Raw genomic sequence first — 71559 nt, 5'->3', positions numbered from 1 at the left:
CTTCTTGTTCTTTTGAATTTTTGCACTAAACCTGGATTTGTTAGTGCAAAATTGGATTTGTTATATTGTTGATTGAAATTTCTGGTTTATGATTACGCAGAAAAATCCAGGTCATGACAAGTATATCCAGAATAAAATCGAGTTGTATGATGAAATGGCTGTTGTGGTTGGGAAAGATCTGGCCACCGGGTCTTTTGCAAAATCATTTGTCGATGTGAATTTGGAAACTCCATTTGTTCCTAAGACAAGTGTGGAGACAAGTGAAGAGACAAGTGTAGAACAAAAGGATGTGACTAGTGCAAGATCCTCAGAAGTGAGAGCAACATCATCGGGAACCAAACAACATCGTAAAAGAAATCGCAGCAATGAAGACATTGAAAAGATGTCTCAACAACTTGGAGAAGTGGCAGCTGCTTTGAACAAAATTAGTGCAAACAAGCTTGATGTCAACCAACTACATGAAGAGATTATGAATATAGAAGGGTATAGCGAAGAATTTCTGGACTTGGTATTCGAGCATTTGGTGCAAAATGAGAAGCTAGGAAAAGCATTTATGGCGAAGAGTCAAAGACTTCGTTTGATTTCTCTCGAGAGGTTCAAGAAAGATTGGGGCGTTGAATAAAGTACTTTGAAGTTGCAAATTCTACTTCGATGGCATGAGAGGAGTTTTGGTTGTCTTTAGCGAAGTTTTGTATATTCTGTAGCAAGCATGCTTATTCCATGGTACATGGGTTTAGTATGCAATCTGAAGTGCATGTAACTGAATTTTGTTTTCTTTAGGAAGGAGGACAATTTTTGCTTATGGCCTTTAACAGAGTGTGGCATTATGAGGTCCAATCTAAGATCTGCAATAGTCGCATGCATTGCTGTTTTGGGAGGGGGTTGCATCTTAACAGGCTCTGGCACAGGTTTTCATTTCTCTTTGGCAATATGGATGAGGGTGAAAGTGCTACTCTGCTAGAACTCCTCTTTGTGGATTGACATTTGCACAAGGCTGCATGATGCTAAATTTTTGGCCTAGCACCAGCAGTCTCTGTCTCTGTACTGAGCTGCTGTACATATTAAGGTGGTTTATTGGTAATTGGCCTTGGACTTTGCTAATCGAAAGCTCCATTGGTCGGCAGCAAGAATTAACAAATTATGAATAAATCCAAGATTCCATTAATAATTCCATTTAAGAATTCATGGTATAATATGAATAGATATTTTATAGAAATGATAATTTGATTATAATGGATAGAAACTAAAATTAACTTGTAATGAAATAAATGTTTTGAGAGTAAAAAAAATATTTGCAACATATCAACAAATATATCAGAAAATATTTTCAGTGACAAACCAAACACCGGAAAATTATGAAAAAAGGAATTTGGAAAATATTTTCGCTTAATAACCAAACACTGGAAAATTATGGGGAAGGAAGTGATTTTCCAGGAAAATGACTTCGATGGAAAATATTTTCCCTAGGAAAATATTTGCAGTCCAACCAAACGGACCCCTAATGTAAGTCTTTTTAACTCCCCTTCTCCTATTGTCTAGAATAAAATAAGTTATATAATTATTATCATTTTCTAAAAAAAAAAAAAACTTTAGATTTAAATTTTCTTGACGTACCTAAGGTGGTGATTGATAAGAGGGTTTCGGAATGAAAAATTGGAATAGACCCCATAATTATTATTTGGATTATTACTATAGGAATTGGAGTTTTGGAATTATATTTACAAATTTGGAGTTAGCCAATTCCCCAATAACCTGAAAGGTTTTGAACAAAACTCAAGTCTGATTCCTATCTAATTTATTGAAAACAAGCACACTCTTTTATCCCTATCAGCAGCCGACGCTCTTCTGATGCCCCTTCTCCCCTAGAATCTCTACCAATGGAGTATCAACAAATTCTTTCCTCTTCTCTTATCGCACACCTTTTTTTTCCATTTTCTTTAATGTAAGGTTTTCTTCTTTTGGGAATACATAACGAAGAAGCGGATTTAAGAAGATTGGGTTTACATCTTTGCAGCAGAAAAAGGAATCAACAAATCGGTTATTAAGAGTAAAAATATTCTAGATCTCTTCATTATTAGCTTTATATGTTGTCTGTATCTTTAATGGCTTTTACGTTATTTTTTTAAAAATTTTTTATAGTGTATAGATCCATAATGCTGCTAATTTCATTATTGTTCCTGAAACAATTCTAAGTGGCTAAATACTGCAAATTAAAACCAAAACATGGTACGGTAAAGTCGGTAACTAGAGCAGAAAGGAAGCATTTTGGAACATGGCAAGGACGTACTACCTAATTTCCTAGGAATTTGAACAGTAACTCATCATTCATTCATGGTTTACAAATTTCTCCACAAGACAATTATTAATACCCCTACAGTTCAGTCGGAGTGATCTCCTCAATAATGCAAGTAGAGATGGCAATGGGGGCGGTTGCCCGCGCGGGGGGCTCTCGGGGCGGGGGGAATTTTTTCCCCCCATTTAGAAACGGGCGGGGGCGGGGTATACCTGCAAAAAAAAAGTATATATATATAAATAAATATATATAATATGTAATTTAATTAGTTTTAAACTTATGATAATGATATTATTAGTTAGATGTATTATATAATGTATATTAGTGTATGTAATATAATTGATATTATCAATTATATGAATAATTAGACATGTCTACTAATAGAATTTATTAATTAGTTATACTAAATTTACTAATACATTTATACTAAATTTCTAATTAAACTTAATAGAATAACACTTTTTTTTCAAAAAAAAGCACAAACACAATAATGAATTAGTGATTATATTTGTACCAAAAGTGAAAACTTGACTATTTTAGTTGTATTTATTTCATCATGTTGGATTGTATTTAAATAACTTTTGTTTGATTGTTTTTATGAGTTTCAATTGTAAAATTACAATGAATAATAACTTGATGATGTGTTGATATTTTAGTACTTGATTATTTATTAAAATTTTATTATAATAAAATTTTATTAACCCCGCGAGAGCAATTTTATTAACCCCGCGGGGGATGCGGGGCGGGGCGGGACGGGGATCGGGGAGAACCCCGCCCCGTTGCCATCCCTAAATGCAAGTACATCGCTTGTTTTCATGATCTGTTCATGACTGTTACCGTACGTGGAAGTTCAATGCACAGTCTTTGGCTAAAACTCTGCCAATGCAATGCATATTTCGTGCTTCACAAATCACAAAGAAACAAGAGCACAATAATAAGAATAACATAATGAATTTCTAAAGCATGGCTGCTTGTTATGAATTTTTTGAAAATTGAATGCTACTAGTTAATATGGTGATAAATTGTGTTGTCTATCTTGAAACATTAGATAAGATAGTTCTTTTGAGATATGCCACAAATATAGTGGCTTTTGGTGGGGGTTATATCCACTTGCGCTAGAATGATTTTGTAAATTTGGAATTTGGTAATTTTGTGTAGTATCTTTTCCTTTTGGCCAGATGAAGATGATAAAACATTATTTATGTCACAAGATTACTTCTAAGTAATTATTGATATATTACATTTTATGTTAAATGATAACTTGTAATTAGATAACAAAATTATTGATAAAGTTTATGCATTTTCTTGTGATGGCTTACAGCAGGTTTATCTTCAATAGTCCATGTTTTAACTTTTTACAGGTTAGGTTAAAATTGAAAATTTTTTATATTCCATTCTGAAAGAACTAATGAATTAAATATCAACTATGATAATGATACACATTCCTGGTACTGAACCAAACAGATATATTATAATTATAATGAATGCCTCCGTTCCAAACTCAGATGAATGATCTCAAATTCGAATCGGATTCTAAAGTGCGAACCGAACCAAACGCTTTCTGATAATTGGATTGCCAATCCCTTTTTCTCAATACTGTAGCGAGTGAGGATTAGGAGACATGAGCCTTCTTTCGGGGAGTTTGCTTTGGATGTAGGAAGCTGGAACTCTTTCATTTTTGCCCTGAAAACCTGAAGGAAGGAAAATGCGTTACCGTCAAAATCAGCCGTACATAGCAACCAATACGAGGTAAGTAGGAAAATCAGTGAAGCAAAGAGTACTACATAGTGAGAGCTGTTTCGCGTTAGGACCACGTTCACAGCATCTGGGGGGGACCACATTGATGTTTCCTCGTAATAATTGTACTAGTGACTGTAATGTCAGACAAAAGTTAGAGAGCAGACATAATTTTGGTGACTTCCTAGCAGTGAAGAGATGGACATTTCTTCCTATTTCCTCCGCCCTTTTCTTCATCTTTTTTCTTGCAAAAACATGATCAGATCTCTTCAGTTTTAGTTCCCTGAGGGATTTGGATGGGCAAAACTCTCAAGAAAAACCCTATAAATCCCTTTCGTCTTCTGAAAATAATCATGACATCCATAACCTCAGCCTGCTTGTCCTGGATTCCAGCCTTGTGGAACAAATTAGCAGTACTAGGACTAGGAGAGATCCTAGGAAGGCCGTACAGACATATTCCCGACGAAGTCCTCCTGCAAATTCTCAGCAAACTCCCGGCTAAATCTGTCCTAAGATGTCGATGCGTCTGTCGGAGATGGAAGGCCTTGACCTCCACTCAGGAATTTGCGCAGTTGCATTTCCCCCACAGCGTTCCAATGGTTATTGTTGTCCGGCAGAGGGAAGCTGATGAGGAGCGGAAGAAAATATATTTGGTCGACACATGTGAATCCACAGAAGAAACAGCAACCCCGCAGAGCAATCGTTGTAGAATCAGCGTTAACTCTGTCAGGCCGGTTTCCAAATCCGATCGCCAAGAATTCTCGTATTCTTCCAATGGCTTGGTCATTTTCCGGGAGGAGTTCCGGAGATCAACCGCCGGGTTGGAGCACTACGTCCTCCTGAATCCCCTTACGCGGCAGAAGGTGAGATTAATCACCCCTAAAGGTCTGATTTACGGAATCTTTTCCAACCCTTTTGCCAAAGATCAGCACTGTTTGCTCTGGGGAGGAAGATTCCAACGTGAAAACGGGAGCATGCCGTTCAGAATAGTTGTTTTGGGTGGCGGGTCGAACTCGGAATCAGAACAATCTGACGAATCACAAACATCTTGCTGCTGGAGAGAGCTGTACGAGGATGATGATGCTCCGTTTTCATACCAACCCAGGGCTCAAACTCCTCCGGTAATCGTTGACAACGTTCTTTACTGGATGGTTGGAAATCGATATGCAATTGCAAGGCAGAGTTCGCCCTCGCCTCTTCCGAGGACTAGGTTGGCTCCTCGTTGTGCAGAATCAATCATGAAATTGGACACGAAAACAGAGAAATTCTCCGTGATGCCTCATCCAGGTCCGCAAAATCAATACTGCAAGGACGATCCTGAGCACAGCAGGATGCATTTGGTAGAAATGGATGATCGCGGTTTCCTCTGCTTGTGTGAATCCTCCTTGTTCGAAGAGTCGATCAACATCTGGATCTTGAGGCACCAAGATTGCGGAAATAGCATTAGACCATCTTGGATCAGATGGCACAGGGTTGGCATTGACTTGGATGTAGACCGCTTTCCATTTAGCACCTCGAGATCGAATCATAACGTCCAACCTGTTGTGATCGTAGGCAAAGAATTACTACTGGAATGGCAAAACAGGGGGCTATTTGGCCTGAATTTGGAGAATGGTTCAGTGAGGATATTTGACAGAAAACTTGAGCATAGAACCAATGCTTCCATGTACGCTTATACTCCTAGCTTTGTCCCTCTAAGCAACTGCGAGCCCGAAATCTTGATGTCCACATAGGTAGGGGTATACCCATCTATTTAGGACTCTTCAAGTTCAATGAACTTGGTTTTCAATCGGTTGCTGGATTCAGCTATTGGTATGGTCAGAAGGCCACGGTGCATCTTCCTGATTACATTCTCGCATGCTCTATGCATTTGATCAGTTCATGGTAAATCCTTTGATTGCCATTTAATACTACTATACTCCATTTGTCTTCTGCACCTCGATCTGATATTGCGTTTCTGTATCAAGGCTTTTTGGCCCAGTGATCTTACCGTTACCCTTGATTAATTCATGAGCTGTGTTTTTGTGGATGGTGGTTCATTTTTTCTTTTAAAAAAAAAAAAAAATCTTGTGTAAGGTTAAAGAATTTGTGTGTTGAATAATGAGACAGGAGACGAGTAAATTCAACCTAGTAGTAGCTTCTGGGAACGCGTTACTTTTCAAGATTCCAGTCAAAATTGGCTTTTTGGAAAGTGGGACTATGACTTTATGAGCAGAGATGACTTAGTAATTTACTTTGTAATTAACCTTAAAACTCGTTCGCTTTATTGGATGCTGTTAAGATTGGAATAAACAGTTTAAAACATTTTGGCAGTCCTTTCTTCTTTATTCTGACCGTCTCCTGTAAAGCTTCAGAAGCTGATTTAATCAAAAGCAAAAGTTGGAGGGAATTTAGATAGGTTAATTGCCATAAAGTAAGGAGAAAAGGGATTTGATTGATTTGAGACATGGGAACCCTTTCTTAGTAGAAGTTAGCTATTGTCAATGGGAAACTGCTGATGGGTTCATCTCGATTTTCCACAAAGAAAACAAAGGAGGAGTACCAACAATGCATTGTAGTGCATTTACTTTATAGCGGTAAAGACCAGTGGAAGCTAGCAGTACATGTTTAAAAACTAATTTCCTTCCTGTGCAGTGTGAACTTTTCCTTTGGATTTAGGCCTGGATAATGATGCATCAATACACACTATCAATACACACATTAATAGTGTCATGATTGTAATGTTAGTATTTTTGTTTCGAACTTTATCTTCAACAATTCAATATTCAAATCTTAATCTAACATAAAATATATGTAAAGATAGGGATAGTATTGAAAAAAGAGATAAAAAAATAACTTTGATTTTGATAATATGACAAACATTTCGAAGCATTCTAAAATGAAAAAGCATGATAAACATTTTGGGATACAGGTAGTAAACATCTATATCTATATAAATTACGGAAGGGTTTTTGGTTAAAAGCCATCCTAAACCTTTAAACTCTCAATTCCTTTTTTGTAGACTTTCTATTTGTCTAAATTCCTAATATGTAATGAGTTGATTTCAAAATCTTGATTGTAGGCTATATTCTCATCATTTCAAAATTTAAATTATTTCCAAAATCTCAATTCCTTTTATGTAGATTTTCTTTTTATTTTAATTCCAAAAATTTAATGAGTTAATTTCAAAATCTTGATTGTAGTCTATGTTCTCATTATTTCAAAACTTAAATTATTTTCAAACTCTCAATTCCTTTTTTGTAGATTGTCTATTTATTTTAATTCCTAAAATGTAATGAATTAATTTCAAAATCTTGATTGTAGACTATATTCTGATTATTCCAAAATTTAAGTTCTTCCCAAGCTCTCAATTCCTTTTTGTAGATTTATTATTTATTTTAATTCCTAAAATGTAATGAGTTGATTTCAAAATCTTGATTGTAGACTATATATATTATCATCATTTCTAAATTTAAATTATTTCAAATCCTAACACCTTGATGATACACGTGACTTTAACATTTGAGAGAAAAAAAGGAGTTTTTCGATCCACATATATTTTTGGTTATGTATTATAGTAATCTAAATTACTATTGTTTGGACAGCTGATTATTTCCCCAAATATATTTGCTTACATCATCATTACAATTTTCAATACACCTTTTAATCTTTCCAATTACCTTTTTATCTCACATCCATCACATCACAAAAAGTGCTACAGTAAAAATATCTCAAATAACTTACAGTAAAAATTTGCTTACTCCTTTTTTCTTTATCTCCAAGATCTACTTTGTTTTCTATATTTATTATTTGTGTTTTCCGATTATGAGATTATTTAGACAAATGCTGGATTTTACATATTACATTTCTATCTTTGTACATTTTAGACCAATAGAGATATCGGGTTTCAAACCTTTCACTTACACTAAAATAAAAATACGTGAAATAATAAAAATTAAAAATGAAACAACATTTTAAACTATTATGATGGAAAGCAACTTATCCAATTATTAGGCTAAAAATGACTAGTAAATTTAGTAAATGAAACAACAAATGTACATTTTTTTTATTTTGCTATGGGAAGGAAATTCAATTCCCATTCAAAATAAAAATATAAAATGTAGTCAACCAATGGTCTAAATTTGGTTGCACAAAATATAGATAGAGCCTTTAACCATTTTTATCTAAGAAGGTTATTTGTGATAGAGAATAGTAAACAAAAAAAAAGTTTTTCACTAAAAGAAAAACTTAATTCTTATTCTTATGTCAAGTGAAATACCAATACAAGATTATAAATAGTATTTTTTCCCTTAAGAATTTTGTGGCAATCTTGAAGTTTATATATGTAATTAGTCTTGAAAAATTTAGGGGATGGGAAGGGTGTGGGAAGGGGTGGGGAGAGTAAAAAAAATAGGTTTGTGATAAATTTAATTTTTATACATTATAGTGCATTGATGACACATTTTTTTTGCTATTTACTGTGCATGCTTCTATTTGTCATACTCTATATCTTGATTAAGAAGTTTACTCACCTCTATTCACCAATGTTCTATTACTTAAGTTACACACATTTAAAGCATTACATTATTGGTTTACAAATATGAGGCCAGATTGAAAATTGTAAAATCATGGACTATCGAATATTTTTACGCCAAATAAATAAACAAAAATTTTGAAATTTAAAAATTAACTTCTTGAAATAAATTCGATATTGTATGAATTTTATGCCAAAGGTAATGGATATGATGATTAAGAAATGAAATTAACATTTTGGCAAAATACTTTTTGAATTTTCTGAATGTTGGACATGATGGTTGAGAAATGAATTGGCATTTAGCAAACATAATTTGGTTTTAGATCTATTAAAATTTGATATGACATGTTTTAAGTTTTAATACCATTTTTTCTTTTTTGTAATGCATGTTTGTACTAGGTAGACGGCAGCTAAAACTTGTTTTTTTTAAAAAAAAAAAAAATTTTCAGCAAGGAAAAGGATGGGATTTATAAAAGGTAGAAGTGGGAAGGGGTAGCTAAAAATTGTTTGACATTTCTAGGTTAAACTATTGTTTATTAAATTTTTATGTGTTACATATTCCCATAACTATATATTTATTTTTTTCATAACATTCTTTATAGCCGTGCATATTACGAGTTTTTAGACTAGTGATAAATATTTTAGGATATATCAAAATAAGGAGCATGATAAACATTTTGGGACAGAGGACGTAATTTAATTCATGTGAAAATACCACATAGAGTATTAATATTTCGGTTGCAGGTGTGTTTGGATAGCTAAGTTTTTTAAGATAATATTTTGGGTTCATCATAAACAATTTTTTAATTCATCTTTTTATATTTTCAATCAACTTTTTTCTTACAAATATCACATCACAAAGTATGTTACAATAATTATTTCAAATAATATTTTATCCAAACAACTGTGTCTCGTAGAGAATGCGGTCGATGACCATAATAGGGATTTACACTTTAAGTGAATAATTCTCGTCCTCTAACCCGTGAATTAACATCTGGATATTGAAACAAGATGATGATCAAGAAAATAAAAGATTATGCGTTAGGGCAAATTAGTGCCGATATGATGTGGGCCGCTTAAAAAAAAATAGTTCCGATATATAGATGTGGGCCGCTCTATGCCCATTCAACCGGCTCCGGTAATTATTGCGCCCAAAATATTGATGAGGTCCTTCAAAAAAAAAAAAAAAAGAAAATTGATGAGGAGATCGAAGAATTAAGACTCCTAGGCTCCTCCTGGCCTATACACTTGCCCCTGTGGCGAAATAATCACTAGTCCAGCTCCAGCTGCAATTTCAAATTATCACTTGTACAAAGCTGGCTTAATGGTTAACAAGTGGAAATTCTATGCCTTATCCACAATGCTGTGTAATATAATCACGTGCAACCACAATAATCACACGAATTGGTGGTTTCTCCCCATTTGAAAATTTTGAATATATAGGTGGATTGTGATTTTTTGCAAAAGATTTTTACATTTTTGGTGAACATATTTCCTAATGACTTTGTTATCTCACCTACGTCAAGTTGTTACAGTACATTGTTTTATAAAAACTCCTAACAATAACGATCCAAATGGACCTATAAGTTTGTACTTTTAATACTGGTTTGTCTGGATTCGCCCTTATTTACAAAAATAAGAAGTAAAAAAAATTAATTCATTATAAAATTTTTTTAATTATCTTTGTATCTTTTCAAAAATCACTTTTTAAATGGGGAGTGTTTTTTTTTTTTTGTGTGTTGGGGGAGGGAGGGTGTTGTGGTTTGGGGGTCCCTTGTGAGAAGTGATAAGCGATGGCTCCATTTATATAGCGACGAAGTCAGGCGACGGAAGCACAGAGGAAGGAATCCCTCAGTTAATTGAATTGACATAATGATGATTTGGTCTAGTTGCAGCAACAATCAAATTTAAAGGGAGAAAATAATGTAAAGAATTAGAAGTAAAAAATTCATGGATTCAAATTTCATAGTTGTGCATTAGTTTTTGTATAGCCTTATTTACATGGCTGTTTTTAAACTTGCAATTCCATGATTGCGGGAAAAAATTTTAAAAAAATTTTCTTTTTTTTTTCCAATAGAAGAGGAGCGAGACTTAAGAAACTAGAAGGAGTAGTGAAATTTGATCCCAAAAGTTCTAATATCTGAGATCTTAACTTTAACCACTAAATCAATGCCTCGTCAGCAAAAGACAAATATTTGAATACATTGAGGTTTGCAATATTCATGATTTGTTTCTCTTATTTATGGTGAACCGGGGCAGCATTTTGTAGCTGAAAATGCCATTTACTTGAGGGACTTACAAACTGATTCAAGACATCACCTTATCTAAATTTATTTTGCAAAAGTAGACCGTAAAGTGATGTTCGGAGCAAACTGAATCACCATCAGCCAAACAGGTGTCTACGCGCCTGTTGACGAAATTTCCAAGAAAATACAAGTCAAAAGATTCGATCCCTTAATTTACATCCAAATAGAGTTCTTAAAATTTTTTTGGTGACCAACTACACCTAGAGTAGTTGGTTTTACTGATAGCCATATTGGTTCAATTGATGATTCCAATTCCACATATGCATATGCATTTGATGTATTAGTATGGTGTCTTCTCATATTGAGGCCTTTGGGTGGGGAAAAAGATAATAAGAAAACAAAAGAATGAAAAAAGGTAGAGCATTTTAGTACTGTAAAGTGATCGATCTGGCAATCATTTTACAAAATAGTCATTGGATCTAACTATTTCAAATCCGTTTATTCACTTTTCTACACGCTATTAATCTCCCAGCCATGTCCCAAGTTACATTTTTTATGATACAATACAACTTGTGAGATCTATTTCATCTATATATGTTCCCTGATCACCTTTTAATTACTAACTTATACCCTTTTCACATTTATCGGTGAATTAACTAGGGCAGTTAAGAAGATGAAACACCAATTGCAGTGGACGTAAACCTAAACTCTCTTCCTTCTCTCTAGCGTTTTTCTTCCCTCGCAAACAAAATGCCTTTTCCCTGGGAGGAAGACCAAGTCTCCTCACTCCCATATCTTTTTTCTTCTTTGTTTTTCTGTTTGTAATAAAGTTTCTTTTAAGTTTTCTAATGAGAGATTATTCTCTTCTAAGATGATGATTTTATTTTTAAAAAAACTAGGGCAAATTGAAGTGGGAGAAACAAATATTCTGAAAAGGAAAATTAAATCAAGAAGGTGATAAAATTAAAGAGAGTAATAGATACAAGTGCCTATGTTTAGGAGGAGGATTAGGCAGGAATGTAATCTATTCGAATCCATACTCGAGCTCAAATCGACATGCAGGAAAGATACTTGAGTTCGATCTCAATGCATTTCTCACAGAACTTGAACTTGACTCATATGGGGCTCGAGTCAATGCGAGCTTCATCGAGCTTGAGTCAGGAAGATTTGGAGATTTCATTTTTCTTGACAATTTTTTAGCAAAAAGATATTAATTTCTTTCAAAAAATTTCATACGACCTGAAACATTTAGTAAATTCAACCACTCTCATAGGCACAAGGATAATTTCATAATAATAATATATTAAAGAATTAAAATTAAAAAATTCGATAAGCCTCAACGAACCTTTGAGCTTTGCTGTTGAATACTCAAACTCAACTTGGTAGGCCCATCGAGCTACTCAAAATCGATTGGAACTCAGTAAACTCCAGTCCGAGTCAAGTTTTTTATCAAACTCGCGAGCTGCTCGATTCAATTACAACCCTAGAATTGGGTTGAGTGGTAAGATACGAGGGATTGTAAGTAGAAAATTGCGAATTCTTGACCTCCCACTTACAAAAATGTTTATGTTTAAATAGCAAATTTTGTATGCTAACGACTTTTCTCTTGACACTCACTAGAAAATCTTTAAAACTATTGACTACACTAACATTACAATTGAGAAACTAAGTTGGAAACATAACGATAAAGAAATATATTCATTTCCAAAGCTATGGAGAGTTTTTTTTTTTCCTTTCCTTTCTTTCTTTGGGTTCAAGGCTACGTATGTATGAATTAGATTCCGCATATTAATAGTCCAAAATATTCCAATTATCTCTTACGGTTGTTTCTAGAATTTGCCACGCAATAGTTGATAGAATTTTCAAGAAACGCTACATAAATTTGGATACTATCTAATGTGATTTACTAAACATATAGATGGATGTTTAAAAAAAAAAAAGGGTCTCTAATCTTATCCACTCGCTTATTAGTTAAAGATAATTAATTATGCTTCCTCCACTAGATAATGTATTCTGTGTCGACGAGATTCAATAATTAAGTACAATTAGTGAACCGACTAACCAATTACATAATCATCCAAAAAAAAAAGGTTTTCCTTCTTAATTTAGTCGGTGAATGTGTACGTAATATTGATTGTCTTCTCAATAATTATAAATTATAATGAAGGAATCAGAAGGTTGGCCAAGAGCAAGACCTAGCCCAAGAGTCCCATTTTGAAGACCCTGTTGCCTTTACCGCTTCTTACTTTAGACTCAACCGAAGCATTTTTTTTTCATGATCCATTTTTGTTTTTTTGGGTTGGAGGCCCTTTTCATCTAGAATACGAGGAATTTTGCTTCGTAAGAAATTGGAAAAATATTTTAAATCAGTAAAAAAAAAAAATCCTTGATTTCATTATATAAATTTTTTTAAAAAAATTATTGAAAACGTCCATCACATTTTATTAAATGAATTTTTTTATCATTCACTTTTAACATATCAAATTTACGTCCCTTATAAATTCAAGTTAGCAATATTTGATTCTAACCTAAGTTTTTTTTTTTTATCACTTTTTAGCCTAAAATCGTCATGTGACCCAAATGCAATCATCTTTTTATATACAAAAAAGGTTAGATTCCACTACTTTAACGGTAAAAATAAATAAAAATTGGGTCCAAACTAATTTTTTAGGAAAAAAAACTGAATATAGTTTTAGCCAGAACTTACTTTTTTATGAACAAAAATGATTATAGATAGGATCATTTGTTTAATTGTAAATGACATATAACATTTTTACCCCTAAAAACAGACTATTTATGGGTCACGTGATGGATTTAGAGTAAAAAGTGATTAAAAATCTAAGTTATGACTCAATTTTATTAACTTACTTTTATAAGAGACGTAAAATTATAATTTTAAAAGTAAAGGACGAGAGAAAATTCATCGAAATGTGATCGACGTTTAAATATATTTTTTTATATAAACTTTCAGTTAATACAAAATTTAATTCATAAAAATCTGAAGTAAATGTAAAAGGTAAGCTGTAAAGCACTCGGGCCGTCACAACGATGCACCTCCCTGTCCACTCAAAAAACAACAAAGAAAGAAACCCCAAAAACAAAGACAAAACAACAACTCTGCTACACTATTTATTATGCATCAAAGGCGGTGTCGATGAAAAGGATACTGATGATTAATTAATTACTAATTAATGTCAGTAATAGAAAATGGGTTCCATTAATTTTCCGAATCTCCTATTGGGCAGGGCATTCATTAATTTCTGATTCACATCAGATTTATTCCTTTAAAACAATCCGACAAATTAGACAACTGTTTTCAAAATGAATTAGGCCGTTAATACACCCCCTGGTCCCCATATTAAAGCCTGTCACCTTTTGAAATGGACAATGCCATCTCATGATTTTCTATGACTTTCAAAAATTTTAAATTTTGATTTATTTCCTTTTATCAATTTCAATTCTTTAATTAAAAATTTTTTTTTTTGATAAAGGGTTCCCACTAGCTATTTACAGATCATCATCCATGTGAAGATTAGTCCCTCACACACACACACACATTATTGGTATTTTTATTTTCTCAAAGACTATTTTATTATAGAAAGGAAATGTATAATGTGACTGGCTAGTTGTGGTTACTTTGTTGAGTTTGCTTTGGAGCCCTTTTAGGTTGTTGCCAACAGCCAACCACATCATTCCTTTCCTTTCTTGTCCACTTCTTTATTCTATACTACTAGTACTACAAGTCTACAACTATACTCTGACTACTGAATTCACTCTAGCAGTTTCATTCCTGATTCTTGAATTTTTATCACTTCATCATCAGGAATCATCCATGGCTACTGAAACTGTTTCATCAGATCATTCTACACCAGCCCTTGAGGTAATTTTCACTAACTTCATAGTTTATACTCTGTACGCAAGTTTAATATTCCATGTTACTTTACCTTCAAGTTTGGTTTTTTTTTTTGGGCATGCTTGTTTCAATCTTTTTGTGCTCTGGGATTTCATGGGATTTTTGTGTGCTTCTTCGTTGTTTTCTTGTTATGCAGTATATATGTTCTAAGATTTTATTTCCAACAATAAAATCTTCTAGTGTTTCATCTAGCTTTTCACTAGGATTGATAAAATCTTTGACATCATCATGGTTCCAGCACTTCTTATGATATCACATGAGCAAGGTCCAGGCATGGTGTTATGAAAAATCAAGTAAAATCATTTACTCTAGATTTATGTTGTGATCAACAAAGGAAGACAAGGAAAAAAAAAAAAAAAAAGCAACTTGTGATGAGCCTGTGAAACTTTAAAGATCCTTCTGCAATATTTTGGGAATTCCAGTTTTCGTCAGGACTAAGAATGACCCATGATCAGAGAGAGTTCTGGTCATCAGTAACTCTTGTTTCAGATTCTCGTTTCTCCATTCCTGCTACCGATGTCCTGTCCAATAAATTTTTCAGCAGGTTCACCATGTCGATTTCAGTTGAAAATTTCCAACCTTCATCACGTAATCGGACTAAATCTTTCTGAAGATACTTTGCTTCCAGATTTCCTACTCACTTTTGCAGTTCCTTTAACTTTACTAATTAGGTTCGTTTAGGATAAGATGCTCCCCTTTTCAGAATGCAAATGATTTCCTATGCTTTCTCTGCATTTTTTTAAATTGCTTTTACTTAAATTGCAGCAAGTTGAGAAGGAAGTAAAAGAAGAGGTAGAGAAAATTGCAGAAGACGGTACTTCTCCACCCAAGGAAAATGAAGAAAAGCCAAAAGATGAGAACACCCCTGGTGAAACAGCAGTACCATTGGCTGAAACAGAGAAAAAGATGGAGGAGAAACAAAGTGAACCACTTGTAGTTGAAGAGGTCGTGAAAGCTGAGGTGGAAGAGAAGCCAAAAGCTGAGGAGCCCCCAAGTTTGCCTATTACATCAGCTGAACCGGAAGAAAAGATTGAGGATAAGCACATTGAGCCTCCTGCAATTGAAGAGATTAAGAAACCTGATGATATCCCTGCTCTGGATATTTCTTCCAAAGATAATCCGGAATTAGCAAAAGAATATGTTCCCAAAGAAGAAACTGTTAATGTTGCAGGAGTAGTGGATAACATTCTAAAACGTGAACCAGAAGGGCACTCCGGGATAAAAAATTTGGAAACGCCACAAGAAGAACCCCCAAAAGGATCCGAGGAGGAGAAGCTGGTAGAGGAGTCAAAGGAAATTGATATTCCTGCATCAGTGGTTGAAGCTGTGGAGGCACAAGAGGAGAAAGTTGAAGAGATACCAAAAGATATTGATATTCCTGAATCAGTGAGTGGCGCTACTAAAACAATAGCTGAGGAAGTGACGGAGTTGCCAGAGAAAATTGATATACCTCAAGCAGCCACTGAGGCTATTGAGACTAAAGAGGAGGAAGTGAAAGAGTCACCTGAGAAAATTGATGTTCTTGAAGCAGTAAAGGAGGGTGTTGAGACTAAAGTGGAGCAAGTAGAGGAGTTACCAAAGAAAATTGATATTTCAGAGCCAGTAAATGGGGCTATTGAGACGAAAGTGGAGCAAGTAGAAGAGGCAGCTGCGGCTGATGTCGTGGAAGTTTCAGCAGCAGAGCCCGGGAAAGAAGAAATTTCGATTCCAGAACCGGTAGCAGAGGACAGACCAGAAGAAAAACCTGTAGCTACAGAACAAACTGGGAAAGAAGCTGCAACGGCTGAGCCTGAAGAGAAAATAGAGGTGGAAACAATAAAAGACAGAGAAATTTCAACTGATGAGATTGATGAAACTAAGTTGGCAGAGGGAGTAGAATCTACTGCCACTGAGAGTTCAGAACAGATTGCTTCAACCCCTGTGGCAGCTCAAGTTGAAACAGAAAATGTAGAAGTTCCTCCAACTGAAGTTGCAGAAAAGGCTGAGGACAAAGAAAAAGAATTGACTGCCAAACCTCAAAAGCAAGTGACATTGGAAGAATTGCTGGAAAAGGTTGAGAAGGAAACTGAAACCAAGGATTTGAAGACTGAAGAAAAGGAAGAGAAAAGCGGTATCTCTGAGGAATCATCTCAGCTGGAAGCGAAGGAAGTTGATGCTGTTACCAGTTCTATTCCTCCTCCTGAAGATTCTAGTAAATCTGTAGAACAAATGTCTAGAGATATTGAACTTCCTGCTGAAATTGGGACCAAAATAGAAGAAACCGTGGCTTCAGCTGAAACCGAAAAGGATGCAGTAGTAGACAAAAATGTGGATGTCGAAAAAGAACCGGAGAAGGCTGAGGCTGAGACAGAAACAAAAGCAGAGGAAGCCGCAGAGGCTGTTAAAGAGACTGAAAAAACTGATGTTGCAGTTGAAGAGTCCAAAGAAGTTGGTGACTTGAAAACAACACAAGAAGCTCCTAAAGAAGTGGTTCCAGGGAAGACAACCCAAAAATCAACTAACATACTTTCTAAGGTGAAGCATTCTCTTGTTAAGGCAAAGAAAGCAATCATTGGAAAATCACAAGCAAAAACACCAGCAGCACCACCCCCTGAAACAAAAGAGGAGGTTAAAAGCTGAGTAATGTCCTGGCTACTATAGAGATCAAGTTAAAGAAACAATATAGAGACCAAGGAAGGGGTAATTTTATTGAGGGTGTGATATATTTTGTTTTCCAGATTGGTTTGCCTGCATTAGTGGATTTTTTTGCTACCGTGGTATGATACCCCGCTTTGCTACATACCAAATAGTAGGAAGATTGTATTTTTGGTTTCTTTTGCTTTTCTTCTCTTTTCCTACCTGTTCATTGAGTTGTGTGTATTTGCTTAATTGTGGGTGAATTTGATTGTATTCAGTTTGTTGAGGGAGCGTATAGATTTGTTACATTGTGAATATTATTTTACTCATCAAAGCTGTCATTAGTGTTTTTTAGTGTTTATCTGCTTCTTGTTTCAAGAAACCAGAATATGTTATTTTGCTTGAGGAGCTTTGTTGCTACCTATTGTCATGTATTGGCTGACAGGGAAATTTTATCTGCTTCAGTAACTGCCTGAAGTAGTCCACATCCTTCTTGGCTCTTAAGATTTAATCAAATAGCTCTTAGTTGCTCCTGTCAATATCATCAGGTTTGCCAAGACTTGCTAACCGGAAATAAAAAGGTAGGAATTCCTGCTCCATGGTGTTTTATACAAAGAACATTGGCTAGTAGTAGGCCTATATGCTTAACATTACATGATTCTAGACTTTCTGCAGCAGTTGATGATATTTGTGCATGCCAAAACATGCAAGATTTGTCCATCTAGAAATACCAGTTTGACAAGGCACTTGTTGCTTTTAAGCTAGGGTTCTTTGGCCTTAGCCAAGATGTGGCCACAGGCCAAGCAGATATTTCACAAGACTAGCTGTTTGCATAGCAATTGTATTCCTTTACTTTCAGAAAAGCAGAGCTGGGCAGCTCCATATGGAGGATACACAGAAACGGTCCAAAAGTAGTAGGGACAAATGACTGATGCCATATTACTCCATTACATAACAATGACAGATGATATACATCATTATCACCCAGGAATCTTTTCAAAGCAAGAGGCATTATTATTATTGACACAAGTCGTCTCTGAAGCTGGGCAAAATTATTCATGAACCTCCAAGGTTTGGAAAAATTACACTGACCTTTCTACCTCTGTGGGGGTAATCAAGAGCAAGAAGGGGAGATTGGATTGTTTGCAACAATTGCTAAAAGATGAGGATTCTAGAGAAGCCACTTAGGGTGCATACATCTAAATACGTGGTTGAGATTTTTATTTAATGTTGGAAATTAATTCATGTAGAACTTTTTGAATTCAACATGTTTGATAATGAAAATGGCTTATCACTTAATATATTAAGCACCGTTTAATTTGTATGCATAATTTTAAGTGAAAATTTTTGATTGAATTGACAACACATACTACATCTCTCGCATACATAACGCGCTCTCAAATATGCTCTCACATAAAATACACATTTGCTCTCTTTTTATTCTACACGTACTCCCACACACACAAATATATACAATTCAACACTATCTCTCGGATATTTCATTATTTACTCCCTCTCCCATATGCGTATTTTTTCTTTCTCTCCAAACACACAAATACAAATGCTTTTTAGGTATAAAATTATAATTATCAATTTAGCTACTTAACACTTTCAATGCTAAATCTTTATATTTCAGATTTAAGTTTTATCAAACGAGTTTTTATCTTTTAAATTTTTCGCTTTGCTCTTTTATTTTCTTTAACACTGATATACTCATTTGTTGGATTGAGAATCCCAAATAGAGATGTCACGGATTTATTTATGATCTTTAACAAAAACTACAACCATCTCCAAGATTCAATTTGGCTAGTAGGGACATTTGATTACCCGACCCTGAGATCCAAGTTTGACTCCTTAAGTAGTGTTCTTCTTCTCCTTCTTCCTTGTAAGACTTACCATCATTTTTTTAAAATTAAAAAAAAAGTATATGTAAACATCTCAAACTTTTATGTCTAGGCCTTTATAAATCCTATATTTTTTGCAAATCTGATCCACGTTTAATGTAATGTGAAAGTGATTCAATGCTTGTGGCTTCAAAATTTTTTTTTTTTTTTTTAACTAAAGGTGATTGATTAATTGTAGTTCAACAAATTCTTGGATACATTTTTGCTAGTGGACCATACCATACCTCAAAGGGATAATTCCGACTACCAAGTTAAAACAAATAAACTATTTACTATCGACATCACACGAGGAGGATTACTTTTTTTTTTCTTTTTTTCTTTTTTTTTTGTCAAAAGGTCATCATATACGAGGAGGATTACAGGCACTAGCAATTCAGATTCATGTCAAATCAAGAAGAGAGCGATGAATTGCCGGCCATCAAGAGAAGAAGTTCCCAGACTCCACAGCTGTTGCTCCTTTTTTACTTACGTGGCTTGCCAAGTTTTCAGTTTTACCCAAGTATAATGCCACATAACCGTAGACTCACGCATCATGCCACATCAAAAAAAATTGTAGTAGAAAGTACTCGTTGATTGATATTTTGGGTGATGGGCGGAAGAGGGGCAGGAACGGTTTCATCCTCACAATTCACTATCAAGATTTGATTAAAAAATATTATACGGTTCAAATCTCATATTATATCTTATTTTTTAACAATATGTATGGGGCTCATAAAATTTTATTTTTAAATTATATATGTTGTGAAAAGTAAATTACACCACGTGCAAATAGAATTACACGGCGTGCAAAATGCATTGCCCCTGATCGGCTAGTAAGAACTTGACTAAAACATTTTGGATCTGTAATTTATGCTCAAAAGTTACAGAGAGTGAAAATTTCTGAAACGCACATTTAGTGTTGAAATGTACAGACAACAAAAAAGCTTGATTCAACAAAAATTGGTAATGTTAACATATTAAATCAACGCTCAAAAATAGAAATTTTTGTATTATTATTTAGCAGTATTTTAATTAAGTTAAAATTTTAGTAATTCTATCTGAATCAAATTATGATAGTTTTATTATTAGGAAATCAGTGTTTTACTTCTAGAAAATTTCTTATGATTGTAAAATTTATTTACCAAGTCATTTAATCTATAAATAGGAAATTTTATTATTGCTGTCAGTCAAAAAGAGTGAAATTTGATAGCTTTATTATTATGGTGAGTAATTATTATATTATTGTTGGTATCATTCTTCTTATACAAATATGCATATTTGTATGTGTGTTTGTAAATTGCCTCTCTATATATGTTGAATTTTTTGAAGTTTATCTCTCATAAATTTTTGGCGAAATTCTTTTTTTTTTTTTTTGGGAATGTACAGGTAACATGTCCAATAACCATTTTCATTGCATTTCTCAAGATCAAAACCAGCTGCTCTTGCAGCAGAGTTTACGTTAAAAAAAAGTGTACATATGAAGCAAAAAGTTCTCTTCAAAACAAAAACCTGTGCAGCTTGTAATATACAGTCCTAATATTAAAAATCAGACAAGTCAATAACGTAAAACGATTCTTTGGTGTCTACAACTTGGCAAAACCCTCGTCTTCATGTAAGTCACCAATGACTCTTTCTCAGGACAGAAATGGCACTAACTGGAAGAATTCCATGTGGCTGCTGGAACCTTAGTTATCACTGTTAATCACCCCTTGCACATCCCATTACTCCCTGCACATGAAACGGGGTGTTTTTAGCCTCATTATCCAATGATTTTAGCCAAGAACTTCAGTTCACAGACATGACTTGTCGCGTAAACATCTGGAGGAAAGAAAGAGATGAGAGGCAGGGGGGCATCTGTATCCAGAATACCAGTTGTTAAGTCATAAGAAAGTGATATACTCACCTTTTTCTTTGTCACATACGAGATCAGTTGTACTCGCCATGTTAACGGAGGCCGCAGCACAAACATCAGGTGCCTGATCATCCTTTGAAGTCATGGCAGACTGATCAAATTCCTTATTTGTTGCCTGCAGCTGACGAGATAAGAGAGTTGATGAATAGGCGCAACGGATGCTAATCAAATCAGCTAGAAAGCTGATCAACAGTCTATCCAGATTCTGAACAAACATAGAACTTGAACCCTTTTTTTTCTTTTTGGGAAAAAAAAAAAAAACTCAAATCAGAAGTTCTGACTGAAAGAGACAAGGAAGAACAAAGCAGAAGGAATGAATGAGAGTTAAGAGTGAATAATTATTTGAAAAATGAAAAGATCGGTTTTGCTTCGAAAAGAAATTAACAAGAAGTATGAAGTTTGCCTCTGAAATTGCCAAGAAAAAAGAAAGAAGAAAATCAAGCACAAACAAATAAATTTACGAAGGACAAAAGGGGGGAATAGAAAAGAAATCTAGAAATCGATGAATACATGGATCGGGAATTGTCGTCCTAGTTATACTCTGCAACTATCAAGCAGACAAAATCTCACCCATTCCTCTATAATAGCATAAAGCTAGATGGATCTACATTTCTGCTTGATGAGGAAGCAAACAATCATGTACACATCAAAATGCAATCTTGTTCTGAGGTATATCAAGATTCAGTTCTTCATAATTTATAAGAGCAAAAAGAATATAACTTCCTGAAGTCTACCCTTCGTTATATCTAATTGATACTTAATGACCAGATAAAAGGAATAGAAAAACCACACATGATAGATACATCAGATGTTGTCATGCCAAGGACAAAGAAAGAAATCATATTGCAAATATCAAGCTAAATACAAGTTTTCAATCACATTATTGACAAGAACCAAGTCATCAGATTCAGGTCTACGGTCAAGTGTCCCAAAACCAGACTACCTCTTTCCTCTCTCAAGGGCACAGAAGAACAAAAAATGAAACACATAAGCTTGTCTTCCATATTGATCTTAGATGCCCAGCTTGTCACAGTACATCAACTAAGAATAACCACCAGCGTTCATCTTTTCCCCCTTGATGTGCTTGACTAGAATTGTTTATTAGTCAAAAAAAATTTTAATTTTGGAAAAGTAATTGTCAGTCTTTAAGGATTATCGGAGATTTACAGGAACCAACCAACAATAACCAGAATATTCTTGGATAATATGCTATTCTTGCCTTAAATCTGGTATAATGAACTAAAAGCTGGATACCATCTGACTGAGATTATCTTCTCATATTCAAGTGCAACAGACAGCATGAAACCAGAAGTTGCAAATGTAGCTCCATAGCTTATAACCAAGTATAAACTTGGGCAATGACTTCAAAGTCTGAACTCAGAGATCAACATTTACCCTACCAATTGGCTGGATGAAATTTAATCAAAGAAAAATTGTAACTCGCACATATGAGAAGGCAGGACAGTAATTAAAAAGAGCACTAAAGAAAACAGAGTACAGAGGAACGATAACAATTGATCTGCACCCAATTACTTCCGCCTCACCCTGTAGTTAGAGTCAATCTGTGATTTCAACTCTTTACAAGCAGCAAAGTTGTACCAACATACACAGCAAACTTTCCATTATTGCCTCTAGAGAAGAGCTACTAGCTCTATGTCTGACTTGTTTTAGCTCCTAAGAAATGCATCTAGAATTCAGACAAGGCATTAACAGGTTGGCCCATTTAGTCAACGAGGCAAGTTCTGAAATGATTCCATACTTTTCAAAGAGGAATTGAGGTTATATTTCACCACAAGAATGTAAAAGGAACAACACTTGTTCTCCTTCAAATGAAATCTATGTTGAAAACAAGGATACCACCTCTAATGGGAAATCCCAAAAACAAAAGAATGATTATAGCAATAGGAGGTGGAGTATTAGTCTAATGAAATCATAAATATTGATAAATAAATCCCCCACAACTACCTAGCAAAATGTAAATTCACCAGGAAAGAAAAAGGAAAAGAACTTGCAAGGAAAGCAATGAGAGCGAAAGCAGTAAATTGCTATCTTTGCTCAAAGACTTTGAAGCTGCAGTTACTACACGGATTGGTGAGGCAAATTTATAAGAAAGAATCTCTCCTTTGATTACGAGTGCAATAAGCTAACTCATGCATAAACCACAAACCTGACTAGATGTCTGGCTTATTGAGCTGCCAGTATCAGTTTTATGATTTAGCTGTGAATTTTTATTCTGCACTTCAACAACAGAATTTAAAGTTGGAGATGCATTTGAAGCTTCAACATGAATTCCCATTCTTGAGGTATCCACACCCACAGCTGAACTTATGGGAGCTTGCCCCACCAAAGGAACTAAGGGAGCCCTTGGGATTGACATAGGAACTCCTTGACCAGGATGCCCAAACACCTGAAGGTTTGATCCAGCTAAGCCTTGGAAACCAGAAGATCCAGAAATAGTTGGAGAAGGGAAATGTGCTCCTTGCATGGGCGGTAGAGGAAATATCGGAAATCGTGGAGATCCAGAATTCAAGTCTAGCATTCCCATCCCATAACCCATTCCCATGCCCATTCCACCAGCCATGGGAGGAAAATGTGGCACATGAGCAGCATGCATGTGTTGTAATCCGGTTGGAAACATCATTGGAGGCATGCACAATCCAGCTCCCATTGACATCACCTGGATAAAGAAGAGAAAAGCAAGCACTATAATTATTTCAAGGACATTATTAGAAATTCGAAAAGAAGAAACAACAAAACAATTCATCCAGCATCTTCACCACTGAAACGGCCAGGTTTCATAGAGTTTAGCCTTTGTATGGACATGACTCCTTGCATAAATGCCACCCGGAATAACACTAAAAAGTACTTTTTTGGGAAGGAAAACAAAAAGAAAAAGAGCCAGCTTGTGCATATAGTTCCAAAGGTTTAGCACCTATCTATCCTTTCATGAACCCATACATGGTAGGACCAACCAGGTGTATCTTCAATTTCATCATGCAGCTTCCTTTAGCCTTCTCCCACACAACTTCTCCAAGAAAATAAAGTGAAATAAATAAGCTAGCCTAGAAACATAGACAATTAGAATAAACTAGCAACAGCAATTTTTAGTTATGCAAGGTCTATTATACACTTTAGACTTCTATGCCGGAGGGATAAATGTAGAAAACAACAGAAAATAAACCACCGAAATAATAGTAGAAATAAAGTCATAAAGGACCCTATTTCACCTTACCTGTACTTGAAGTTGAAGAGTCTTTAAGTACTCAATGGCTTCATCAAGCATCGAAGCTTTGTCAGCCTAGAAAATGAAGATAGGCATCCCAAAAAAATTATACACAAGAAACAAAGAACAGAAAATTCTTATTTAATTGAAACTTGGAGTTCTAATCTGAATCACTAAGATTTGCAAACCAGTTTCGGTTCAATAGCAACATGGTGAGACAGGAAAAGGAAACTAACATCTTGCAATCACAAAAGCATTAAGTGAGCTCATAATATACTAAGGCTCAGATTAAAGCTTCTGTTTTTTTATAGATGCGAAGTGTACACAGTATGCTAAATCAAGTAAAAACATTTCTTGACGACATACTTCGAGTCATAGGCCAGAATGTTGGGTAATGTAGATCTTATTCATATATCATCATATACTCCATACATATATATATTTTCAAAAAGAGGTATACACATTACAGATGCACACAGTTTTTTAAAATAAGAATACAGTGCTCTTTACACATTGAATCAAAATTTATCTCTGTTGGTTCTTATCTGCAAGTGATTATGTACTGAGCTGTTAGCAGCATCAGACAGATAGTGAGCATATAAGCAAGAGTTTATATCTATAATTACCTTATTGCAGTTGGGTATAAGTTCTTGCAATGCACGCATCTTCTCATTAATCCTATCTCTTCGTCTCTGTTTGCAATTATCAATAAAGGGATCAATAAGTGAGACACACCAACATGAAGTCATTATTATCAGAAATTTGTTTTCCTCACCCTCTCAGACAGATTATGCACTTCCGCAGCTCGGCTTCTCTTTGAACCAGAAACACCCCGAGCATGAGCTACTTTTTTTATACCCACAGATTCTTCATCAATTTCCTGCATGTCAGGTGTTTAATTTCACTATACTTATCACTAGGGAGTAAATCAGTGAGCGTTTACAAATTGGTTGGTCAGTGTTATGTCTTACTTCACTTCGTGATTCAGACTCCTCGTTATCACAATGTTTTCTCTTCAGTGTATGCATCTGATCGTTTGAAGCTCCCTCGCCACTATTTGCAGAGCACACAGAGGAAGCAGCAACAACAGGTTCAACAGGATTCTCACTGTCTTTCACTTCTTTAGTGATGCTAGAACCAATTATCGGGCTCGAGGACTTATCATTCTTAATTGAATCATCCCAGTGCAAATTATCAGGTCGTTGAGCACTGCATGACTCCTCAGGTGGCTTATCAACTGATGGTCTGGAATCTACCTTGGTCGAGACCAATTTAGGTTGGTTATGGACACAAATATCCTTCTGGGAGTTACTAGATGGCTTATGTGTAGATTTGACAGGACTACTACTACTCACTGCAGAGACCTTTTCAATACCTGATGAACAGGAAGCAGCTATGCCATCAGTTTTCTCAAGATTAGCTCTAACAAGAGCAGCTGGTCTTGAAAAATGGGTAAAATTCAAAAAATTGGATGCCCCCACTTTTTGATTCTGCATCTTCATGCTAACCAAACCACCCGGGGAAGCTTGACCTTGAAATGTATCTCCAAAAAATGTAACTGGATTGTTGCTTGTGGTATTCATAACTACACTTGAAACTCCTGATCCTGCGGGTGCAACAGATAATTGGCATTGCTGCGATGAGTATGGACTCAACAAACCCGTCCTTGAAGAAGAAACCTTTGATGCATTCCTTGCCTCTATATCTAAAACATTATGCACCGGAACTGCATACGAATGCTGGGGCATTTGATTGCAGCTTCCCTTGACCACTGATCCGAAGCTGTTAAGGGCAGATGTCTCATTACCAGTTACACCAGATATTTCTGGCAAGATTTCAGAGCAAAAATCTGATCTAAAACCATCATCTACAGGATAATTCAACCACGGCCCCATCTCATCTTCTTGATTCAAATAAGTCTCTCCTGATCGCACTGATGGCATAGCATCATTCAAGGTAGACCCAATCTCAATAAACTTCCCAACTTTTGGAGTGCTGACATTTCCAGTGAACCTATCTCGAATTCCAGGCTCCTGTGATGGAAAATCATTCAAATTAGGGCTCTTCTTAACCCTGTTAGACTGACCCTGCATCAAAATCTGACCATTTTCCCACAGTAGCTCAACAAGATCATTTTCAGTTCTGCAACCATATACACCAATATCATACAACATGTAACAAACAATACACAGAAAAAAGGGAAAGAAATCATCAATTTGTTTCAAACACAAAAGTATTCAACCTAGAAATAAAAACAATAAGATGTAATAGTGGATCATTTTCCTAAATAAAATGAAAGTCTGCTTACGCTGGAGATAGATCGGTAGGAGATGCAGTTTTCGGTTGGGCAGATTCAAGCTTTCCTCTGGCCATTCTCAGGAACTCAGAGAGGGGCATGGTGAAAAAACAACACAACTCCCACTCAGAAATGCAAGAAATTCATTAACTTGGACAAACTGGAACACCTGCACACCCTTGATCTTGTCAGAGAACTAAAACCCCAGAACAAAAGAACCCCTTTTGAAACACAAAAAGTGTGAACATAAAGCACTTCAGCAAAGTTCAACCGACATTAAAATGGAACACATAAATCCAAATAGCACGACATCAACAAATGACGTTACCCCACTACTACAAGACAATTTTAGTTGCATATAAGCAGATAAATCCAATATACAAGATACATATACGAGTGCTTAATACACCAGAAAAAATCACAAGCTTACATAAATTACATGTGGTTTATACTAATGTCTCGATCAATAAAAGTATATAAAAATCCAGAAACAGCATTAAAAATATATTAACCAGTCAAACCAATTCTTTAATGGAAGCATAAGCTACTTGATAACCAACTATTTGAGCTTCTTTACCATAAAAAATTCAATCTTTTAATTGAAACTCAATCATTAGAAGATAAAACCACACGAGATTGCTAAATTAATTAACAACCCTCAATTCTTTATCAGTTAAAGGGAACCAAGTAGCACTAATCTTAAAGAAAAAAGAAGAAAGAAGAAAAAACCCACCTCTTAAAAATGAACTCCAAGTCCAAGCCTCACTCACCTCACCAATCTCCAAGAAGGGGAGGATTTTCAGAACCCATTAGTCCAATCAAAATCATTAACGAGATTGCAACTTTATTATTAAACAAAGTCTTAAAAATCTTGAAAGATTATCACATCCACTAATGAGCTGTGATAATTCTCTTGAACCCACCAATATTTTGTAATCCACATGCCTTCAAATAGCTTCTCAAAAAGTACAGTCTTTACACGCCCCACTTGGTTTTGAGCTCCAAGGACAAAAGAAACGTACTTGCTGAATACTAAAATAATATGTTATATACTACATTAAGCGGAGATTGATACAGAAAGAGAAACAGAGGATTCAGAGGGCTCGTAGAAGTCGGCGAAAGGCATGGGTATTTTGACGCTGGCCGAAGGAAGAAGCAACACAAAAATGCAAGTAAAGAGTAGAAACAGTAACAGTACGAATGAAGAAACAGCTCAAGGCTTTGCCTTTTCTATATTTTTCCTGCTCTACAAAACAATGAACAATTGGTCATTTTTTAACCATAGTTAGTAAAAGCACCTTGAAAACCCAACCGTTGTTAAAAGTTCCTTATCGAGTTTTTTTCCCTTTTTTTTTTTTGGCTTTGTTATTGGCTGTGTCTTGATAATCTCAAAACTAATCACCTCCCAACTTGGTTGAGCTCACAACTCTTTGAACTTGTGCCTGGTTGCATTTCTTAAATTTGATTTTGTTACCTACTCAACTCTCATAGCTCTTGTGGAATCCCCAACTAAATTGCTTCCTAAATTTAATAGCAATCTCGTAAATTTTGATTTTTTTGACCTTTCAATATCCGTCACACGCCTTATAATTCTCAATTAAGGATGCGAGTATCATTCATAAATTAAATAGCCAAATCAATCAATAGAAAATCATCGATAGATATATAAATATTTGAATGTACTTTTTTTAACATGTGACTCATATTTATAAATTCATATACGCGTATCGTCCATAAATTAATAGCCAAATCAATCAGTAGAAAATCATCTATAGATGCGTAAATATTTGAATGTAATATTTTCATCACGCAAGTAGTTCTCGACTTAGCTCGTATGTATAAATCCATATTAGCAATAACACGATATTATGCATTTGTTACAAAATTGTACGTATTATTTTTAAAGAATTGCTTACAATTTTTTCAAAAGGTAACTCAAAGTAACTGTATAATATCTTCCAATCGAGGTGCCTGATAGCCATTTTGCACTGGAGTGCTTTCTGTTTCCCAAGCAAGAAAGAAAAGAAATCATTTAATAAAAGTACTATAGTGCTTTATGTCGTCGTACATGAGCTAAATTTTGTACAGGTCAATGCGGGCACCACAAACATATATGTTTAGGCTTAATGGGTGATTATGACTTCTCAATCTTCATTATCCTTTCTCTAAAAGAGCAAACCACCTTTTTTTTTATTTGTTTTGTTAGTTCTGGTTGGCCTTTTCATTCATGTTTAATCGAGAACCCGTAGTTTCAGAATGGTTTCAAATCAACGTTTCTGGACCATCAATATTGGTTTTGTGGAAATATGACATGGCCATATTCGTGTCAATTTTTGGATGCCCTGCCCAGCTTTTGTAGTTCTGTCAAGAAATGACATAATTTGGGATTCAATGAAAACTTGACATAATTAGCTGATTGTCCGGTTTTATGTGACATTAATCATCTGACACTACTCTTTCTTTGTGGAGATATCACATAATATGGTGGTAAAAACAAAAGATTTCAGGTTGCATCGGTTGAGAAGATGATGGTGATTTGATTTTCTAACCACTAGCGAGCAGTTGAACACTTGAAAATATTGCCCTTACAAAAATATTTCAATTGTATTGCTCCAAGTTTGTTTTTGATTGATAGGGAATTGGTCGAGACATTCTTGGTTCGACTGTGCTCATGATTTTTATTTTCTTAAAATTAAAATTTGAAATCTGAATTCATTAAACTATTGAATTATAAATACTGAAATGTTAACATTTGAGTGCATTCTACATTTGCATTAAGTGATAAGTGAACAGTTTATTATTATTATTTTTAAATAAGCATTGCCTACACAATTCAGACCTACTTAATTAATTAATTAATGTACTATTTTTTGTTATCAAACACGAATATGCTAATATCTGAATCCATTAAATGTAAATATTGAATTGGATTATCAAGCCTGACCTTAAAGTATCTCTTAGATAAACGGAAAATAATAATTGATCTTGGATAAGAAAAGAAATACTACTACTACTATAAAATTGATTATGACGGCTTGGATTAGCAATAGAAAGCAATAATAATGTTTTTAGGAACGAGTCTGTAGTCTTCTACTACGTACGACATAATAATAGTATTACATTTTTGGTAAGGTGCAATGTAATGTGTCTGTGTTCTCTGTATTTTGAAAATTTCGTCACCTCCTCCATTGTTTAACTACTTTTTATTTTTTTTTTCTCTTTTTTTCTTTGTTGTTATTCAAAGAATTTAGTAGTATATCTTATCCCAGGTCTTTGATCCACATTTGGCACCATTATGACATCTGGAAATATTGTGCCAATATCTCTTTAATTATACGTGGGACTACATGTTCTTATCCTCTTTGATCTCCTCTCTTGTATTAAATTAAGCTTTTAACCAAAAAAAGATTAGGTTTTTGTGGGACAAGTCTAGTCATTGATTTGCTCATGATGGGTTTTTATGATTCTTCTTTCCCTCAGATATTGGACGTACACACTGCTCTATTTGAGCACCATTCATCAATATATAATGTCCGAACAATAGAAATATTGGTATGAATATTTTTTTCTCATCTTTTAAATTTTATCCTTATAAAAATTCCCTGATTGTACACACATTAACACTAGTGTGTGTATATATATATATATATATATATAACAGTTTATATATGCAAAATTAATTACAGACTGTGTGTGTCACTAATACTTCTCCAAACATTAGTTAATCTCGTATTAGTCTAAAACAAGATTTAGAAGTATGGAGCACAAACTTTTAAATTTCACGACCCTTTACACATGTTCCATTAGTAGATTTCCAAGATCCAGTCAGCCGGTGCATAGCATGCCTAAAAGTATTTGTTTCTAGTGACTTTTATAATTTTGTGTTGGAGAAGGAAACAAGTAACGAAAGATGCAATCATTTTCGACAAATTGTTACCATATAAACCCACACAATCATATTAAAGGAAAAAAAAAAAAGAGTCAAGAACAACTTTAATTAAGCTGACTAAACCGTCATAACTGCTCTTTGTCAAAAAAATACTTAGCAAAACATCCTTAAACGAGCCATAAGCGGCTTTTAATAGACAGCATTATTCATTTAAAAGTGATTAGGGACAAATAATATCACTGCCTTTTGCTTTCTTAGATGTTCGTAGGGCCCAAAGAAGTCATCTAATTACTTAATTGATGTGGATAATGTATAGTATTTGACAGACTAATTTTCAAATGCTATGAGATACCTAATACTAATTAAGAACTGTACAAGTCATTAGTTTGATTATGGCTATAGATTTGGACAGTTTAGAGATTCATAATTAAAGTGCCTAGCTAGATCTTCCTCCGTCGTTTATATAGTTGGCACAAGAAGCTAACAAAGAGGATTTGTCTTCTCCTAATTCTTCCCTTTTTAATATTATAACAAAACCACCATTTCTAATGAAGAGACCAATTCAGAACCTAGATGTGAACTTTTGCTGGCTGGCCTGCACTCAACTGATTTTGATTTTTTTAAAAAGCCAAAATCAGAATTTGAAAAGCAAGTGTTGTGTAACTTCTGATTTTAGATCTAGAAAAAGCTGAAAATTGAAAGAAAAAGTAATTTAAAATATCTCATAATTAATTTTCTAAAATCAGAAGCTAAAAGTAGGTCCAAAAAATTAGTGAAAAACAAGGCTCGAGTTACTAGAAATTTCTTGTTCATGCATGAAAAAGGAATACTTATCAAAATTTTGGACCATTGATCGATCAAGCTCACTTGTTTGAACTCCATTATTTATCTCTTAGGTCTTGCTACTTGCCCCCTTGAGTTGGAACTTTCCTAAACAACTTCTTAATCAACTGATTATTGCTTTACTAATTAAGGGGAGAGATAGAGAAATTACTCCTCACTCTTCTCTCTTCTAAAAGGATGAAAGACGCAAAAGTTCGACTTAATTACCAATAACGTTGACGAGACGAGTCTAAAATTTTTTATTCGACCTTCAAACTCTCGAGATTTAAAATAAACAGTAGCTGCATGCCTACTGTCTACGAGTACTCTTTCGAACATGTTCAGTCGATCCTTCTTCGAGGCCTCAATATTCTGTTCAACCCCTGTCGTAATAGATACATGATATACTTGACAAGCTGGCCGGGAACTGGAATTACTCGCTCTTGGCTCCACTCATGTATTGTACTGGAATGAGATTGATGTCACTGGGCTTTTAGTTCTAGCAAATAATGGTCGGACACGACTCAAAAAAACTGAAGCTACGTATCCAATGGAATTGGAGATGTCCACCTGGACCCTGCCTTGAGCAAGCAAGTGATTTGGTGGAATCTAAGAGGACCCCTCCCCACTCTCCGGTCCATGCATCATGTGGAGCAGCTGTTTGCAGCGCAAGCCGGAGGTGGCCCTTAATTTGGCTCCATTTCCTCGTCCTCATCCCAAAATCCCTGGAAAATGTTTCAGGGTTCTTTTGACTTTTACATCAATATCAAGATCAAACAATCTGGATGTGGGGAAAAAGATTGGCTAAAGTGAAGAGGTCAGGTGTGGGATTTCACGTGCAACTGGGCAATCCCCGTGGCTTCTTTGCTTCTGTGTCTCGTTCAGTCCCTTGTCTATCACCACCATGCATCATGACCCCTTTGTTTGAGCTTGGGCTTCGTCAAATGAATATCTGTACTTCTTTCTGGATTCTCTTCGTACTGATCGATGAGAATTCATACATTTGTTTTGACTTATGCCTGCACATATAGTATCCTGGCTATTCCTACCTGCTTAGTTTGGTTGGTTGTTTGGCAATCCACGAAAGTTGGAAACCAGCCATGCACGAAGGAGGAAAAGTCAAGCTAGAGATTTTGTTTTTACTTTTCATCCCCCTTCGTTTTCAAGGGATATATCATATATAGAGAAAGTAAAAGGACAATCTAGAACTAAATGAGTATTAAAATTCCAGTTTGTCCTTATAAAAGAAAGAAAAGCAGTGTACTTCCACATTAAGTAAAAGAACTACTGTAAAGAAAGAAAAAGAAAAAAAGCAATAAAGGGCCGACCTAGTCTTAAGGTATCTTGCTGCTTCTACTTGTCTTTGCTCTTTTGCTCCCCTCCACGAGGCTGTTTCTATTTTTCAAATTTTTCCTCTTTAAAATTGGGATTTTTCTGTTGCTTTTTGGCAGGAAAGTTGAAGATTGGGTGGCCATGTAAATATTGGCTCAGTCCTCCTCTAATTTTACCCCCAACTAATTTCCTACCTAAGCATAAGACCCAACCTTTAGCGCAGTCATCTGCATAATATTCTGCAGCTTCTATGTTATTAGAAGAGAAATACCCCCGTGAGGTCTACAGGAGCCAACTAGTCCGAAAAATGCCATACCAAAAGAACACAGGCCATAGCTAAACCTGCCAATCAGCTTAAAATTTGTGGGTTTCTTTAACTGAATTTGATGCCTACACAACCAATGTTGCTCAGTCCTGATTTCAGATGACAGGTGGTGCAAAACTCATTCAAGAGAAAATCTTGTAAAGAACAATCAACAACCTGAAAACATGGAGAAGAGGGAACATATCGTTAGTAGTGCTTTGGAAACTGCAGGCCATCTCTAAAAATAATTTCATGTGCTGGCGGTTTTCGCTACAGTTCTGGCAAAACAAGGTGGTATTGACAAGAATAAACCCATTGAAAGAATATAATAGGAGGACTGCTGCAGGGATATGGGAAGGAAAGACAGAGGATATTGTAGATAAATATGGTGAGCCCCCACCAGCTTGCCAGAGGTGGGACTGTCGACGTTACATTTATTAATTTCATCTTGGCTTGGCTGCGAAGCCTTGTTAACTGCACCAAGCATGAGTCAATAGTGCTGCTATCTTTACTGCTAACAGAGTATCTGCATCTCGTTGTCTCTGGCGTCCCTGCAATCTGCACATGACCACAAGAAACATCCTAACTTGACAAGACATTTTTATCGACCGCATTCTAATCCTAATCCACCATTCAAACGTACCAGCAATGGCTTTTGCACGGTATATAATCACCCTGAAGTCGACTTTTACCATCTCACGCCAATACATTTGCATACATGATACAGCATTAATCATGGTTCAAAGTCGCGGTCGCGGCCTGGACCATTCCACACTGGTCCCGACATATCAGTCGCGGTTTTGGCGAGACGGGCATTTTTAAAATTTTTAATATTTTAAAAATTGTAAAAAATATAATAATTAAAAATTTAGTAAAAATAATAAAAATTCAAGTTGACTCGTGATGACTCGAAGTGATTCGGTGTGACTCGGCTGTTTCAACCCTTCACGGTGATGTCTCAGCAAGTCAAATATCTCGGAATCGTATTGCCCCGATATCGCATCGGGAGGGCCCGAAACGGTGACGACATGACTGAGTTGTCTCGAACTCAGTCGAGTCTTTGAACCATGATTATAATACATGGAGGAAAATAACTGGATAAGAAACTGCTCAATTTAGGTAATCCATTCCATCTTCTATTTTATTAAGCTTCTATGTCTTTTGACACATACAGCAAGCACCGATCAATCATAGGAAGGAAGGTTCAGGCAAACGAAGTGGAAAGAGAAGTTGGTACCCCCTGCATGCCATTTTGATTTAACAAAGAAACTTACTGCACTCTGAAAGGTCCCCGCCTGAATCAATTGTTGGATAACAAAATTAACTCGGCTGAAGCATCACGTCTGCTGAGACAGTTGTCCAGATACCAAGCATCGTGACTCCGCAATGCTTTCCCAGAAATACGACATAACAGGCTCTATTCCTGAAAGCGTCACTAAAATTCTCCAGCATGTATGCCTATGAGACCTCTGTAATGTATGCTAAAAATCTGAATAGTTGTGGCGATGATCAAAATTTTTTTGATCTCTAAGAACAAAATTGTAGTTTGCTCATGTTCTTACCTATCATGTTTACAAGTTTCCTGAGGTTTTTGCTACATTTTTGTTTGAAAAGCAGTCTAAACTCGTGGTTAGATTGAAAGGAGTACGTACTATTTTCCAAGGCTTTCTATTAGATTGAAGGCTAGCTAGAACCACAAACAAAACTACTTTAATCAACAAAGTCAAAATCAGAGATTGAGTGGCTGAAGAAAGAAACGTCTCGTAATTGCAAAGCCACCATTCTAAATGCAATGCTCTGAGGATTTGCAATATATTCTGGTAATGATAACAAGAAAAATGAATTTGGTCCCCAAGTGCAAGGAATGCAGTGCAACCATCCATGTGAAGTAACTCTGATATTGAAAAAAAAGACAGTTAAAAAAAATAGTAATCAAGCTAAAAACTTCTCCCTTCCCATGCCAACATAACAATAAACTGGAGAAATAAGTGGAAGAATAAACTGATATAACATCTTGACTTTAACTGCATGTTTGCGCTCCATCTATTTAATAGCCAAAAGACAAGGGGTATGACAACCTTCATTGTAGTTCTTCATTCCAGTCTATCAGCAATCAAGGCAAACAAATACATTAGGAAAAAGTTTTATAAAAGAAAATCCAGAAAGCACTGATAAGACCGCAGTTTAGGATCAATATAACTATATATCATGACTTGGAAAATTATTTGTGGGGCAATTTTCCTGCAAATACTTGGGCAGAAAATTGAACGTCTTATAGTACGCCGACATTTTAGGAAGCGGAACGGCATATTTCCCAAGTTCTTACCAGTAAAACCATAAGGATCTTGCAAAGAAGTTAAAAGTATTCAGGTTCAAATGACAGCACTACCACCATCTGCAATAATGCTTAGACAAGATAACGTTTCTCTTTGCTTCTATCGGCAGACTTGCTAGTGGTGACAAAACCAGCCAGTGGGCCTTTATATTGATTAATCTTCTAAACCTGTATATAATCTAACCTTTCTTGACATCTGTCCCTAAATAGCAAGCAAGATGACCCCGGTATATCAGATATGTCTATAAGTTAACCTAACTTTGCAATCAACTAGTTGCAGATTTGAGCCAAAAGAATTGGTTCAATGATGTGCAGACCTTAGTGGCATCAGGCATGCTCCATTCTGCAATCATCAAAAATGCAAGCAAGACTGCTTCCGAAGTGATTATTGGATGAAGGACAGAAATATAGATGTTATTTGACAAGGTGCAGCAATAATAAGCCAACGATACATAAAATCTCAGTCGCAGACCAGATGGTCCTCAAAAGACTGGCCATATTCTTTTCATGAACAGTTGGGCTACACATGTATAGATGCAGATGTCCCATTGCAGAACGTCTATGAATATATACATATTTAAATAGTATCTGATGGTTATCATGCAGTTCAACTTTCTTCAACTGTGAGTGGTAGCTTGATCCAACTTAACTACTCCTGCAGAAAGCAGCAAATTGCATCAAAATGCAAAGCAGATTATGGATATGACAGGTCGTCCATTTTACATTCATCTGGTGCTTTTACTTTAGGTAGAAACAATTACTACCTCAATCTTTTGCTGCTACGGAAGTTAAAGCTCGAGCCTTTAAAACTAAAACACTGGTTAAAGATGAATGCTCATGCTATAGGCATTAGTTTTTTGTGATTAGGTGACGTGAGAATTTTTGTATTTAGCAATACGTGTGTACTAGAAACTCAAGACAGTAGACTCATATCTTGAGATCTGATCATGGATCATGGTCTCAATCTAAACTGACGTCTCAACTGGAAAATTTCCTTATCAAGACAACTTACAGACAGTAATTTAAAAGTAGTTATGCATTGAAAGGATGACCAAAGTACTTCCAAAGATATAAAATGTTTAGGTGGTGAAAATGGAAAACTAATCCTCAGATTTAACTGAATTATCTCATACTCCCACGATGGATATCAACTATCGGAAGTCTATAACCAAGACCTTTCGTGCTTTAAACAAATTTTGCATCAACTCAAACATAAATTGCAGAACAAAAAAATATGTTCATTGGGTAAATCTATTCACTATAGGCTCATGAAGCATGTAGAAATGGATCTTTATCCAATAACTTAAGGATTAAGGATTTATGATTATGTTGAAACTTGATTACAATATGCCGAAGATGAATTAAAGGTGCTAGGTATATTGCTACATTTAAATCGCATGGCGAAGCAGTCACATTTAAATTGTAATGATGATGTAAGCAAATATATTTTGGCAAATAAACCGCAATCCAAACCTACATGGTTTGTTTGGATTGCGGTTTATTTGCCAAAATATATTTGCTTATATCATCATTACAATTTTCAACACACCTTCTTATCTTCCCAATTACCTTTTTATCTCACATACATCACATCACAAAAAGTGTTACAGTAAAAATATCTCTAATAATTCACAATCCAAACAAACGTAGGAGTTCATATTAGTGTAGTTTCTGTTATTCTTATGCTTCCCTCTCTCTTTCTCTCTTTCAGGACAGGTATGGGATGGCAGATCTCTTCAGCTTCAGATAGCATATATTAGTTTTGCATCAGAACATAATAAAAGAGGGTAACAGGGATATAAACAGACAAGAAAAGTCAGATAGAGCGAGCTGCAGATGACAAGCAATCTGCAGGAGCAGCATGAATTTCAGAAAATAGCCATAAGATATCCCCTAGACTAATCATATCTTGTATGTTTAATTATATAGACGCAGATTATCGACCCTTGCTGTTCTTTTTTGTCTTTATCTAAAGCCCATATTTCTAATTTACAAGCCTAATTCATTCTCTTAACACTACCAGATTCTAGGAAACATAGGTGCTGGAAGCCCTATCTCTTACTCAACTAACAATAGAAGAACTATAATTTGGTGGTTACACTAATGTTTTTGGATGGTTTGGGTGAAAATGAGTTGTACTTAAGTTGCTTGATAATATAGGCAATATGTAATGGTAAAGGTATAATTTAGTGATTACGTGGTATAAATTGAAAATTTATAAAATGACGAAAAAAGTTTACATCATACCCAATGCTCTCCCTTTTATTTATAATTCTTAAAAGGGAAAGTCCAGGAAAGTGATGGGAATTCATTATATCTTCCTTTGTGTGTGATTGGGCAATGGAAAAATTGAAATTCTCTTGCATTGTCCTGCTCATTCCTGCATTTCTTTCCTGCAAAACTTGCAGGTTTTTGATAGAAAAAATTTAGTTTTGCACAATATTTTTAATAATTTCCACTAACTAACATTAGCTTCCCATTTTTCCTCAGATTTTTGCTTCACAGCCAACTGCATAAGGAATGTAATTTTCACTTTCCTTCATGATCTAACATGTACAGAATGAAAACTTCATTCTCGATTATACGAGAATTTTTATAAAGGCCTGTCATTTGCTTCTCTTCGATGGAAGTTTGACCTCACTTTCCTAAACTTCAACTCCCACACATCTTTTCCTTTATTCAAACATTGTCCAAATGAAGGAAAGCATAGATACTTATAGCACAAGGCTTTATATCGTCATTCCACATGAGCACTGTGAAGAACTTGAGCATCCAAATCAAAATCAACTGGTAATAAGTGAAGTGGCCCATGATCTTGGGATAATGACTTTTTTGATATAGGGCTTAGAAAACTTGAAACGGATTTATGATTTAGATTTAGCTGACTGAAATGTCGTATTTCAAATGTAAGGAAACTAGTTAGTGGAGAGTTGCACCATTTTCACTGTGCACAGAGCCAGAGAGGTTTGAAGCCTGACAGTTTTTTTAAGTGCCTGTGCGACTTCAGCACCATGTCAAAGTGAGAAATGCAAGTACAACAGATCAAGTAGTACGCCGGTGATTGTTTGTCTGCAAGCTCATAGGCATGAAACCTATATCCCCAAGCATCTGACAAGCGACAGAGAAAGTCCGAAACTCAAATAAGATACAAAGAGCGTTCCTGTTACAAAGAATTATCATGCTCTTCAACATCCCCAGCGTGATTTTTTTTTTTTTTTTTTTTTTTGAGGAACATCCCCGGCGTTCTATAGCTTTCACCAACATATTTCCCCAGAAAATTTACATCTATCAGTCAGTGCCACAGTGCAAAAAAAGACTACAGCTAGTAAAATAGGATAAGTACAAGGCAAAACCTAACAGGGAAAAAAGCGAAAGGCAAATGTCTTTTGTAATAGAAAGAAGATACCAAGCACTGGATCAATAAAGTAAATTCCGCACCTATGCCATAACGTGTGATAAGTTCAGATAAAGCTCATTGATCCAAATAGAACATCCTACATTTTTATGCGTCGTTAGAGAAATAATTACTTTCACCGTTTAACGCTCATCATAAGGAAATATAAGTGATCACATGATTAATGGGGTTTGTGTTCAGGGTTTTTAAGAAAAGGGGAAAATGCCAAGGACATGTCAAATGAACAAAAGGAGCCATGTTAGAAGATTAGGCCAAAAGATGTGAACTGAGACTGGAGCATGAGCTTCCTTTCACCAGTAATCACCACATGAACATAAACCATTGGTGAACCTATGAAATCGATTTATATCCCTAACAATTATTTCTCTGTTGAAAATCTCTGAAGCAAACTTCATGACTGTATGGCAATCATTACAAGTCCTAAGATTCTTCTTTATTCTAATGGGAGCTCCTAAAGGAACAGTCAGGAGTCCAAATGCTAGGGCAAGTCTTTCACTATGATACCATGAGCTCTTGTGTCCGTCCACGCCATCTTTTCTTCCTGTTTCACCGTCATAGCCTTTCTGCTTTACCATCTCCTCCATCTTCTCCAGCATCTTATAGATTTCATGGGTTCTAGAGTGTGACCTGTCATGAACTTTGAAGACATAGGTGGTGTTCTTAATGTCAAGCCAACTACAACCAGGCTCTTTTTTAACCCTGTTGACACCCATTAACCTCCTAATTTCATCTGCTTCTTCTAGTTTCCCACGACGTGAATACATGTCCGAAAGAAGCACATAATTTCCTGGGTTATCTGGCTCAATTTTGAAAAGCTTCTCTGCAACTACTCTACCCATCTCAAGATTTCCATAATTCCTACAAGCTCCAAGCAAAGCCCCCCAGATAGATGCATCAGCCTGAATTGGCATTGTTTCCACAAATTTCTTGGCTTCTTGCAATCGACCCGCACGACTAAGCATGTCAACCATGCAGGCATAGTGTTCGTGGCCGGGTTTCATATCGTGCCTCTGTGTCATTGAATGGAAGTAAGAAAATCCTTCATCAATGAGCCCGCTATGACTACAAGCTGATAAGAGACATACAAAGGTTATATAATCAGGTTTAATCCCCTTGCGCAGCATGTCTTCAAACAAAGTTATTACTTGGCTTGCACAGCCATGTTGCTGGTATGCCGATATTATTGCCGTCCAAGATACCACATTATTTTCCTCGCACTGGTTAAAAACCCGTTGAGAATCAGCCAAGCTTCCACATTTAGCATACAAAGTTATCAATGAGCTCGCAACACATGTATTTCTGTCAAAGCCAGCCTTTACCATCTGACTATGTATCAAAGTACCCTGATCCAGTGCTGCAATACAAGCAGCAGCATGAAGTACAGAGGAAAATGATGCCTCATCAGGTGAAACTCCTTCGCGCCTCATCACCCAAAAGTGGTTGCAAGCCTCCTCAAAGTTGTCATTCTCAACACACCCCATGATCATTATATTCCATGTAACAACATCTCTGTCCTCTAAAGCGCCACACAACTTAAAACCATCATCAAAGCACCCACACTTGAAATACATGTCCATTAAAGAGTTCCTCACATAGGCTAAAGAAACCAACCTATGTTTCACAACAACTCCGTGAACTTGTCTCCCACCATTCAAACCAGCACCCATATTAGCACAAGCACTTAAAACACCAGAAATACTCACTTGATCAGGAACCAAGGACCCCTCACGAAGAACTTCTACAAAAACCCCAAAAGCCTCATTATGAAGGCTGTTTTGCAAGCACCCGACGATCATAGAATTCCAAGAAACAATATTTCTTTCAGGCATTTCATCAAACACCGTCTTCGCTAACATAACATCACCACATTTCGCATACATATTCAACAAAGCACTACCCACAAACAAATCACTCTCGAACCCATGTTTACGAATCAAACAATGAATCTGATGTCCATGAAAAATTATCAAACTATCAGCACAAGCTGGCAAAAGAGCAGAAAAGGTGAAGTGGTTCGGGTAAACACCGGTCCTCCTCATATCATTGAAAAAGGTGAGAGCTTTAAAGGGCTTGTGGTAATGTGACAGTTGAGTAATAACAGATGTCCAAGTGACTACATTCTTGTGCTCAAAATTAAGGGTTCTTCTTGCTTGCACCGTTGGAGCGTTGAAGAATGCAAGTGCTTGGTTGAGGTGGCCACATTTAGCATACAAGTTGAGGAGACTGTTGAAGAGGAAAGGGAGAAAAATGTAGTCTTGGATGATGAGTTGGGTGTGGATTTGGGTGGCATGTCTGATACTTTTTGCTTGAGTTGCTTTATTAAGGAGATTGTTGAGATCATCTGGAGAAAGATGGGCTGTTGGTGGTGTCTGTGGTTCTGATGCTGGTAAAGTAACTGAACAACTTCGTTTGCTCAAGCTATGCAAGAATTTCAGCAGGTAAAAGGGCGGAATTGTGTTGGCCTTGGCAGATTTTACAGGGAAAAGTACTTTCATAACCAACAAGTTTGCTATCTTTCATGCCAACAAGTCTGGTATAGTTGGTATAGAAGTTAAAAGAGTGATTATTGGTGGGAACTTGTGAACAGGGGACTATCACACAAACAGTCCCTCACGTTTGAAATTAGTAATTTTTAGCCCCCTCATATTTGGAATGCGCATTTTGATCCCCCAAGACTTTGAAATGTAGGAATACATCATGAGACTAATTTACCGACATTCATAAAAATCGTGAATATTTTAAATGAACTTTAAGAAATTTGTTAAAAAAAAAGTCACAAAAAAAAGTGTTATATTTTGTGTTTTATGTAAATATTATGCCTTATAAATATAGAAACCCAAAATTTAACATCTTACGAAAGAAGTGGCGTATTCTGGATTATTTGCATCTTATAGATAAAGAAAATTTAATTTTACAACTAATCTTTAACAATTATGTATAGATTATATTACTTAATTTACTCTTATAAAGATTAATATGAAAAATAAATAAAAAGAGCACATGCGCACTAGGTAATCTCTTCAGTAAATTAGCATAATCTATCAATTGTTGTCATACAGTCAAAATTGAGCAATTTAAACTTATTTTACAGTTTTCTAAATTTCTACTGCACATAAATATAGTTTATATACGTGTGTATACATGTTAATGCCAAAAAGTTACATATATATTTATGAAATTTGTGTGCTTTTATTATTAATAAACTAGTAGAATTCCACTGAATTAGGAGCTTAATTAGTTTCGCGGGAGTACAAAAATCTTTTGTGATGGTAGAATCTTTGAACTTTTGATGACCAATGGCCAATACATTAGTAACTGTGCGGGTCTAATCAGTATCCAATTCTTTTGGGCTTTACATATAAAGTTTTTACCTTTGGACCCATTTAGAAATTTAATTTGGGTCTCAATTTGTTTCTTTGGACCCTCTGTAAATGTAGTGACCCCTATCCGAGCAGGCTGTGCACGTTATGAATATGCCTTGTCACTGAAATAACGTGTTGCTTCTCCTTGCATGGTAACAAATTACACCAAATATCTTATTAATTGCACCAAATATCTTAAATATATAAAAGGGGGAAGGGGGAATAGCTACAGTGCAGCCATGGGTCAGTTTCGATGGTAATTCTGATGACTTCGTGGGGTGTCTTGGTCTTTCCATCAACAAAATCCTCCCAATCACACAACAAAATCCATCACCCCCAACACAGGCTACCCGGCGCTTGGCGCAGGGCCCAAAAACTAGTCTTAGTATTAACTTGTATTGTAACAAATTACACCAGATATCTTATTAATGACACCAAATATGGAGTCTTGGAAAAAAAATGTTATATATAATATAAGGGAAGACAATAATGACCAACCGTAACGTCCTTCCTAATAAGATTAATCATTTGCCCAATAATTGAAAGAGTAAATCTTATATACACTGAACTATCACCTTTAGATCCATGACATATGTGAAAAAGTTAAATTTTAAGTTCAAATTTTGTATAACTATCACTCGTCCAACGCTGACATTGTGTAGGAAAGATTAATCTCAATCAAAATAAGCTTTTTCCCAGTATCTACATTCTTGCCAAGTCTATATAAACCCTTAAAATACCAACTTCCTCTTTGTCTTCATTGATTTCCCTTTTGTTGATATTTTTATCTTCAACTTCCAACATGGACAAGATCCACCGCCCAAAACTTGACAACTTCACCAGTAATGTCCCCTGGAATTGGTGAAAACAGCGGCTGTACATGTCAATGGTGCAATTGCCATTCTCCCTGCCCCGTTTGTGACTGTGGCCATTGAAAATTTATCAAGAGAATGTTTTGCTACTTTTGTTAATGAAAAAAATCAGAGCCTCCCATCTCAACCACCCAAACATTTAACATTGACGACACGTTTTTAGCTGGTTTAAGATCTGCAAATGTGTATGGTGCTTGTGCAAATGTCCCTGCCTTCCTTGCCCATGCTGATACTTAAACTTCTGTATTTATGAACAAAAATTTATGCAAATTTTGCATGATTCACATGAGGGCATGTTAAATTCTCTTTTCCTGTGGTGTTGTTAATGGCTAGATGATAAAGAATAGCTAAAGGGGTTTCAATCTATCAACTCACTTCGTATGTTTGATTCAAGTGATTGTTTGTTTCCCTTTTCCTAAAACTTAAAGACAAGTACAAAAGATGCATTGATTTATGACTGGTATAAATACAAAAGTAGTACAAATCACATAAAGCAATAGTAGTACACTTAATTCTATCAGAAGAACTTTGAAAAAGTTGGCTACAATTTCAAGTGATGCATTCATTTCAAAGTTCAAATGCATCTTGTTTGGATTGTGATTTTTCATTAAAAAAAAAAATTCATTTTTTATGTGAACATATTTTTTAATTATTATTTTTATTATATATATATTAAATTATTACAATATATTTTTTTATAACAATTCATAAAAATAACAATTCAAACGGAAACTTCTTGTAAATCACTTTAGAAATTCCACAACAAATAAACAAACTCAAGCTTCAAAATATCGCAAAATTCACTGTTTCAGTGGATATATATCAAGATTTTTTGGCTAGTCAATGGTGATCTTGTCGGCTACTGTCGGTGCCAAGATGTTGTGCGGCGATTGTACTCTACAGTCTGCGCGTGAGTCACCCCCGTGCGTTGCTCCGTCCCAATCATGCAAGCATGTAGACGCTGTACAAGGCCTTTTAATTGAGTTAGCACCAATAACAGAAACACTCATCTTGTGTTTGATAAATTTAAAATTTGAATGTATTAAGTTACCGAATTGTTAAGTATTAAAATTTTGAAATTCGGATATAATAGATACTACGTGATAAGTGAATAACGTATAATTTATTATTTTGAGTGAGTTTTGTCTAACAAATTCAGAACTACTTAATTGATTAAGACGTTCTATTTTTTGTTATCAAATACGTCTGAACATGTTAAGATTTGAAGTTTTGAACACGTTAAATTTAGGTATTAAATTGGAAACTTAAGTTCTGAACATATTAAATTTAAATCCTAAATTGATTTATCAAACAAGGTTTTGGTGTGGTTTGAAAATTATTTCAGAAAAATTCTTTTGATATTATTATTACTGTAATACTTTTTTGATATGATATATATCTAAGATAAAAATTTGTTAGAAAATGTGTTTCCAGAAATTGCAAAAAAAAATTGTAAATAATGGTATTTTCACTTGTTTTGTCACAGCAAGTTAAAAATGAGGGTTCATTACTTCACCAACTAATTAATACTCCTATAATTTTGAAATTTGAACAGAATAAAAGAGTAGATTTAAGTACTTAATTAGGAAGGTACCGTTTCTAGAGTAACTTTACAATGACAAATTAACGCGAATACATACGAAGTTTGTACTGTGGACATCCAATAATTCATTTTAAATCACAAACTAAGTGTATACTATACGAGTTAATTTTATATGACATGCAATATTTGAGTTTTAAATTTAAACTCGAATTATGTGTCATGCATTTAATAATAAAAATATATACATAATATACAATAAGTATCATTGTACAGAAGATTAATCCATAATGAGTGTATATGTTGCATAAGTGTTTTGCAAGGGGGAAGTGATTCCTAAATTTTGAGAAACGTTGTGCCGACCAACTACGTGTTAGCTGGTTCATAGCCGTCGCCGCTGGAAGTTATTCTTGCTTCACGACGGCAGGAGGCCAAGAAAGCATCGCCGGACTTTTACTTAATATATTAATACGATGTCTAACTTTGTAAAATCATTTCCTGCCTAATCATACCAACCAATTATCTCATACGTGTCCTACAACGACCACCAATAAATAACCAAAAGATAATTGATTTTAAATTAGTGGATTTCATTTATCTTTTGTGTCGTGATAAGAAGGTTTGATTTGCAGAACCATGCAGATTGGTCTCGATTAATGAAGTCATTTGACTGGCTAATCTACGTTATTGTTTTACTTATGCAACCTGCACCCAGATAACAAGCAAAGTCCCTTTAGGATGTTTGGTACACTCATAAAATAGGATGTTTGGTACACTCATAAAATAGTACTAGCATAAGATTGAAATTGTCGAGGTGATTTTAATTCCTTCTAGTTGCGATTTTGGTTACTTCTAGTTACGTTTGGTCCCTTGTGATTATAGAACTGATACGAATTAAATAGGACAAATATAGAAGAAAAATAAGACTCTCATTGTAGTATTAACTACAAGGAAAAGAAAAGAGAGATACAAATTTTTTTGAAAAAAATATCTTGCATTTATTAAATGTTTTTAAATAAAACAAGAGATGCATAATTTTTTCGTTAAATTGAAAACGAAAAGGGAAAAATGACCCAATTTTCTTATTAAGTTGGTTTCTCTAATTTTTTTTTAAACTAAACTATTTGAACCGGCTGATTTCGATTGTGTTCTAATTTTTTCGTATGAGCCTGAACCATTACCTTTAATCATTGTTTTGGCCATAATTCCAATTCTGATTTGATAACTAGAATTATAAACGAATCGAATCAAATGAAACTTTTGACCTATTGAACCGGAATCCTGTATGAACTTAAAATTTGAGCTCGAATTCGATTCGTTATAGTATTCGATAGGTTCGAGCTCGACTCGAAGGCTAAATTTTTTTTTTTATATTTATTAGTAATTTATTAATAATACATACATAACCTTATATTAAAATTTATATATATATAATATAAATATATAAATTAAAATATAAAAAAATTAATCAAATTTAAACGAATCAAATATGCATAAATTCAAACTCTATTCGAAACTTTAGTCAAATCTTAATTCTTGTTCGAGTTCCAACTTATCAAAAATCAAACTCGAATCCACCCTCAACACATCAAACTCAAATTATTTATTAAGACTCGATTTGTTTACGGCCCTATGAACAACCGCAAAATCCGGTCTAATTTTAGTTCAAACTAAAACCGTGCCACGTCTGGTCTAAGGCGATCCTGCGTAAGCTTTGAGCAATTGACTTGAAGGGAAGGTAGCTGGATTTCGGAGGAAACGGCACATGAAAGTTAAGTAGGAGGATGTTATCCGAAACGCGTCGACTCTCTTACGCGTTGTACTACTACCATACTCTTGGCACACGTGGGGGTGGAAAGACGGTTGCGTCTTTGCATGGATTTGCCGCCTTGGAAAGGGGTTCTGCAAAAGCGACATGTGAGATCGGATCTGATCCGAATATCGAGAACCGCCCCATTTGGGCCATCTCGACAGCAAGGAGGTTTGATATTACGTACGGGCCCCAACCGCACCAGGCTGCAAACCGGTTGAATCCGGGTAAAACCTAAAATTTAGAGTGTTTCTTTAAACCACAAAAAAAAAAAAAGTATTTATAGATACACAGTGTTAAAGGAAAGGTGTATGATTTTTACATTACTGCAATTGGCTTTTCATCAGAAAGATAAGTAGAAAAATTGACAGTAGGCAATAGACCAAAAACTGGATATAACAGATTTGGTGTTGATGAAGATTATCAAGCACTACAAAAAAGGTTAAAATTAGCTAATTTTTCTTTCTAAAATGTAAGTTTCGATATATTCTAAGCTTTATTATTATACAAAACGCAAGGCCCTAAAAACACAAGGTTTGAACTCCAAAGAATTTATTAAATGGTTAATTATTAAAAAAATTGCTACGTTTTTCATAGATACATTTTCCAATCACCTTTTTACCTCACATATATCAAATTATTACAGTATTTTTTTTTTACAAAAAGTTCAAAAAAATGTAATCCAAATAAAACGATGCTTCAAGTCATTTTTCTTGGGATAGATATTTTTGAAGTTTTTGTAGAAAAATATCTTATAACGATTTGATATATATAAAGTAAAAAGGTAATTAAAAAATATATTTACAAAATATATGAAATTTTTTTGGAGAAAAATGTCTTTCCAAACAAGGTGTTGAATGGGCTTCATACCTTCCTTGAAACCAAAACAATTTTAAGTAACAAATAATAATAATAATAATAAAACAGAATAAGTGAATCTTCTTCTTTTTCCTTCTTTTCTTACACCTCTCCACTTTCTACTCGTCCACCTTTATTCTTCTTACTTTTTCTCTCTTTCCCATTTTGTTGGCCTTTCCAGGGTTGAAATTAGTCATCTTAATTCTTCCAGCTAGTGGGTCATGTGGACTTCATCAATTGATTCCAGCAACGACCCTTTAGCATAGAAAATTTTCTTTTATTTAGCTACGATATTAATTGGAGCAAAAAATTCAGTAGTTAAAGGATAAGTGTGTCATCAGAACAGATATCTTTACCCTTGATTGTACCAACATTGAGCACTCAATTTCTTATTGCCATGAGAAATTTTGGACCAAAAGTTTTGGCAGAGACACAATTGTTGCATTTAACTTGTCTCCCATTCTTCCTGTGGACAAAATACTTCACTATTTATTTGGCAATTTAGAATGGTAGAAAATAAAGGATCTAGTTACTATAGCTAATTCAGCTGGTAAAGACATCGGTCCCATTTGATAAGTGAGTTTTTTGGGTGTTTGTCTGAAACTTTACTATAACTTACTGTAGAAGTTATAGAAATTTTTTTGTAAGTGTGTAAAATTTTGAATATTTTGAAGTGTATAATTTTAAAACTTTAAGAAATTTTTAGAAATTACTGTAGTTAAAGTTATTAAAAAAACTTGTAGCAGACAAATTTACCCAAAAACTTGCTTGCCAAACAAGTCATCAATTAAATAACTACACTTTGTTAACATGAATATTAGCCAAATAATCATGTAGTTTGTGTTCGTCGTTTAAACCCAAGCCTATCTCCTCCAGGCTTTGTAAGGTTTAGAGGTTCTTTTTGAACCCCCTCCCCCCTCTCTCCTACCCTGCAGCCCCGCCCTATGCCCTGCCCCTAGAAAAAAAAAAAACAAAAAACTAACCCTCAATTCTTCTCTTCACATTTGCTATTTTGGATCACTTCTTTTGTTGATAATTTGTTTTTGTTATTACTAAGTTCTTTTATTTAAGTTGATAGTTAGTCCACATAAATAAGAACGGTTTCACATAATGTAATAAGAAAATTTTTTGGTGTTACGTTTAGGATTTTTTAAATAGGTAATCAACAGACATTTGTTAAAATACTTAAATCATAACTAACGTATCACATGAATGTAAAATCTAATAATAATAACTTACTTTACATTTATAAATTTCTCCTATTTAATTTTATATTTTTAAAATATTAACATTTAAATTATATATTGATAAATTTTTACTCCTAGCTACTCAATAGACCCTTCCATTTATGATGTGTCCACCCAACCCGATTAGACTAAACTTGCTTGCAAGGACAAACTGCTCAAATGGGAACAGGGGGCCATGCCGTCACAGGTGATTTTTGCTTTTTTTTTTTTTTGAAGTGAAATGTGAACATCAATTTCCAGATTCCTGGACGCGTGGGGTCAAGTATGATAAGATCCAATTTAGGAATCCATAACGTGCCACGTGGCCCACATTTAATGATGTGAGCTGTAAATTATGATGATAAATTGATAATGATTCACATTGCTAAGGAACATTAGAACATGAAAAAAGCATTTAATGCTTTAAACCTGTGACTTAGTGATTAAGCACTTTTAAAAGATAAATCTCATTGTTAAATAGCTGATCAAAGAAATGGCTATTTTGGTCCCTCATCTTTGAAGTTTTGGCCAATTTAATCTCTTGTCTATCATTTTCATCTTTTTAGTCCTTTATCTTTTTAGAAAATGCCAATCTAGGACCTCTAATAGAAAAATGAAAATTTCAAATGTAGTTACTCACATGCATGGGAGGAGTATGTGCAAAGTTAAAAATGACTTTTTTGGTTCATTATTTTCAAGGTCACTTCTAGTTTATCATTTCAACAATTTAAATTCTGATTTTCACAAAATAAAGTTAATGTAAGACTTTTAATGAGAAATTAGAAAACCCTAATAGAGTAAGTTCCTTGCACTATAAGTCTACCTTTAGGAAAGAAAAAAAGAGTAGAATATGGAAAAATAAAATTCATACACGTCTCAATTAGTATGCCATAGTATACAGAGGAATAAAAATTCCTCAAAGACAATAGACTAAAATGGTCATTTTCTAATGATTCACATGTCGTGACTAAGGCTCCGTTTGATAACACTGAATCTGAATTCTGAATTCTGAACTCTCTGAATACTGAAATAATTAATTTGCTGAAATTTAAGCACTGAAAAGAGATATATGAATGTCTGAATCTTAATACTGAATCTGTTTATACTGTTTGATAAATATTCATAACTTAATGCTTAAGAAGCTAAATTGTACAATTTTGCCCTTCTATCTTTTAATCCAAAAAGGAAATAGAACCTATGATTTAATTAACTTAAAATTGTTAGGTATGAAAATGACAATGATTGTGAAGAGCAATGCATACAATGACAATATTTCTTTGTGTGGGAAAAGGGTATGGTTTCATCGTTTTGAAAATGGGAAAACGAGCTTTTAATACTCCAAAAGCACGTTCAATTACATTTCTCAATCTTGCATGTGCTTGGTTAAAGCGTTATTCTTTTAATCTTGGATGAGAAGCATTTCGAAAATCAGACAACCAATATCTAATATTTCGATATGGTGTCATAAAGCCACGTGTGTGTGGATAAGTTGCATCACATAAATAATATTTATCTGCACAAAAAAAAAATATATCAAAATATAAATGTTTGTGGATGAAAATTACTGCAAAAAAATACTATTGTTAAAAAAATTTTTTGAATAGAGAATATCAGGTTGTTTTGTTTAATTAGATAAGGATTTTAAATAGGAAATATTAGGTTGTTTAATTAGATAAGGATTTTGAATGTAATTAACAAACAGGAATATATTTGGTAGATAAGATAAAGTAGTTGAAGTAAATCTCTTGATTCTTATCAAATTAAGCATTCAGCTACGATTCTTGTGCTGAAAAAAATACATATAAATTCAGTACCACTTAATAAGTTCAGCAGGTGAATTTTTATTTATCAAACACCCACAACATCTGAATGTCTGAATGAATTCAGTTTCAGCACTTTTTTATGTTATCAAACAGGCACTAACTTTGTTAGAAATTTGTAAATTTTTTGTTAGAGGTTTTAAATTAATCTTTTGTAAAGATAAAGAAATCATAATGATAGATAAGAAGCCAAAAATTCATACCAAATGGTCATCTTCCCATCCTAAACCGTCTTACCCTTTGTGTCAAGAGTCCAATCAATATAAAACACGCGTCTTTCTGCTGCCACCTCTTACTGGCAGTACTATAAATCTCCACGCCTCCCGTTTCAGTTTCTGCCACTTCACCGTGTGACCCTTGTGTTTTTAGCATTTTTGAGTCCTTTCAAAGTCTCTTCTTCTCAATCTTGTGCAGCGAGACTTGTACCTTAAGTGCTACTTTTTGTTTTATCAGCCATCCCAGAAGAGATTTTCTTGAGCGAAAATGGCAGATGAAGGTACAGCCACTTGTTTAGACGTTCTTGTTGCTATCCTCTTGCCTCCTCTCGGTGTCTTCCTCAAATATGGCTGCAAGGTATATGTTAATCCCCTCAAATTTTCCTTCTCTTTAGGTTAAAAAAAAAAGGAAAATTTTGGCTTAGATCTTAAATTTCTTGTTAATTTGTAAAGGAGTAAGGGGTTAGAATAATCTCTTCCCTTTTAGATTTTGGCGTTCCAAGGTATGTGATTCATGCATGTCTTTTTTTTTAACACAGACCCGGAACCGTAATAAGTTGCTATGTTTTTTGATTCATGCCAACAAAAAAAATTGTTACTTTTGTTTTTTTGAGTTAAAAGAAAGGAAATTTTAGTGAGATTTTGACGGTTATGATATGTGGGAGCAGGCTGAATTCTGGATCTCTGTGTTGCTGACCATACTTGGGTACCTGCCTGGGATCATTTATGCTGTATGGGTCATCACCAAGAAGTGATCTACTCTCCTGACGGTAATTAATTCACACTAACCTTTTTTTTTTTTTTTTGGGTTATTAGAATGATCACTTGCTACTAATATGAGTTGTATTTTGCTAATGGCGGCCAATGAACACGGGTTAATACACATAATCTAGATTTAATTCTTTGAATTTACCACTAAATGCACCTTAGCAAACCTGTAATTGCTTCTCCTTTTTTCGATCTTTTGTGAAATGGAGACCAACCCCTTGTGGAGAAACCCCTTATCAAATAGGTGAAGTAAGAAAAGAAACCAAAATCCGGAGGAGATCACTCATGAGTGATTTGCAAAAGGGCACATCTTTTTGCAGTTTTACCATTTTGAAAATGCCTTTTTTCTGTAGTAGTAGCAATCTTGTTTTTTTTTTTTCCTGGACTCATTTGGATAAGAACAATCGCACTAATTTTTCAGTCACAATTAGGAGGGGATTAGGATTGCACGGTGGGGAGAAGGGAAAATAAACTTCTCTCGTCTACTTTCGTATGCCAAAGGCCATCGATTGTTACGTGTTGTTGCCTTGTCCCACTTTACACCGAAGTGTTTAGTGACTCATACCTTCCACTTTTTTAATCATATTGTTAGAATTTTGGGCCCAAAATAATTTCTCATGTCTCAACTTTGATTTATGCCAAAGGACCAAACGCCTCATCATGAATTTTCATGGTGTTTGGAGCTTTTCTCTAGCTTGAATAGTCTAGGAGACCACATTCTCGAATCCTGCTCTTCTTTTATCCCATCGACACAAGTCTTCGCTTCTGCAGTAGAATTTGAACACACGATCTTTTGTCTTTTGTGAAGAAGTGGTCTATTCTTACCAATTGTGTTGGCTCTAGAACCTTGCTCTATTCGTGCTTTACATCAATTGAAAGAACATGTACATATTTTGTAAAAGGAAAGAAAATTAATTCTAATCTTGAAAATATTCTCTTTTTTTTTTTTGGGTCATATTGGGAAGTCCCCTTTCATGTTATCAAAATGGTTAGATCAGGTCCAGCGTCTTATTCTTATTCTCTTTTGACAGGCGGGATACAAAGATGGCCTTGGAATATTATTTTCTTTTGTATGTAATTTAAGGGCATATGGAGTACTACTCTATTATCATGGATGGATGGTACTGTTATAGGTCCTTAGTTTGTATGTTTCTATTTTCTTTTTCTTTTCTGTATTTGCAGTAGGGAGAATTGGAGTGGAATTTGGTGATTAACTTTGTCATTGTCTATTATGTCATGGCTGATGATTTGATTTCTTGTGTCTTTGTAAATCCACATTTGGATTCATGTGATTTGTTTTGTTGATCTTGCAAAAGTGTAAACGGAAAATTCTAATAAGCTGATACGTGTTTGATGCTTGTTACGCCCTTGTCAACATTACATTACACCAGGATTCATCCAAACAGTATATATAGGTGATTTATAATTTTTTTTATTTCTCGAGTGGGGCATACATGTCAACATAAGATTTGACAAAATGACCAAGTAATTGCCAAAATGAAAACTGCCTCATAATTATCATTTGACCGCGAATCACTGGGGAATTCCCTTTCTCCCAATTTCCAGATTAATCTTCGTGTGGTGCTTGAGGACTTTGCTTTCTTTTCTTCTCTTGTTCTTTTATTGAAATTTGGCAATTGAAAGCATAAAAATCGACTGCTCTGCTTAACTCGGGTCGGATGACACCTAAATGGTCACGCCTCGATCCCAGCCAGGCTCGGTTGGCTCATTAAACAAGGTTCAAGGAACAAGAATCGAGTTTGATTTAGTAAAAATGTTGTTTGAACTTGCAACTAATAAAATTACAGTCGAATAATATTTTGTGTTCGATAAATTTTCAAATTTGATTTAAACTTGATTCAATGAGCAGAAAATTAAAATTTATAGGGTAAATTTTACTTTACCCCCTTGTGATTTAGTGTTTTTTCACATAACCCCTCAATGGTGTCAAAAGCTATACATAATCCCCTTATGGTTTGAATTAAAGTGTCAAAGTGACGGAAATGATCATTCGTAACGGCGTCACGTAAAATGTCAAAATTACCCTTATGTAAAGTTGAAAATTATTTATTAACCAAGGGGGGTTATGTGTATATTTTGAAAATCATAAGGGGTTATATGGTAAAGTATTAAATCATAAGAGAGTTATATGGTAAAATATAAAAAGCATACGGGGTTAATGTGTCATGTATTTAAAAGGGTAATTTCGACATTTTTAGAAGTTCCGTTACGAGTGACTATTTCTGTCACTTTGACACTTTAATCCAAATCATGAGGGGGTTATGTATAACTTTTGAAACCATAGGGGGGTTATGTAAAAAAAAAAAGGGTAAATCACAGGGGGATAAAATGTAATTTGTCCAAATTTATAAGTAAAGGATTTAAGTCACTCGAGTTTGACCCACTCGATAGAAAAACAGACCAAACGTAGGCATAGTGTCAAACTCATTAAAATGACTAAACAAATTTTTATGTTAAGATATTCGATTTGATTCGACCCGTTTACACCTCTAACTTTCATTACTTGTATCAGTAGTTAACTGAAAAATGGATTATCTATCTTCCTGGTGAAGATTCGACTTTGTTTATATCATTGATCTCGGCAATTGACCACGACTGCACTTTTGCCACAGAAACACAAATCAAGGTGCTTAATTTATTTGTGCTTATTGCAAGTGACATATTCCAATAACCTGCCACCTTTAACTTGATCACTGCTCCGACGAACTAAGCATAGATATCGACATTTGTCGGCCATCAAATATGTATGCACAAATATAAATAACGTACAAACGCAAATACATATACTTTGTTTATACAGAAAATCAAGGTCCTGTTTTGATTGCAATTTTTTGGAGTTTGTGTGGAAATATATACTGTAACTATTTAATATATATGAGGTAAAAAGGTAAGTGGAAAATGTATTCACGAAAAACGTAGAAATTTTTTGCTGAAAAATGACTTTCCTCGCCCAGAAAGAAAGAAAGAACTACACTAAAGGGTACGTTTTAGACATTTTAGTTTCTTTTGACATCTTCAGAAAGTGATTCTTGTAAAAATTGTTCAAAAACTTAAATGGTCACTTTAGATCGAAAGTTTCGAGGAGCAAAAGCACTTCTAGGACTAGGACTATTTGGCAATTGAAATTTTTATTGAAAGCAAAGAATAACCTAAAGAAAAATGACAAAAAGAATGAAACATATCAATACAACTTCTTTTTTCATTTTTTTTTCCCTTGTTTTTGCAACGGAATCTCAGAACAACTTTTACCTTACTGACTCATTTGAGTTGGTGGTGGTTCAGTTTCTTCCTATTTTTTCTTTGACCTCTTTAGATACCCTCTCTCCATAGTATAAAGTACGAGTCGGTGTAGGATAGAATTTGTCGTACCCTAAAAAATGAAAGCTAATATGATTGATAGCCCAATGAAGCCCTGATATAGAACTCAAAATTTTCCTATTCTGGGTACACTTAAGCATTGGCTCAAAAAAATCCAATCCAGTTTTCACTAAAGGCTGAAGACTTCTTGGTCTCCACTTGTGTCTGATCTTAGACAAGCTACATTCACCAAGCCCACAATCACACCCAAAGTCCAAGGGATATTGCAACTGAAAAAATCCTCTGACATTGAACCGCTTTTAAAATTGGTGGGCAATCATTAAATTTTAAATCATTCTCGCAAAACCAATGAAGAAAGTCCAGGAAAATTGAAATGGAAAAAAGACAGGCCACTGAGTTCAAACTAGAAAACAAACGTCAGTCATTGTTGAGTTTGGTCAGATAATAAATAGAGCGGTATTAACCCAATTAATCATAGTATTGAGAACCAATTTTTTTTGTAATATCTAAAACGATAAAATGCTCAAACTATTGGAAATCAAGATTGATTAGAAGAATGATTAAGTAAATTGAACACAGAATCACACAATCAATTCCATCTTAAACAAGAGAATCAACTCCTAAGTCGTTCAAGAAATGGCTCCTCTTGTGGATACAAAGCATCGCAGAACATGTTTGTGGGCAGGACTGATCAACTAAAATCATGCATGCTCAACTGAACTTTTACCAGGAGCTTCTTATAGTAACCAAGTGTAGATTAAAAGAAAAGAGTCACTTTAAACGGCTGTTTTCATAAATAATTCTCCATCTATAATGGCAATAGGTAGAACATTACAATTTTAGAGCCCATTTAGATTACTATTTTCTAAAACTTTTGTAAAAAAAAATAAAAAGTACTGTAACGATTTGATATATGTAAAACAAAAGATTGATTGTAAAATAAGTTCACGAAAAACATAAAAATTTTTTGAGGAAAATGGATTGTCTCAGGAAGCTCTGCTTTGGCTGGCTTGCACATAGGAGCATAGGTCTAGCTTAGAATTTCATAAATATTGACGAATTTGTGGATGCTAGTGTAAAAGAAAAGGGGAGCTATTTTGGGCACCAAACTTTAAAATGTTGTTCTTTTACGCTCACCAACCAAAAAGAAACACAAAATGTGTAGCTTCGATACTCGTATGCTAAATTGACAGGAAAATGCTTTGACAGACTTATTATTTTGCTGAAAATCACGAACTCCTTTCAGCGACATCCATCCGATAAAATTGGAACAATATCGAGAAGACTAGCATGGCCATGACACAAACAAATCGAGAAATGATCCAAATTATTATGTTAAAAAAAAAAGTTAGCGAGAAAGAGAGGATCACCAAGTTAAAGTGAGTTGCTTAGATAATTGAAACACTTTAATAAGGCAACAAATTGTTTAAATCTCGTTATTTAATTTGGTAAATTAATTTTGCAACATTGTTGGAGGTCCTCCAACAATGTATGCATCATAATATGGAATGCATATATAAAACGTTACTCCTACAAATATTGGTTCTTTGTAGACACTTATATATATATATATATATATATATATATATGCAATTTGATTAAACTAATACATTGCCTCAATAATGTTGTAATTTTCGTGTGCTTTTAATCAAGAATCTCTCTCGCAGAAAAAAAAAAAATTCGACAGGAGAAGACCTTGTAACTCAAACAAAACATCGTTGTTCATGCTCTTATTCATCAGATATGCCAACGTAAGTTTAGTCACATGAATAACATGTACGTTGTATGTCATATCCAGGTTCATTGGAGGAGTTATTGATAATCTTTTCTTGTTACCATATCTGTATAAATATGTGAATTTTTATTGTGTATAATGAGACCATATAGCTGTTACGATTCTATCTTGAATCTCAGTTTTATTATCTAGGCTGTCCTTCGATGTAACAACTGACATAGTAAATTGTCAAGATACACCTAGCTAGCCAGAATAGCTTGGACTGGAGATACAATTTGAAAATCATTCATACTCAACTAAATCTTTTCCTGGTTAAAGCATAAAACTCATTATTATTATTATTTTTTTTGAGGTTTTGTGGCTGCTTTCATGTATGTCGAAACGTTCAAAAACTACAAGAAGCCAAGGTCGACCTTAAGCAAGCTTCTAGCATGTTTTTGGCTGAGATAATCGCGTAAATTAACACGCGCCGTTCTTAATCGCTTACCTAAAAAGAAAAAGAAAAGGATTAGGATCCTTAATTGATTACTTTTTATATTTTGGTGGGATTTTTGTTTGTATGATACCATGTGATAAAGGAAAAAATATACCTATTTTGCAAAGACGGAATCAAGGGGAGGCCACGCGCTCTCATGCCCTAAAAAATTAGTTTTTTCTTTTACAAAAATTGAAAGTACCTGAAAATATCCTCAATGCATTAAGACTTTTGTAATCACAAACTTTACAGAATCTCATATTTCACATATGTACATAAAGTTCATCCTCTCAAGTAAAATGTAGTGCAAAAGTCAGTAGATAGAATGGACTAGTATCATGGCAGCAATAAATGGCCATAACATACTTACCGTAATCTTAAGATCGCCCGAGTCTCCAATACAATGTGTTCAAATTGAAAAAATCTTTAGTATTAATTCTGACACCTGAAATATCTGTATATATAGCAATCACAATTTGGAACTAGAAACAATACAAAAAAAATTTCAAAATACCATATTCTTCCCTTTGTTTGCATCTTTAGTTTCTTTAGCCATGACTAGGAAGAAGGTAAAACTGGCTTTCATCACTAATGATTCGGCAAGAAAAGCAACATTCAAGAAAAGGAAGAAGGGTCTGATGAAGAAGGTGGGTGAACTCAGCACCCTTTGTGGTATTGATGCCTGTGCTATTATATATAGTCCATACGAATCTCAGCCTGAGGTTTGGCCAAATACCATGGGAGTTCAACGTGTAATTTCCCAGTTCAAGAGAATGCCTGAAATGGAGCAAAGCAAGAAGATGGTGAATCAAGAGAGCTTCATCAGGCAAAGGATAGCCAAGGCAAACGAACAACTCAAGAAACAGCACAAGGATAATCGAGAGAAGGAGATGACTGAGGTGATGTACCAGTGCTTGACTGGAAAAGGGATGCAGAACATGTCCATGCCAGATTTGAATGATCTGGGGTGGCTGATTGATCAGAATCTGAAGGAGATTTACAAAAGAATTGATTCCCACAAGAAAATGGCTCCTCATCATCAGCAAATTTCACAGCCTCAGGCAGCAACAGCGCCACCGCCGCCAGCACATCCACCTGTGACTCTGGCTGCTAATGACATGCTAGCTGGAGGAGTACAAGTACAGGAGCAGAAGCCATCGGTGGATCTGACCATGGATGCAGCAGTTCACAGGCCTCAATGGTTCACGGATTGGATGAATAATCCTGCAGGTGAAAACATGGGTTTTGGTCATGGGGATGAGATGATGATGCAATTTCATGACAATCATAATCCCATGTGGTCCAGTGCCTTCTTTCCCTGAAAGATTATCTTTCTCCTGTTTCCCGCGGGGGTGTCATCTCCGGTTGATGGTTCATTGTCGTCCTTAATTTGTGTTTTTGCTAATTCAATCAATTTTGAGCTGTGTATATTCGTATATTTCTAGTAATATGGTTTTATTTCGTCAAATCGTTTGCCAAGAACTCTGTCCTGATGCCCAAACATGCTAGTCTTGCATCTTACTTTTCAGCCAATCACATCTCGACAACAAGATGCATTTTATATCTTGTTGATGACACAGACTATGATGCCAAAGAATGGAGCAAAAACATCCGAAGATTTATATTTTTTTAAAAAATCAGTTTGAAGCAATTGTTGTATGTGTGAGTTTTTCAATTGGTGAAGAAGATCGCAGAATGAAAACAAGTACACTATTGTTATGAATTCAGATATCGTGGCGTTGATGAAAATCTTTAATTATATTTCACCCAAAAGCAATTGTTACACCTAGACAATAATTTCCCCCAAACGAATAAGAAAAAGAAAATATAAAGCTTTCTCCATCACTGAAATCTAAAATGTGTAAAAATCCTTTTTTGCTACTTCAAATCTTATATATTTGGTCACTCGATTTTTTTTTTTGTTTTCTGTCAGTTTTTTTTTCCATTAAATTTATGTTTTCCTATTATTCTTAGGTTTATTCATATAAATTCAAGAAATCTATTATACTAGTATTTACTTATCAATTTTTTTCTTCTTCTTTTCCTTTTCTTTCGAGTTGTATTGCAACCAAGTTCTCCAATTTTTCTCCTCCTTTATGTACATGCATACTAGCATATTAGCGCGCGCACACACACACGCACACTATATATATATGTGTGTGTCTGTTATAATGAAAATTTAATGCTACAAATACCCTTAAACCTAACAGAATATAGTATATCTAACAATAACTAAATGAAATCAACGATGGATAATCTGAAACGAAACATTGTTTAGTAATAAAAAATATGGGACTCAAATAGTTCAGTGACTATTCAAGTTATTTGCCGTTGGTGTGGTATAAGTATAACATGCACCACAATTCGCCGTCGCCAGTCTCTGATGCCTTGCCATTTATTTTACTCCTAATTAATCTTTAGTTGGATTAGTTATACCAAACTTCTTATAATAGTATCACCTTATATACCCTAGGTATTCATTGGGTTAAAATTGCATAGAGTTGTAAACTATACACCGCATGGAAATCAAGAATTCCAAGAGATAACGAGGAATATATGGCTTCAATTATATGCAATTGAGATAGACGAGAATCATGAGAAAATGAGATACGATGATATGTTGAAGCATGTGAATAAACATCTGAAGACAAAAGGAGCTTCATGATTGCATTGAAAAAATATACAAGCAGAACCTCAATACAAGTCAAAAGTTATGATGCTGGTCATTACAAATACTGGTTGATGGCATGTTTATGCCAATGTTGCTTGTTTTTCCTATTTAGCAAACAATGAACTTGAATGCCAATAAGACAGAATCATATGGCCTAACTCTTACCTGTTAAGTCTTTAAGTGGATAGAGCAAGATATAAGAAACCTGTTAAGCTCGTTAAAAAAAAAATTTTTTTTTATATCTCTTTTTCATTTCTTATCTTTTCTTTTACATGATTGCTTTCTTGAAATAAGTTACTATTTCGTCAAGCATTCTCGAGAAGATGATGAATCAATGCAAGTATGGATGGTGGGAGAGGAGTAGGAATAATTGTTAATGCAACTGTTTTGTTTCTAAACAGTGTAAGAGTTCTTGAACAAATTGTAACTCATTACAAACTACTTGTATAGTTTTGTTAACCATTACTCATGTAAAGCTGTACATGTTAATCGAATCAAAGTTATGTAATATTCTCTCAAAGTTACAAATACGTGTCCTTGGTCCAGTTGTATGGATACATGCAAATTCAACGTTAGCTTCTCCTGCTTAGCTCTTGTCGGATTACTGCAACTTTAACAAATCCTGAATTTCGAATCCTTTGTATTTAGGCATCCCAATGTCAAAAGTCTCAGTGTCTCTCACAACTAAGATTCAATTAACATGTATAGATGCAATTAAATAATAGATGAAGCTAAGATCAGGATAAAAAAAAAAAAAAGTGATTAAAATCTCGTTCTTATCTGTTTATATTTATATCCAAAATACTCGATCAATAAGTTATTTCTGTAAACTTTGTTGAAAAACTTAAAAACGAGTCATATTTTTTCATAAAATAAAAGTTGCTATTTTTAGAAAAAAAAAAAAAAACAAATTTACACTTCAGATGACAAGTAATTGTAAAGGTAAAATGGTGAATAAAAAATCTGAAGCATCTTGCAATGTTAAAGAAAGTATGATATACGTGTGTACTTTAAGGGAAAGATAAGGGACTCTTAAGCACAGCTCACAAGAAGACAAGCTAACTTTTTTTTTTGCCCTTTTCTTCTGGGACAGATCAAGACTTGTTTGCAATGATTTGAGAGGGTTTGCAAGCTATTTGGACACAAGATGATAAGAGGATTAACCCAATGTTAAAAGGGATAAAGTATTTATTTGCTATATTTGTTTCTCCTCATTTGATTTTAAGAATCGATCCAATCATAATTAGAAAATTATTTTATGTGAGTGACACTAGCTAGGCCCAATATGCTATATGTAGGTAGTCTCTAAAGCAAGAGAATGAGGACCAAATTGAGGTTATTATCGAATTTCAGAAGGAACGCAGCATTATGCATGTTCCACTTATGATTTTGGATGGCTAAGCCCTTTGCTGAATTGCAACACATTCTTGTCCGGTAACGAAAAATGGTGTGTACTTTGTGGTGAATCTTGCAAGTGCATGACAAAAACCAGGAAAAAATCGATATAAAGTCCGAAAGAAAGTGAGAAAGGTATGAAACCCATTGTAATATAAGTATAGTGGAATAGAAAGGTTCGGTGGCCTAAGGAAACTTCTTCAAGACAGCACACATGATTGAACCATTGTGAAAGGCACTGAAAAGAAAGAAGTATTGCAATTAGATGGCTATCCTTGAATGCAGGTTACAGCTGTATCAGAAAAGGAGAATGAAACCATTGCACGAGTATCTTGTAGCCTGCAACTATTCAGAGACTACTTCCTTTTTGTAAACATGTGTACCCGTTACTCACAATCTGGATTCCATGTTGGCCATTCTAACAGTGGTGTCTAATTGTGCAAGAATTTATTTAACTTTGGTTAGATTTGTGAGTTTTCTTGTGTCAAATTAAGAGCAATGTTTTTAAACCCGGACCGGAGAGTGAATCGGAAAACCTTCCGGTTCATGGTTCGACCGGTTCAATCGGTTCAATTTCGGTTCAAAATTTTAATAATTTTTTATTCATTTTATTATTAAAAATTTTGAATAAAACTAAAATATTTATTTTAGAAAATAAATACTTAATAAAAATCGGTTGAACCTCCCGATTTTTACCGGGGTTAACTGATTCTTGACCGATTTTGATCGATTCAATTAATTCTTTGGCTTTGTAATTGAATCGGACCGGAGGCATGGCTGGTTCGTGATTCAACCGGTCGAACCGGCCAATCCGGTCCGATTTTCAAAACATTGATTAAGAGTTGCTTCTATCCGTCCATTTATTCAGCAATAAATTGCCAAACCCTTTTGTCAAACACCAAAATACAATGAAAAATAATTTGGAGGCATAGATTGTAAACTACCTAATGTTATCAATGTTATCCATGTATTGTGTTTCTCAAATGAAATTACCCTCACATAGATTGCTTCATTGGACACTTGTACTTTTTTTTCTGTAAATCAAGTTGGGAGGCAGGTGACTTTGCCTAGGATCCCCCTCCATTACGTCTCTATTATCTGCAAATGACCAATGAGGTGAATGATCTAGGGAGGATAAAGGAGAGGAGAAGAAGGGAGAATCCCAAGATATTACTAGAGGTATCATGAGCTTGAGCGGGCTAATTAATATATAATTCTCTGGTGGTTGTATTTCACTTTCCTGAAGAATCATTGGTGGTCCTGTTTTTTTACACTGGGCGTTGGCGGCTACCCGAGTAGCCATAAAACCATTGGTCAGAAATGATTGAAGTTTAATACTTTAACAATATTAACTTGAAGGAAGGCAGCATGAAAGCCAAAAAAGACATGAATGCAAGCTGCCCGGCCCTGATACAACAATTAACATCTGAGCATCTTCTTCCTACTTCAACCAATATCTGGGCTTCTGGGGTTCATTTTACCAAAGGAGGGGAAATACCAACAGTAATTGATAAACTAAAGGAGGACTATGGGCAATGATACTTTCCAAGATTCTCCCTAAGCCCAATGGAGGAGCGAATAAGTACAATAAATAGTCACTTTACTAGGAATTATATGGCAAATGCATGTTCTGTTGTCTGCTGTAAAATTATCGAAGAAAGTAATTTTGTACTTCCATAAGATTCTATTAAGTTGATCAATCATTTTCAGAAATCCAAATTCAACTTTTGCAATTTAACCACATATAATTATGGAAAAAATATTTAATAGAATCATGGTGTATACTTTCATGCAGGTGATCTTTCTTCCCTCCATTTTCTCTGCTTAATAACTAGCTTCTATTCATCATTCATCATCTGAGGCGATTTAAGATCTTGAAGGATAAGAAGGAAGGGAAAGAACGACAATGGAAAATTTTAAGGATGAATCCTGGAATAAACATCAGAAGCTTGAAGTAGAACTTTCAGACAACAATGGGTAGGATGTTACCAATAATGTTAGCAGAAGCAATACACACCCTTCTTCATGGGATTTTCAAGGATTCCAAGACCAAGGGGCACGCAAACCTATAATATTCTTTAACTGAGAGAAAACTGGATTCTGATAATCTCATGGCCAAGAAAAGGCGGTCCGTACCATGCATTATTGCTTCAGTCTCTGAAATCAGACTCATCAGTCGACATGTATATTCTTCTCCCATGCATACTCAAGAATTATCACTGTAATTTTGAATCACATCTTTCAAAATTATGCATATAAGGGCAGAAACTTCCAAGTATTTTTTGCATATTTCAGTCGAAATTTCCAAGGATTGGTAAAGATCAATATCAGCCGACTATGAATTGGTCGTTGCGCTTGAAGTTGATGGAATGATATAGAGGAAAAACAGCCATTGTTAAGCATTTTGCTAGTACACTTGATAGATAAAATTAAGCTTCAAATGCCCAACAAAGGATAATTATTGCCAATCTGAAGTTAATAAAGAGAAGAGATCAAAGCTTGAATACAAACAAATGGATTTTCACATTATTCGTTAAGTAATTTGCAGGTTGATCACAAGCTAGAGAACAAAATTAAAACCTACAAACAAAAATATAAAATAAAGCAACATGATGGGATCTTATGGAACTCATAACGAATGTAGTCAAGAACAGCTGATCATCAAAGCATTTGAGCTTTGGTTAGTTGGCAACTTCGACGCTTTTCCACCTTTCTGTTCTTGAAGTAATGAAAGCAGTAGCTTTCCTATCAATTCCAGGCTCAGCTACCCATCGACCTCTATCTTCATCACTAGGCCACACTTTATAAGCCTTCATGTAGTCATCCTTCATGTCATCTGCCCTCCTAGACTTCGTTTTGAACATGCTGAAAAAGGAAAAGGAAGAAGAGGAACCTGAAGACTTCTTTTGCTTGCCGCCTCCCATGGCTGCTTAGGAAGTTTCTTTTGGTTTTGGAGGATTGGGGTTTTAGAGGGAATTGATATTTTGATCAAGCTTGTATCTTGATTTGGGATGCCTTGGTATTCCAATAGCCATGCAGGGATGTTGAATTTATACTCGGTTGGTGAGGTGATCCAAGGGTGGATAATGAAGAATGAATCAAGGCCGTTGATCTGATTGACGGTCCTCATGGATGGAAATTATGAAATGAAAGTTATACTGCTGGTAAAAATTGAGCAAAGAATTTGCATTGTGGACCGCTGGTTTGAAAGTTGACAAAAGCATTGTTGAACCAACTACGAAGATGCACAGGTAGGTAGCTACCGAATTTACTTGCTTCTTATGATATGCACTATCTTAATTCTCACAGCAATTGGGATGAAATCATTGACGGCCCTTAATTCCTTTGGTATTTAACAAGACATAATAGTTAGTCATGATTCCATTTTTAAGATTGGTAATGAAGGCATGAATTGATGTCCATGCTCAAAATTGACTTCCCAAGTCGTCTACGTTTGCGATTCCTTTTCAGATTTTTCCTCCACCTTCGTTTAAAAAGAAAAACATGCCCAAGTCATGTGTTTCAGCAAGTGAAAGAAAAATTTTTTTTGTTATCATTACTTCTATAGAATCTATACGTTTCCCAAGGTTTGAAATCACTATATTGTAGGCAAGAAGATGAAAATATAGCACCGTTTATTTGGAAAAAAGCAACACTTTGGGTTAAATACCTAAGGGTATCTAAATGCTCTTTCTGTAACAGTCCACTTTCTTTAAGTTGTAAATTATCATATTAGGTACTTGATGGTTGTTACTGCGTCAGGCAAATAATATATCACGGGTTGATGGCCTAACGTTCAACATTCACAAGAAATAGAACAACAATATTGAATAAAAAAAAATATGTGAGTGATCAAGGAATCTTCAATATTTCCTGACAAGAAGGTAAAAAGGAAGGCTAACAGATTCTGACCAGTTTTTTTTTAAAAAAAAAAAAAAATCAGAGATAAGGTAGATTTAAGTACCCTCTTCATCACTTAAATATGGTTATGTCTTTTCCAGTAGTTTCTCTTAATCTGGATCTCTAACATTTAAGATACGTTTGAAGTGACTTAATTTCGAACGTGGAAAATCTCTAGAATGGCTTTCTTATCCAAATCCTGTACGAGGTTACTATCAAACTCCAGTTACTTAGTTATTGAGCAGAGTGATGATTAATTTAGTTTTACTGAATGAGACAGATCGATTCCAGTTGCAGGTGTTGACATGCCATACGCTACTTAGTCTAATCTTTGGAGACAGAAATGCAAAGCAATCTTAGAGATTCGTCTGATTCTTGTTTTACAACCAGGTACCTAATTTACCAGCTAGCTACAACGGGCAACACATTAACTTGACAAATCAAATAGAATAGCAATGATATGGGCTTAGCCGGAAGAGAAGATTATGTAGGACTGTATAGAAACACCATAACACTAAATATTGGTGAACGAAAAGGTATAAAGCTACAAAGTTGTATAATGAATGATTAATTGGACCCTGAGCTTACAGTTCTATTGTCATTTAGCTTTTCAGAAGGCTTTTACATCAAATGATTTGGTTTAAACTCTTTATGAACTCATTTTCCTTGAGGGTTCTGGAAAGTAAAAGTCGTTATGTATGAAGGTGCTTAATTTGTGTGTGTGAAATCAAATCAGAGCACGAGCTAAAACGAATAAAACCAACTTATTTCGTGCAAAAAACTGAAAAGGGCTGCATATCTAGCAATTTCCTGTATAATTTATTACAACTAGTAGATATTTGCCCCATTATGTGTTCTGCAACAAGCTTGAGTGGATGAACAGTGATTTTGATGTGCAAAAGTGAGAAGAAAGCTACTGGAGGAGAATATATCATAAAAAAGTAATTTGATAGCCACTCGATCGAGAGTGAAGAGAAAAGATCGTCAAAGAATCCTTGGAAGTGCTCTTTTAGAATGTTTGAATACATGCATTGGCTTCTACGCCTTAAACTAAGAAACAAGGGTAATGAGTACATAATTTGGCTTTTGGGGAAACTTTTTATGAAAAGAAAAAAAAAATCAGACAAATAAAGGAAATTTACACCTTCCTATACCAACATTGCTTGCAAGCTGTCTAGCTTTAAGGATTCTTCCTAAACCCTAACCACAGCCGGAGGTTGGTATGCATGCATGCCCACTAACCTTTGTACTTCGAAATTACGGAACCACCTTCTTTATCTGATTATTCCAATCAGCTTTTATAATGTTTTATAGTGTTTTTCTGGCTGTCTTCACGTTAATCAATACTATATAGGTTTCTGTTTGATTCATTCATTGCAATAGCCGAAAAGTGCATGGATTAACTAGTACAGCTTTTTTCAGACCGTGTTAGGCTGTTCAAGGTTGTCGTAGAGAAGTAATCTCAAGAAAGTAAATCAGTTGACACATACCACATAGTTTTCTCCGTTAAGTCTAATCAAATTGATAAATAACAATATTAAGCCAATCATCAAGCATTAACTTGTAATAAGTACTACATGTCATCAGAGGTTTACTACTCAGTTATAGCTAGCTAGCAAAACCCTATCTAATAATTAAAATTGTTCAATTGTATGCCTAGGAATAGATGTTTAGCATACATTTTTGCATTGTGACTTCTTCATCATACACCAAAAAAAGGTTGTAGCCTGAGGGCTATAATCAACTTAAACTCACTGCTTGAGGGGGAATGCAATTCGATCGTCTAATAATGCTCTTGATCTTTAGAACGAAAACATATTCCTTTCATATATTCCCTGTGGGCTTCTGAATACGCGGTTGCTTGTTGAAGGAGAGGCATGTACAGCTAGTCAATCCCATAATCAGGACCATGACTAATCTACTCTTAACTTTTGCATTCCTTTCAACTAATTTGGTCAAAACTACTTTCATGTAGGAGTGCTTTTGTAGTTATTAAAAATGGAAAGGGAAATCTTGCAGATACACAAATATGTGAATTTTATACATGTTGGTAAAGGGTGCTAGCTAGTTTGTTCCTCCAGCACAACTTTTAGTACTTGAGTAAATTGATGATATAGTCCCACTTTGTCTCTTTCACATCTACGTGGACATTATGATTCTTGTAGACAACTGTATAGTCATCTATGTTGCAACACTTCATGCATAATTAAGCTCAAAAGAAGCTGGCTCTACAACTTAAAAAATAATAAAAAGAAGAAATAAAGTACGAAATGGTCCTTCTTTTGAGGACTGCAGTAATGTGTTCATATTGATCATGGGGCCACAATTAGGCACCACTATAGCAAGAGAGCATCAAGAACAATTTTAAGCTTAAAAATACTCGTTTCTAGTTTAGGTCCCTCGGGTTGGCTCGGCTGGTGCTAGGGTCGCCTAGCTAGTTTGGTCCTGCCACCGTATGGTCGGGTTCGATTCTTTCTACCGTCTTGTGTTTCTTGGGGGACAGGAATACAAGCATAGGGAGATTAGTTTGATCGAAAGTTAGAATACTCTCTCTCTATGTTGACAAAAAAAAAAAAGTTTAGACCATACATTTATATATATCACTTCCACTAGCAATGCACTTGAAAAACTTTGATATGTTCTGGTAAAAAGCATGTGTTGGCATGTTTTATTTGCATTCTAGTTTTCTAGATGGGCATCCTACCAACTTCATCAATTGATTGGCTTTGCAAGTCCAAAAGAAATGTTAATGCGATCTCTATCAAGCTTTATTTGATTCTTCGATCAATTTTTCTTTTCTATTGTTAGGATCAAGTATAATTAGTTGGAACCCCATTGTAAATAAATTACTCATTTATATACTAAGAAAGTCATTTATCTTTAATAGATGCTTCTCATAACAACTTTATTCGTTAAAACTAAAGCGTCACACGAATTATTTAACTAAAACATATGCCAAAGTTTAATTTTAGGAGTACATTTTCACAGTGGATAACCTTTTTATAAGAAAATATCTCGCCCGTAACATCAAGCACAAGCGCACCAAATAAAAATACTTTTAATATAATAATATCTATTTATTCAAGAATTTATTATGCATTTGCAGAATTAGAATTTGGGCACCCGGTTCGGATACATTCAAAGTTCACAGCTCATTTCAAGCATTAATTATGCTTTACGGCCCAAAGCCAACTTAGATTATAATAACTGAACCCACAAGCCAATTATGAGATATAGGCCCATGGCCACAGGTCGAATTCGAACTTAAAAATCCGGACCTAGATTAGTAGACTCGATGATCTGCTTACGGGGCTTAGCGTGAGAACAAACAACCGTGACCCAAAACGATCAACTGTGGGTAAGAATATTAAATCCCAGAAAATCTGGCCTTTCTTCTTCTTTTGTCGGAGATTGAGAACTTCAGAAGAAAATCCAAAACCCATCGAGCACCCAAACTTTTTTCCGCCTAGGTAAATTTTCTTATTTACAGTTTTTTTTTTTTCAATTCGACACGCATAGTTGATTTTCTGGGATATATATATATATTTTTTCATTGATTGCGTTCTGGATCCATTATACCTTAGATTGTTACCTAAAAAAAATTATACCCTAGATTGCTTTTTTTTCTTTTTTTTTTTGAGAGCGGTAATAATCGATCGAAATAGAAATTGAATTCCAGAAATGTTGAATTTGAGTTCGAAATTTGAGGTTCTTTTTTGGTTGTAAATTTAAGTATCTCGTTTTCCTGTGGTAAATTTCGAGGAACATAAGTAGGGAAGTAGTCTTCTTAATCTAAATAGGAGAACTGCCAGAGTTGGGTTGGAAGAACTGTTATACATATAAAGAAATAATTCTCAGCTGAAAAGGAAAAAATCTCCATACCCCTCAAATTTAAGTGAAGAACTGTTATAAGAATAATTCAAGCTCAGAACACATGGTTTTCTGTTGAAATGACTGTCTAGATTGAAATGCTTGGGAGCTGATGTTTGTATTCACATGTATGTCCTTATCCATGTGGTTGATGTGGAATTATATTGGAAGATAACTCGATGCTTTGCACAGTTGATTTTTTCAATCACAATTTAATGCCTTGCAGAGGGGTGTAATTAAGTCCAAATTCACACTCCGCATAAGTCAATGACAATGCTCTTTTCCTTTTCCATCTCCCTCCAGTTTTCTATGTATTTTTGGTGGTCAGAGATATGCAAGTGGCTTATTTTTAGCCCTTGCACTTGATGGAATGCGACATTCTTTTAGGACAAATTAGATCAGGAGAGTAGATTTATGTCTAATAGTTGTTGTTGGTGTTCTGCTCTCTTGTAAATTGATGTTCGTCAGATTGTTCCCGACTTGTTGCCATTAAAAGCTTGTGTCTATACATTGATGTGTATGCACTACCATTTTTTTGGCAGAGGTATATGTGTTTTATTATCTTTTGAAGTTTTCCATTTTTGGAAATTTAGATTCTGAAGCAGATTCTGGGGGTTTTCATGTGTGTTGATTATTTCGTTCTTTCTGTGTTGCCTAGGCGTACAAGACAATGGATAATAGATGGTACAGTGGTAAACAAGAGACGCGAGTTAGAGATAGAAGAGAAGACGAGGTACTCATTCATTCATTATGCAGATCCTATGTTTTCTTTTATAGATCATATAGAATCCTATTTATTAAAAGACTTCCTTTTTGTCCTTTTACCTCATTTGAATTTATGGTTCACTATGCTATCCCACCAAAAATGGGAAGTCAGAACAGATTCTTTCAAGAACTGATATGTGGAATGGTTTTGCATAATTTATCGTCAAGTTATTTCTAGGGTCTATGGGGTTTTCAGGTTCTTTTTGTCAAAAATATTTTTATGCTCATGATCGAGTTCAGTAAATGCTTTTTTATTGCAAGGTTGAGATTTTTCATCTTGCATATGCAAATTTCATCTACTAGTATACCTTTTGCTATTCTGTATTTGTCTGAGAATGGATAGTTTTCCTAATCCCTTTGTTGCATTTTTATGGTTTTAACCTTGTATTTTAAAATTTGTCTAATTTTGGGATAATCAATGTCAAGATGATCTTCAGTTTAATTACATGCTTTATTTTTGTCTGGCAGGCACATCAGGCTTCTGTTCTTGAGGATCTTGCAGATGATTTTCGTCTTCCAATTGATCATAGACCGACAGAGAATGTGGATCTAGATGGTGTGGAACAAGCGTCTTTAGACACTCAGTTGACATCATCTAATGTTGGATTCAGGCTTCTCCAGAAGATGGGATGGAAAGGGAAGGGACTTGGAAAGGATGAGCAAGGTATAGCTTGTGGTAGAATGCCTGTTTATACATGTTGCACAACATAAATCTAAGTGTTTCAGGTTATTATCCTATTACCTTTGTGTGGAAATCAGCTTTTCTTTGGAATATGAGTTCTGTTAGATCCAGCATGTGCAGTTCTTTATTAGAAATCTGACGAGATGGCTTTTTTGTTGTAGAGATTGCAGCTAACGTCAAAAGAACTGGGTGATTTTGTTTGAAACAGTATATATTGAACTTCCATTGTAATGTTACGAATTGTGGAATTTGTTATATATTGTGTCACGTTTCAAGTGCTAACTCTATTAAATCTAGGACTTAATTCTAGCATATCCTTTTAGCTCAGGATAGGTTGGTTGTGTGCAAGTCAACTCATCATATTTACAACAATCACCATTTTGCCTTCTTTTATTTTTAACATCAATTTTGTAAAACTTTTCTCTTTAAAGGATATTTTGTAGAGATGATGTTGGTTTTGGGTATCTTGACAGCAGGTATTTGCAATCTTGTAACAGACTATATGTTGTCATTATTAGCAATGCTGATGACTAGCTGGGTCCCATTTTTGCATTAGGCGTTTGAATCCTGCTTAAATGAAATTGTTATTTGGTTCTCTCTTAAGGGTTTGCAAACTGTGGAAGCTCATCTGGAACCTTCTCTGCTTCTTGTTTCATGGCTTTCTGGAGTGTCATATTTACCATTATTGCTATCCTGTTACCTAATATCATGTTCACGTCTTCTGTATAAGCAGGCATAATTGAGCCCATAAAATCTGGTATAAGAGACCCAAAATTAGGGATTGGAAAACAAGAAGAAGATGATTATTTTACAGCAGAGGAAAACATCCAGCGAAGAAAGTTGGATGTTGAGGTTGAGGAGACTGATGAACTTGTTAAGAAACGGGAGGTATGCCATTAAAGTTGTCAGTAGTGGTAAATATTTTCAATAAGAGATAATTCGAGTTGATGCTTTACTTTCTCTGAAACATACATCTAATAACAGAAGGCAGCATATAGCATATATGTGTGTCTTTTGACGGGAATGGTATATCATATGCGAACATCAACTTTGGAAGGTCTTGAGAATTTCGTGCAGTTTTTATTACCTGGTGGCTTCTACTGCCTGCTTCCTGCACATTGAAAATCCAGGTTATAGCAGAACGTGAGCAGAAAATTCAAACTGAAGTGAAAGAAATTCGCAAGGTGTTCTTTTGTGATCTCTGCAACAAGCAATATAAATTGGCAATGGAATTTGAAGCACATCTAAGCTCATATGACCACAACCACAGAAAGGTTGTAGTCTTTCTTCAGTCACTACTACTTGTTCATTGGGTTTGTTGTTCTTATTGCACTCTTCTTGCCTGTCTGAATCTCATCTTCTTCTTTTTTTGTGTCAAATCCAGAGGTTCAAAGAGATGAGGGAAATGCATGGAAGTAGCAGTCGTGATGACAGGCAGAAAAGAGAACAACAACGTCAAGAGAGAGAAATCGCAAAGTTTGCACAGATGTAGTTTCGTTGATCTACCTTTTTTCTCTTGAGGGATTC

The 71559-nt window shown here is 34.9% G+C and overlaps 7 protein-coding genes, 1 long non-coding RNA gene and 1 other non-coding gene across 11 annotated transcripts in view; 7 read left to right on the top strand and 2 right to left on the bottom strand.

Annotated features, from left to right (window-relative positions):
- The window catches only part of LOC113760700, a 1036-nt gene extending 243 nt beyond the window's left edge, over nucleotides 1-793 (top strand). Inside the window, exon 2 of the mRNA XM_027303381.1 lies at nucleotides 101-793. Within this exon, the coding sequence (XP_027159182.1) occupies nucleotides 101-622 (522 nt within the window). The 3' untranslated portion in view covers nucleotides 623-793. The remainder of the gene's footprint in view (nucleotides 1-100) is intronic.
- Nucleotides 794-4108: 3315 nt separating this feature from the next.
- Nucleotides 4109-6035, top strand: LOC113761986. Its single transcript, XM_027305208.1, has one exon. The coding sequence runs from the start codon at nucleotides 4327-4329 to the stop codon at nucleotides 5761-5763; it is 1437 nt and encodes a 478-aa protein (XP_027161009.1). The 5' UTR covers nucleotides 4109-4326; the 3' UTR covers nucleotides 5764-6035.
- Nucleotides 6036-14467: 8432 nt separating this feature from the next.
- Nucleotides 14468-17679, top strand: LOC113761901 (golgin subfamily A member 6-like protein 22). The gene is made up of 2 exons (XM_027305077.1): nucleotides 14468-14669; nucleotides 15468-17679. Exons 1-2 carry the CDS (start codon nucleotides 14622-14624, stop codon nucleotides 17319-17321), a joined length of 1902 nt encoding a protein of 633 aa, XP_027160878.1. The 5' UTR covers nucleotides 14468-14621; the 3' UTR covers nucleotides 17322-17679.
- A 2909-nt stretch (nucleotides 17680-20588) lies between these two features.
- LOC113763499 (transcription factor PIF3-like) lies at nucleotides 20589-27816 on the bottom strand. 3 transcript variants are annotated; one of them, XM_027307327.1, is made up of 9 exons: nucleotides 27366-27816; nucleotides 26645-26801; nucleotides 25308-26478; nucleotides 25112-25216; nucleotides 24963-25028; nucleotides 24346-24411; nucleotides 23281-23790; nucleotides 21105-21234; nucleotides 20589-20929 (listed from the first exon to the last, which is right to left on the bottom strand). In XM_027307327.1, exons 2-9 carry the CDS (start codon nucleotides 26731-26733, stop codon nucleotides 20904-20906), a joined length of 2163 nt encoding a protein of 720 aa, XP_027163128.1. In that variant the 5' UTR covers nucleotides 26734-26801; nucleotides 27366-27816; the 3' UTR covers nucleotides 20589-20903. The 3 variants fall into 3 exon arrangements, with proteins under 3 accessions (XP_027163128.1, XP_027163129.1, XP_027163130.1); XM_027307328.1 differs by having other exon boundaries at nucleotides 21105-21228; XM_027307329.1 differs by lacking the exon at nucleotides 27366-27816 and having other exon boundaries at nucleotides 25308-26369; nucleotides 26645-26699.
- Nucleotides 27817-39019: 11203 nt separating this feature from the next.
- Nucleotides 39020-41224, bottom strand: LOC113760298 (pentatricopeptide repeat-containing protein At3g24000, mitochondrial-like). Its single transcript, XM_027302853.1, has one exon. It carries the CDS (start codon nucleotides 41222-41224, stop codon nucleotides 39020-39022), a length of 2205 nt encoding a protein of 734 aa, XP_027158654.1.
- A 9336-nt stretch (nucleotides 41225-50560) lies between these two features.
- LOC113763133 lies at nucleotides 50561-52563 on the top strand. Its single transcript, XR_003467309.1, has 3 exons — nucleotides 50561-50790; nucleotides 51101-51202; nucleotides 52232-52563. It is a non-coding gene; the product is annotated as an uncharacterized LOC113763133 (long non-coding RNA).
- Nucleotides 52564-55772: 3209 nt separating this feature from the next.
- LOC113764304 lies at nucleotides 55773-55871 on the top strand. The gene has a single exon (XR_003467578.1). It is a non-coding gene; the product is annotated as a U6 spliceosomal RNA (small nuclear RNA).
- A 1432-nt stretch (nucleotides 55872-57303) lies between these two features.
- Nucleotides 57304-58071, top strand: LOC113760382 (agamous-like MADS-box protein AGL80). The gene has a single exon (XM_027302936.1). It carries the CDS (start codon nucleotides 57304-57306, stop codon nucleotides 58069-58071), a length of 768 nt encoding a protein of 255 aa, XP_027158737.1.
- A 10017-nt stretch (nucleotides 58072-68088) lies between these two features.
- Nucleotides 68089-71559, top strand: part of LOC113762126 (G patch domain-containing protein 8) — a 4766-nt gene continuing 1295 nt past the window's right edge. The window contains exons 1-6 of the mRNA XM_027305414.1: nucleotides 68089-68185; nucleotides 69244-69318; nucleotides 69819-70014; nucleotides 70766-70920; nucleotides 71163-71306; nucleotides 71417-71520. Of these exons, the coding sequence (XP_027161215.1) occupies nucleotides 69256-69318; nucleotides 69819-70014; nucleotides 70766-70920; nucleotides 71163-71306; nucleotides 71417-71520 (662 nt within the window). The 5' untranslated portion in view covers nucleotides 68089-68185; nucleotides 69244-69255. The remainder of the gene's footprint in view (nucleotides 68186-69243; nucleotides 69319-69818; nucleotides 70015-70765; nucleotides 70921-71162; nucleotides 71307-71416; nucleotides 71521-71559) is intronic.

The sequence above is a fragment of the Coffea eugenioides genome, chromosome 2, assembly GCF_003713205.1.
Source record: "Coffea eugenioides isolate CCC68of chromosome 2, Ceug_1.0, whole genome shotgun sequence".
In the NCBI taxonomy this organism is placed as follows: Eukaryota; Viridiplantae; Streptophyta; class Magnoliopsida; order Gentianales; family Rubiaceae; genus Coffea; species Coffea eugenioides.
This window is presented reverse-complemented; position numbering and strand designations above follow the sequence as displayed.

Coding starts and splice junctions, on each gene's coding strand:
- LOC113760382 (XM_027302936.1), top strand. CDS start 57,304: ATGACTAGGAAGAAGGTAAAACTGGCTTTCATCACTAATGATTCGGCA.
- LOC113763499 (XM_027307327.1), bottom strand. CDS start 26,733: ATGCCCCTCTCTGAGTTCCTGAGAATGGCCAGAGGAAAGCTTGAATCT. Junction 25,029..25,111: donor TGCATAATCTGTCTGAGAGG/GTGAGGAAAACA, acceptor AATTGCAAACAG/AGACGAAGAGATAGGATTAA. Junction 23,791..24,345: donor CTCTTCAACTTCAAGTACAG/GTAAGGTGAAAT, acceptor TTCTTTATCCAG/GTGATGTCAATGGGAGCTGG.
- LOC113761986 (XM_027305208.1), top strand. CDS start 4,327: ATGGGCAAAACTCTCAAGAAAAACCCTATAAATCCCTTTCGTCTTCTG.
- LOC113760298 (XM_027302853.1), bottom strand. CDS start 41,224: ATGAAAGTACTTTTCCCTGTAAAATCTGCCAAGGCCAACACAATTCCG.
- LOC113761901 (XM_027305077.1), top strand. CDS start 14,622: ATGGCTACTGAAACTGTTTCATCAGATCATTCTACACCAGCCCTTGAG. Junction 14,670..15,467: donor ATTCTACACCAGCCCTTGAG/GTAATTTTCACT, acceptor CTTAAATTGCAG/CAAGTTGAGAAGGAAGTAAA.